This window comes from Protopterus annectens, chromosome 8.part0 (assembly GCF_019279795.1).
Source record: "Protopterus annectens isolate FY-2018-M chromosome 8.part0, PAN1.0, whole genome shotgun sequence".
Taxonomy (NCBI): Eukaryota; Metazoa; Chordata; order Ceratodontiformes; family Protopteridae; genus Protopterus; species Protopterus annectens.
The window spans coordinates 1,359,915,136-1,359,987,224 of record NC_056741.1 but is presented as its reverse complement, the minus strand read 5'-3'; positions in this window follow the sequence as shown (position 1 = coordinate 1,359,987,224).

Genomic DNA, 72,089 nt, shown 5'->3' with positions numbered 1-72,089 from the left:
AATGCTACTTTTGTTTTCTTTTCTTGGATCACTATATCCGGTTTTCTAGCATCTATCTTTTGAACTGTTGGTATTGGGTGATCCCATGTGATGCAAACTTCATCATTTTCTATGACTCTTTGTGGCTCATGTTTCCAGTGTTTTTCAGCCACTTCAGTACCATAATATCTGCACAATCTCCAGTGTAACAGTCTCTCCACATTATTATGCCTTTCAGTATACACTCCCTCTGCCATTAGTGCATTGCAACCACCAACAAGGTGTGTGACTGTTTCCAATTTAGTTTTACAAAACCTACATATGTCTGTTTCTCCCACATGTTCAATGGACTTTGCAAACCATCGTGTATGTAGCCCACTATCTTAGCCTGCCAATATTAACCTTTCATTTCTTGATATGAATTCACCTCTCCTTAACCATTCCTGTGTTCAGTCTTGATCAACATGATGATCTTCCAGAGGATTTCTATACTTGCAAGTATATCTATGTTTTTTCCACATTTCTTGCCTTCTCATCTGGTCCTTCACCTTATATTCTTTCCTTTGTTTTTTAGCACATTCAGTTGCTGCCTGATTTTTTATCTACTTCTGGTATAATTTCCATTCCTGCTTGACGTCTATATGCTTCTGCTAAATTAAGCAGAGATGTCATCTTAGATTTATTCTCCTCATGTTTCAAAACTTTTACTACATTTGGATCCTGTGAGGTCAGCAGATATGTGTGGAGTCCCATGATTGTAGATCTATACATGTAATCAATTTCAAGGAGGCCCATCCCTCCTTCGGAGTGGGGAATATATAATCTTGGTATACACTGATTTTTATAAATCATTTGGTATGCATGAAGCATCCTTCTTGTTTTAATATCCAATCTATCCAACACTTTTTGGGGCCAGTCAACCACTCCAAAACTATAAGTTAGGACAGGAAGAGCAAATTGATTTATGGCTTGGATCTTGTTCCTAGATGTCAATGCTGTTTTCAGGATTAATTTAATTCTTCTAAAGTATTCCTTACTGAGCTTTATTCGCATTTGTTGAAATTTTTAGTTTGTTATCTGCAATAGTGCATAATAGATCCTGGTCTGTTCTAATACTGCGCATTGCTTTTATCACATCTATCTTTCTTAATATTTTTGTAGATCTGTTCCCTCTTCTATAATCTTTCAACAGTGATACTTCTTGTCTTAACTGCTTTATAGTTTTCTCTGTTCGATATTTCCATGATGGTATTTGCTTTTGCCCCCTCTTTTCCCTCTCTACCCTATGTTCCTGTGGTAGAATTGTATCAGTTATGAATTTAGCAGCAGAGTAATATATTCTGTTTACTTCTGTTATATCGCATGGGTCTCAATGGACAGTGGTAATTACTGTGTTCGTTTGTTTTATGAAGCTTCTGACTTTTGGGGTTTTATTAACCTTCTGCAGTCTATTTCTCTCATTGATCTTGATATATATATCTTTGTCTATTAAATCAAGCAACTCTTCTCAACTCCTTTTCTTCCATACCGAGGGCACGTCCTTTGTTTTCCATTTCCTGTGGGCATTCTATAGAAAGTTCTATAGCATCTTCCTGTGGCACATTCTCTTCAATTTCATCCTGTGTCATCTGTTGTTCTGTCATATGGGAGCTCACTGGCCTATCACTCCTCAACACTGACTGCATCAGAGTTTCCACAGTTTCCTGTTCCTTTCCTTGTTGGCTAGCTTCAAATGAACGTTTATACTGGTTTCCTGTGGAAGGCTCCAAAATATCTTGATATGGCACCTGACCAATTGCTTCCTGTTCTAATGATTTTCCTTTAATTTGGATATCCATTGCTCTATCCTGTTGTGGTGCTTTTTGTATTCGATTTACCACACTGAATCCTTCTCTTTGCAGCTGCTCCATAACCTCAATTTCTATTTCTTTGACTTCTCCATTACTAATCTCTTTTTCTACTTTTCCTCTTAGTCTTCTTATTTTTTGTATTGTAAAGTTTTCCATATCCGGATTCTTTTGCCTATATTTTTCTTCAAATATCTTTGGTGCTGGTCTTTTTGTATTAGTTAGTTTTGCTTTCTCCTTTGCATAAATATTACACCATATTGAATCTCTTTTCCTTTCCCCTGTCCATATTTCTTGTTCACATGTCTCCTGATCTTCTTGCTTTTCCTTATTCTGGGGACTCTCTCTATCATGCTGTGATGCAGTCTGTTTTAGACCTTCTACATTAAATCCTTCACTTTGCAGGCACTCCATAACTTCAACTTCTATTTCTTTAACTTCTGCTTTACTAATCATCTTTTCTACATTACATCTTTGTGCTCTTAATCTTTTTATTGTGAAATGTTCCATATCAGTATGCCTTTGCCTGTATTTCTCTTTGAATATCTTTGAGACTGTCTTCTCTATATTAGTTAACTTGGCTTTCTCCTTTGCATAAATATTGCACCATATCAAATTTCTCTTTCTTTCCCATGTCCATATTTCTTTTTTATATTTTTCAAATATCTATAGGTTTTGTTGTTTATATTTTCTCACTTCCTCAGATGCTTCTTTTTCCAAACAGATCAAAATTTCTTGATCTATATACTGTTTTTCAAAAATCTGTTGTATTAATGAAAGTAAATTTTTATTTGAAGCTTCTGACAGTTTTTCGTGCGGAAATGTTTTTCTTTCCTCTAATTTCTGTCTTAAAGGAGTACCGCACCCACAGACTCAAAAAACATGTTTAAAACATCATGGCATGATGTTTCCTACACTTTACCAACACTCTGGGATTATTTACAGGATTTTAAATATTTTATATGTAATTCCAGACTCTGACCACCTGGAGGCTGGCATATTGACGTGGTTTGGATAAATCAGGTTGCCATCCAGTATCCCAGAAATCATTGTTTGGCTCAAAAATGTTACATCATACAGGCCTCCGTTTGCCTAAAGTTCCTGTCATTTCATAGATGTTGCATGCGTACAAAGTACTGAGTAAAATAGAACAGTGTAAGTAACATTCGCTGCTGCAGGATGACTACTTAAAACAGAAACAGTGCAAATACCACAGAACACACTCAGTGCTGTTTACTGCTACCTTTTTTTCTAATTTTAGTTTAAATGGCACTAATTTGTGAGACAATGAATTCCAGTCCATTTACTTCTCCCCTCCCCCATAACACTTAGCTTATCTAGCTTTCAAAGTCCTGAGGGTAATGTGACCTGGTAATTCCATTGATTGGCAGATCTCAGCAGGGTGCTTGACTCATGTAATTTAATCTTTGCTCTAGCATTTCCTTTGTTAGAGGGGACATTTTTTTGCTGCACTATAGCCATGGCCTTACTTGACTGCAATCACATCCAGTAATAGCGTTGCCACCCCTCCGTTTTTTTTCCGGAGTGCCCGGAAATCAGTAGGGCACTCCGGTTTTCTGGTTCTTGCACTTGGAGTCCGGAAATAGCGACGTCAGGCTCGTCAGCGCGTATTAAAAAAAAAAAAAAAAACATTCCCGTCTTGGACTCTCGTTGATTGGCTGCTTCCTGCAGACGAGGCTCGTGCAGCAAGCAGCCAATCAACACGTAGAGTTAGTAGTCAAAGCCCTGCAAAGCCCGTGGAAATTTATGAATATAAAGCGGCGCTTCAGCTTAAGTTTTTACCTTTTACTTTTGTACAAAGGGTGCTGCTTTAAGATCTGAAATTCTTGCTTGGACGTCGTCTTCAGTGGATTGCCTGCTGCCTGGAAGCCCTGCCTGCTGCCTGGAAGCCCTGCCTGCTGCCTGGAAGCCCTGCCTGGAAGCCCTGCCTGCTGCCTGGAAGCCCTGCCTGCTGTCTGGAAGCCCTGCCTGGAAGCCCTGCCTGCTGCCTGGAAGCCCTGCCTGCTGCCTGGAAGCCCTGCTGCCTGGAAGGATTGCCTTAGCCCTGCTGCTTGCCTTGCTTGCTGGAGTCTTGCCCTGGCTGGAGGAGAAGTGCTGTGGACTGGGTGGTGGTGTGTTCCCCTGCTTGCTGGCCCTTTAGCTGCCTGTTCTCTTCTGCTGCTGAGAGCTTGTTTTAGTAGCCCTGCTGCTGATTTTTCTGGAGGTAAGTGGATTTTTTTTAATGGATTAATTCTTTGGAATTAAGGTAGATTTTCAAAGATTAGTGTGACAAGGGGAATGAAATATTGCCAGCACAGCTACTAGTGAATTTTTAAATATTAAATTTATATTAATTCACTAGCTGTGCTGGCACTATCTCATTCATTGATGGTGACAAGATGTGTGTAACTATCTAGATGTTCAACATGTGGTGATTAACTAGAACAGTTTCTAATCTGGTTTTGGACTTGGTTGCAGTGAATATATAATGACTTCATGATTTGTATAAGATGCTTGGACTGTAGATCTGTCTTTCTAGTCTGTCATCACCGTGATGTTTACCTTGACCTGTGTTTCTTCCTAGGGTGTCTTTCTAGGGTGTACAGTCTTCGTATTATAGTGAGGCTTAAATGTAGCTTTTTGTCTAGTTTGTCATCACAACTGTTTACCTTTTATCTGTGTTTTCTAGGGTATACCGTCTATACCAAAGCTTAGCTCATTTGATGTTACAGTGAATATATGATTACATGATTTGTATAGGATGCTTGGAATGTAGAAATGTCTTTTCTAGTCCATCATCACCGTGATGTTTACCTTGACCTGTGTTTCTTCCTAGGGTGTCTTTCTAGGGTGTACAGTCTTCGTATTATAGTGAGGCTTAAATGTAGCTTTTTGTCTAGTTTGTCATCACAACTGTTTACCTTTTATCTGTGTTTTCTAGGGTATACCGTCTATACCAAAGCTTAGCTCATTTGATGTTACAGTGAATATATGATTACATGATTTGTATAGGATGCTTGGACTGTAGAACTGTCTTTTCTAGTCTATCATCACCGTGATGTTTACCTACTGTCAATGTGAAATATCTCATGTGGTTTTGAGCTTGTTACAGTGAATATACACAGGATATTTTCTAACATTTTGTTGTGTAGATATTTAAGTTTTGAGACTACTTAAATATTTATTTAGTGACACTGGGCCACTACCTTGGCATTGGTCAAACTAGCAATGTTTATTACTATTGCACAGTAAGACTGAACACACTTTGTTAGGGCCTTAAAGTTGCTTATAAGGAGTAGCTGGCTGATTATGTTGCAGTCTGGGGAAAAGAGGGGCATAGTTAGCAAACTTGTGCCAGCCTTTCCCTTGTGTATATAAATCAGACCTCAAGTGTGTCTCAACTGCTTTAGCAGGGGCCAAAGCACTGTTAAATAGGGTGCTCGAGGTCTTCACTTGGCCACTATGCTCAACTCTAACTGTGCCAGTGGGAGGAGGTGGTGGTGAGGATCTGGAGTGGAAAAGGGGAGAAACCAGCCCCAAGTTGACTGGTCTCTGTGCTTTGCACTTAATATGGGGTGTTGCATCTGGAATTGTGGGGCTACGGAATTCATCTTTGTCTGCCCATACGGTCTCTTATCATTATGCAAGTTATTACTGTTGCAGCCAGAGGGTATTATGATTGCTGAGTTACATATTTCATGTTTATCATTGTGTCGGCCCACACTATGTCCTGTTTGTCTTTATGCAAGTTATTACAATTGTAGCCAGAGGGTATGATTGCTGAGCTGCCATGTATTTCATCTTTATCTTGTCAGTCCACAGTATGCCTGAACTTTCTTGCTGTGTTCAGACTCAGCTGGATAACATTTGCACTGGGTTCTACATAAAAGTAGAGGGTCTTAATTTGGTGCATTGCTGTAGTGTCTGACCCATGTGTTTTACACACAGTTGAATGCCTTCTGTGCATATTCTGCTGTCACACCAGGTTCATGTGTAACAGCTGCAAGTCCCTCAGACAGGAGTTGCTTCTGCCTTTCATTGCTTTACCTTCACTGTAATTTTTCATGAGGAGTCTCATTTTTTTCCCTATACCAACTTGGTATTACTAGGGTGTGAAAGTCTGGAGATTCACATGTGAATGTGAACTCTGGCTAGTGGCTACTGACTGACACAGGCCCCACCAGGCACTGGTGTTGGTCACAAGTGTTTTGATTTTCTATTAATAGCTGTTTTGGTTTATTGTAGTGTTGAGCAAGGATCCTACAGGAATCATGTTCAGGAAAAGGTCAATGGATCATCAAGAAGAGGCTGAAAGCGTCTCCTAAGAGTTTTTCTGCAGTTATAATAAGGTGTGGGAGCAAAGCTACTCATGGGTGCGACCTGTTCCAAATGCAGATGCCATGGCAAAGTGCACATCCTGTGGAACAACTTTCACTGTAAAATGGGATGGGGAAAAGGCATTGAAAAGCCATCAGAAGTCAGACAAACATCATCAAAGCCTTCAGCTCCAGAGGCAGAACCTCGTAATGACCAAGTTTATTCAGCCACGTAGTGTAACCAGTGAAGCTTCCAAAGTCACTGCAGCTGAAGTGACAGCAGTCTATCATGGAGTGAAACATGGTCACTCATATGTATCCATAGATTGTGGAGGTAAGCTGGCACCGACAGTCTTCCCTGATTCTACTTTGGCTTCGAAATTCACCTGTGGGAAGACAAAATCTGAGAGTATTGTCATGAATGTTCTTGCACCTCATTCAGAGGAGCTCATTCTGCAGGAACTTGGCAATTCCTATTTCTCAGTGGGATCAGATGCATCCAATAAAGGGAACAGAAAAATGTTCCCTTTAATTATTCAGTACTTTACTCACACCCATGGCACACAACAGAAACTCCTTGATTTCTATGAGGATCATAACGAAAGTTCTGAATGTATCTTTACTAGAATAAAGGACATCCTTGTGCATAAAGGACTCAAAGTACAAAACATTGCTAGCTATGTTGCAGACAATGCCTCAGTCAATTATGGAAAGCACAGGTCTGTTTTTAAAAGTTTGAAATCTGAGATGCCTCACATCATTGCAGCAAACTGTTTATGCCATGTAATACATAACTGTGCCAAGCATGCAAGCAAGGCCCTTGCAAAGTTTGATGTGGAGACTCTGGTTTTGAAAGTACATAGTGAGTTTTCAGCATCTGCTAAAAAAATGGCACTGTTGAAAGGCTTCTATTCTTTCCTAGACCAGGACTTTAAGGAAATAATGCAACATGTTGTAACAAGGTGGCTGTCTTTGTTCCCAGCTGTGGCAAGGCTGGCAGAATGTTGGCCTGTTATTAAAAGTTATTTTATTAGTCAAGGGCCTGAGGACTGTCACCCCCTTATCTGGAAATTTGTGGAGGCCGATGAGGATGGCATCAGTGGGGATGTGTCTGAGGCAGAGTGCTACATACATTTCATGCACTACATCCTGCAGGTATTCCACAAGTCTATAGCAAAACTTGAAAGTAACACTCTCTCTGCTCCAGAGTTGTACACCGTGATGAAAAGTCTAAAAGATGAGTTGCAGAGAAGGCTAGATGACCAGTTCTTTGGTACTAAAGTTTCATCTGCCTTACAGCACTTTACTCCAGCTGTCGCACAGCAGGTCTGTAGGACCTTCTGTGATTTTACAGTAAAGCACTTTGTTACCTACAGAAGTGGTTTGACTATGATAATAGTCCCTTTAAAGCTATGCAGGTCCTCAGCCTCCAACATCCTGTAACTTGGCCAGAACTGCGTACAGTTGCAGACCTCTTCAAATTGGATGTGGACATTGAAGCACTTTACTCAGACTACTGTACTTTAACTGCTGCATTGCCAGCCCTGTTACAGATGACAGAGGCATCTGTAAGTGATCGCTGGGTGACTTTTTTAGTAAAGCTCCAGACTGCAAGCCACTTTACAGACTGGTGCAGTTTGCTCTTTCAATCCCCCCCAGCAATAGCTTTGTGGAAAGGGTTTTTTCACTTATGGGGAATGCGTGGACTGATGTAAGAAATAGAATGCTTGAGTCACTTGTGAAGGCCGAGTTGCAGGTCAAGCTAAACTTTAACATGAGTTGTTCGCAATTTTATTCATTTGTGAGAAATAACCAGCTATTACTTGAGGCTGCTAGATCAAATGCCAAATATAGCTTCAAGTATAAGCAATGATTTCTAGCAAAACTGAAGATACTTTAAACAGTTGCTTTTCTTTTACTATTGTGTGTGGTGAACCCTTAATGTACTGCTTTGAATGAACTGGTGTTTTTAATATCTAATTGTATTTCCATTTTAGTACTACCTGTGATATGAGACTTGGGCTTAGTTTTCCCATGCTTGTGTGTGATATACTGTTGTATGTAGTGAACCTTTTGAAGTATTGCTAAATAAAGTTTTTTTTATTTACGTTTGACTCGTTGCACATTTTTCTACTTATTGGTAACTGTATGTGATATTAAAGACTTATGCTGAAGGGTGCTAGAGTAAAGGGGTGTGGCTATTAAAAGGAATGGGTGTGGCTTGATTGTGCATGGGGCGGGGCTTGTTTGTCAGGAAATGGCACAGCAGAAAGGTGGCAACCCTATCCAGTAAGGTCTTGCACCAAGGAGCTAAAGAATAAAACATTTATACTATTAACCAGTTTAGATCTTTATTAATTTAAGTGTTAAGTGTTAAGGTATCACTTCATGCTTCCACCTTGTTAAAAAGTGAGATTTACATGTGCAAAGTGTGTTGCTATGCAGTGTTTGCCTTCATATGTTTTTACTGGTTGGTTTGCAAAAAAAAATCTTTTGCAGTGTCCCTCGATTTGTCTTTGTACATACAAACCACATTGCTATATTTTCCCCTTTATTTTTCTTGTGTCCAGAAGTCACTTATAACAAAGTAATTTTTTATTGATTTTTTTTTTTTTTTTTTAAATAAAGGACATCAAGGTTAACTTACCTTGAATCAGATAATGGATGCCACTGCAAAGAATCACTGTTGAAATATTTGTGCATGGACAAAATCCCTTATTAAATCTATTTGCCAGCCTCCGGTTCAATTGGTGCTATGGCTTTAATATACTGGTGCATTTGCTCATGCCTTCCAAATATCTCCACCATTACATACCAGTTATAAAGTGTAGTAACCACCCAACATGCCCATACACTTTTAGCCATCAATATGCAGCTACTCCTGTTCATGTGAGTATGTGAATTCATTTTCAGACTTAAGGTGTGGAAGCTGCACTGAATAATTCTAGGTGCTTGTTCAGGTTTCACATGGTGCTTGCTTAGAGCTACTCTCATGTTAAGCCACTATGAATATGTTGCACTGCCACCTCTGATACCAGGGTAATGTTTTAATCTTTCTATTCCCACACTGCACACTAGCAGTATCTGGTGCAAATACAACAGAGAAGTATGCAAGCGATACACCACCTAAGCATCATTTGCTGTGCAGAATGTACAAATATGCATACCATATTTCTGTGTTTCCAAACATCGGTGTTACTACACTACTACTGAATAAAATTAACAGCACTCAGGTTGTGGGAAGTCAAGGGAGTTGTGACATCACAGAATGGGTGGGTCTTATTATTTTAGTTAGAATCAGATGAAGGCTGTGGTGATGTCACTTAGGGGGAGGGAACTGATTAAAAAAAAAAAGTACCTGCACTGCCTGGCCTCAATGATGTCAGTAATTGGGCGACTCCAGCAATCTTTATTCAAATGTGAGAGAATCATTTTGTAAGTGAAACCATCACAGTATGAGAAGGTAGGCTTCTGTTACAGAAGTAAGGGGAATTATAAAAGTTGTAAATGCTTTATTGTTTCTTTACAGAGGACAATGTAAATAGAGAGGAAAAGGGCCGTGAAGTTGAGGAATGCATTAGAGAACCTGTTGTACTCCTTTAATCATTTTGTATATCCTGTGTCTGGAAATTCTGTGCTTTTTGCATAATAATAACAATACATAATTTCTTTCTTATCCTCAATAGTCTACTCTGTTGTCTTTATGGCTCTTCTTTGGCCAATCAGTTTTTGTCACTTTTGTGGACTGCTACTTCCTTCTAAACAGGGGGGGCCATCCTCCTCCTCCTGAGCCTGGCCTGGCCCCATTGTAGGAATGTTTCCATATTTTGAGGATTCTACACTATCATTTTTTCCAGTCCTGGCACCAGTGTACCTACCACGATTGAGCACTTTTATATCCTGGGTTTTGTGCATCCAGCTATCTTTTTTTATTTTTGATTTACTTCTGTCCATGATATGTGCTATATAAATACAGTCTATATATCAGTGTCACCTTGGTGAGATTTTATGAAAAATGGTCCACCTCACGAAGCTACTCACCAAGACTTGAGAATGAATTTGATTTCAGCACTAGTATTCTCCTTTTCAGTTTTTTTTTTTTTGTTCTCCTGTGTGTGTCATCAGATGAGATGTTAAATTGAGGTCCCATTTATTTGAGTTAGTCATAGCTCAGGTGGATTTAAAAACTAAATAAAAAATACCAAAAAGGAGGTGTAGCGAAGAAATTTAGACAACAACTAAATTTTGACGGTAATGTAGAACCACAAGTCAGAGGAATTAATACCAACTTAATTTGTTCTCTTGAAATGAGTGCTGACTGTCATCGTATTCAGCGTTTACTTGAAAAAAACTGGAGAGTTATCCAGGGTAACTCTGACATCTTTCAGAGCCTGGGGGCCAAACCCCATTTTGTGTTTCGGAACAATCACAACATTAAAAAAGTTTTGGAACATAACAATTACAAAGAGAACATTATTGTAACCAACAAGAAGGGTATGCACTGTTGTCATCAGTGCAACATTTGTAGATATATTTCCGAAGGGCCTTACATTACTGTTGAAACATTTAATAGAACATTAGAAGTACCGGGCTTTGTAAATTGTAATACCCATGGAGTTATTTATATTAGTATGTGTACTACCTGCCCTGCGTTTTACGTAGGGATGACCACGAGAAGTTTAAGAACACGTATTAAGGAACATTTATATAGTATTAAAGTCAGAGACCACACTAATGCTTTATATAAACATTCTACCATTTGTTCCTTTTTTAAAAAATTCACCTTCTCAGTGTTAGAAACGTGTAGATCAGACATGAGAGAAGGTGATTTTAAGAATTATTTAGAACAAAGGGAGACTATTTGGCAGATTAGGTTAAAATCGGACAAAGCTCCAGGTTTGAATGAAGCCATTAATGTTAAGTGTTTTTTAAAATATTGTAAACTTTGTATTGATAAAGATGGTGACACATCTTTCTTTTTTACTTAAATTATGAGGGTGTGTTTTTAAATTTCATTATTATTCAATTAACTTGAATAATTGCTTGTTAACTAGTGTATTTAAAGTGTTGTTTTTTGAAGTGATATTATTCTGAGGAAGTCATTTGATGAAAGCGGGCAATAAATCTTGGTACGCTATTGTGTCTTGGTTTTCGTGGAATTTCTTCGCTACACCTCCTTTTTGGTATTTTTTATTTTGTTTGTTTGTTATTCTGGCATTTGGTGGATTTAAAAACTCCCATGGTGCCTAACAAAAAGTGTTTTTTTATTGATGTATATATATATATATAGATATTTATATATATATATATATATATATATATATATATATATATATATATATATATATATATATATATATATATATATATATATATTACATATTATTTATATATTTACATTATTTACATCCGTTTACAAATCTCCATACATTATATACTTTAATTTAAGCATGCCCCCTACTCTTTTATCCACAACCAAAACATTATTTTTCTCAAGAATCTTTGTCAAAGTCCATTTTCTACTGTATTTAATTTCATTGAGTCTTTCATTCCATATACTCTATGAAACATACAATATTACTCTATCCATTTTCTTCACTATGCACCATAATAACCAAATTCTATTATGTCCATATTTATTTGCTCAAATTTTAACAAACGTTTTACCCTATTATGTTTACATATTTCTTTCCACAAATTAACTCTTTCACATTTCAAAAACACATGCTCATTAGTCTCAAACTCTTCATATATATTACATATTCTATCTTGCTTTTTCTTGTATGGCATATTTGCCTTAACTGGCAATTTTCTAATAGACAATTGTCATAAAAAATCATAATCTTTTTGTAGTTACTATATCTCATCATTATGGCTTTTTTCTTATCTATTTTTAATCTTTCCATGGATCAACGGAATAAAATGTTTGCATAATATTTAACTACCATTCTTTTCTTTTTTTCTCACATATATTCTTTTTTTTCCATAACACAATTTTGTTTTGGTACTCCCTCATTTATTTCATTCACAATGCTTTTACTTCTTTTTTTAACTTCCATTCTTTCCCACAGTTCTTTGTATTTATAATATAGTATCATTTCTATTGAGTTTTTATTTTGCTTCATGATTCCTTTTAATACCTTATATAAAATTAAAGATCCTGCATGTACTATTTGGTTTATTAAAGCTAAGCCTCCTTGCTCTTCTTTCATATATAGAATCCCTCTCTTGACTAGATTCAGTCTAGAGCCCCATATAAAAGAAAATACTATCATCATTAGTTCCTGTTCATACTTAATAGGAGTCATGTAGATGTTAGCAACATAAGCAATTTTTCCCGGTAGTGGTGCTGCGGTAGCATTGTCACCTCACAGCAAGACGTTGTCCCGTTCGATTCTCAGCTAGAGTGTCTTCTGTGTGGAGGCATGCGTGAATGAGCATGCCTTCATTGAAGGTTGTGCGTCAGGGCGTCAGTGCGTCAGGGCTGGTAACTCTGCACGTAAAAATCCACTACCAAACATTAGCGGACCGGAGTTCCGCTGTGGCGACCCCTAACCAGGATAAGCCGAAAGACACAACAACAACAACAACCATGGGGTTCAACAAGTGTGTTTTTTTCTATAGAAAGATCTATATTACTTCCTAAAAAAATATTTAGGTCCTTTAATTCTTTGAGTACATTATCCAATTGTTGTTCTCTTTATTCACTCCTTCCATATATTATTCCTAATATATGTATGTATTTGTCTTTGAACTCAATTCCTTCTATCATACCTTCAAAACCAAATCCTTTACATTTCTCTTTGTTTATACTTAAACCGTTTTTTAATTTATACTTAATTTTCATATACTTCTTCCATCCACACTTTATTCTTAACAATTAATACAATATCATCTGCAGAATTATAAGTACATTTTATTAATTTTCTTCACTATTACATTCATAACTAATGAGAACAGTACACTACTAGCTGGGCAGCCCTGTTTTATTCCACATTCTATTTTTATTTCTTCCTCAGTCCAGCCATTTACATTTAGTTTCACATAGTTCCTTTAATAAACAGATTTTATTACTTGTAATATTTTTTGCTTACATTATATGCCTGCAAAAATTCCCCATAATGATTTTTATTGAATATTATCATAGGCTTTACGTATATCCCCTATTATAACCTTCACTTCTACATTTTTATTTATGATATCATCAATTTCTCTTATTATCCATAATAACTCTTGACTTTCTTTTCCTTTTCTTCTGAATATGTTTTGGTCATATATTCTATCCATTTTTCTAACCTTTTTGTTATTATTGTCATAAAAAAATTGTAATCTGCATTATTCAATGTTATAGGTCTCCAATTTTTGTATTTCCTCTTTATTTTATTTTTAAAATATACATCTTATAACTCCTGTACATATCTCCTTGTCTTTAATTACAGATTCTAACCATTCATTTACAACTTCTATAAAAATTATTTTGCCACTCCTTCATTTCTTTATACATACCATATTCAATTCAGTGCAGTCCTGTTACAGAATTCAAGTTAATATCTTTTAGAATTTCATTCAATTCTTTCATAGTTGCATTTTGTTCTAAATACTCATTAACTTCATTATTTAATGTTTCACCTTTATAAATGTGTTCTATGTTTTCTTCTCTTTTAACAAATAAGTCCAATGTATTTTTTTAATTATTTTGTATATTCCTTCTTGTTGTCTTATTTGATTACCTTCCTTATTTTTAATTCCCTTATTATTTTCCTTCTTTTATTATTTTACTCAAATATGGTGCCATTTCTTCTTTCTTTCCTTGTAAACAATATTTTTGTTTATATAACAAGTTGTTAATTTTAATTTGATTCATTTTATATATTTCTTTTTCATAAAATGAATTTTTCTCTAATAAGTCTCTGAATGTTTCTTGACTTAATATATTATATCTCTCTTTTTCTTTTCTTCTTTTCTTCCTTATACGTTCTAAAAACACTTTTTTTTATATTTCTCTTTAAAATTAAGCCACCAAACAGTCCAGTTCTCATACAGCTCTCTCATATTCATATGCTTTTTCCATAATTCCATAAGGTCTATTTTCTCTTCTAAATCTAATTCCTTTTCATTAATTATCTTTATTCCTTTTCCTATTGTTATATATTCTTAATTTTCCTGTACTCTAACCTATATAGCCACATGATCTGAAAATCCAGCGTACTTAATTCTTTTTTTTTTTTACTTTTTAAACTATCAGATATTTAAAAAAATCAATTTCTGCCCTAATTGCTTTCCTTTTGTAGGTCCAGTGGTTATTCTCCCATACACTTAAACTTCCACTTCACATAATTTCTTTAACCATTTTAACATCACAGTTGCTCTTATTTTTTCTTAAATTAAAATTAAAATCACCTACCACTATAATTTCCATGGTTACACAAACATATTCAAGAATATTTTTAAACATCATTCCTCTCTCTTTTTTGTTACATATGCATATGAAGCTATAATTCTATACACATATCTTTTCCATCTCAAGTCTATTACCATAATCCATCCTAGTGCCATAGTTCTACTATGGTTACATCTAATATTTTAATGCTTTCTTGACATAATATTCATATGCTTGAGCATGTTTCGTTCCCCATGTTCCAAACTACCACACCATTCCAAAGTTTTTCAGTTTGTGTTCTTTCTGCCTCTGTTAGTAATCTGATATCTTCTAAAACAATAATGTGTATCTACTGCAGCACATCATTGTAATATACTTATACTCCTTTTAAGATTTCTCATACTGTTCATATTTAAAGCTAATATTTTCAGCTTTTAAGAACAGTTAGTATAAGATGTTTATCCCTTTCCTTTATTATTTTCTCTAAGCATTATATTTTTGAATTTTCCTTATCTTTCTTTAACACTTTTCCCTGTCAAATTATTTTTATTTCTTACTGTGCACCAGTCAGCTTCTTCCTCCCTTGTCTCCTCTGTTTCTTTTTCCTTGTTATTTTAACTTCATGTAGAACCTCTTTATCAGTCACATCTTTTTGTATATTTCTTGTATAATACATTCTTCTAGCTCTTTTTCCTGTATAACTTAAATTTCATTTTCTTGCACATTCATTTCACATTCTAGCCATAATAGCCCAGTATTGCAACATTTTTGCACTTTAAATCACATTTTTTTGCATATGCCCTGTTTTACCACATAAATAACATATTTTGTATTATATTCTTTGATTAAATGATTATTTTTCCACAAAAATAACAAATCTTTGGTTGACCCCTGTATTTCACAAAACCCCTATTACTATGAACATTAATAATACTAGAAATGTGCATAACATTACCGTTTTCCATTTTCAGTATTACTCCACATTCCCATCCCCAGTTCATAGTCCTCTTTCATCATATAGTTTTGTAGTGTCCATTACTTATTTACATATAGTTAATAAATGTTCTTTAAGTTCTTTTGCTTCAACTTCAGTTCTAAACAGGATCATTATTGTTTTTGTCAGTAAAAAGCTTACACCACATATTCTGACCATGGATAAATATGTTTCTTTAGTTCATATGCACTCAAAAAAATTTCCATGGCCTGCCCAGTTTCAAATATCAAGTCACAAAGTGTCTTTATTAATTAAAATAAATGCTCTTACCTCTTTTGCTTTGACATCCAGAGGTGCTATGACAGAGTCTCAAACCTCATACCTGTCCAAATTTTCTTTTTTTTTTACTGCTGACATGTGCTGTATACTTCTTTTTTGTTTCTTTTATTTCTTCTTTCTTCTTTGTTCCTTTTCCAACAGTTTGTGCATAAGTTTTGTCTCTGGAACTTTTTCTGGCACAGTCTGTACTCCTTTTTCTTCTTTTTTTTCCATGATGTTGCTCCATGAAATTGCTGCTCACTTTGGTTTACCATTTCTTCCAAATAATCATCCTGTAACCCCCACCCCCTGACTGGAGGGTTGTAATTATGCATTTTTCTGAGGCAACTGTCTCTCCTTCAAATAATTCCCTCTGAAAGTTTTCCTCTGAATCCATGTCTGTTTCAGCTACAATCTCCTTTTCCTTCAAAATGTCCTTTTTCTCCAGTGTCACTGTTTTTCTGCAGCCACATCATGAGAAAAAACTTCTGGTAGCAATTGTACTCAGAGCAGTGAGTTACTATCAATAAGGTAACAATATTGTTTTATAACATGAATACAATTCATACATGTTTCAGAAAAGAATATTTGTCCTGGACTCAGCTAGAAGTGTATTCATTAAACTACCATTTAATGGTATATACATTCATCACAAAATGATATATGTGCTTCCTCACCTTCTGGTTTATAAAAATACCTTTGCAGATCCCTGACTGAAATGTTTTGAATTTCGGCTTCTCCCATTAGGGGTTGCCACAGTGGATCATCGGTCTGCAGATTGATTGGCAGCTGAGTTTTTACAGTGACAAGTAAAAAGTGTTCTTTTTCAATATAATCTAATTCGATTCCAGTTTCTGCAGTTACCTGGGTGTCACTAGGACAACTTATCACCTCTTTATGAAGCCAAACTGTTTTGCATAAGATTTTGTAAATATTTCTATAATCTGTTGTGTTTGAGAATAAATTTTAGAATCTACACACAGTTTATCAATTTGTATGTCTTTTATGTATTTATAAAAAGGTTTCCTATTATGCTTAATATAATTATATAAATTTTCTTCAAAATTGTCTTGGTCTTTTCTCACATTATGCTTAACTTGATTGTCCAGCTTGTTTATTTCAGTTTTCAAAGTTGTAGTTCAACATATCTTCGATTTCTTACATTTATTGTCTCTCAGCTTAATCAGGTATCTTGTTCTTGTGGAAATATATCCCCCTTATGTTGTATGCCTGGATCCTGATGTTAAAACATTTTTTTAATTTTTTGCACTCAAACAATTTCTCTTTCAAAACATCCCATATTCCACACACAGTTTTTCCACTGAACACATCACTCCACTTATTTTTACATAGTGACTGTTTTGCTTGCATATAATCTGTAATTAATCTTCTGTGCGTTGATTTAGATTTCTATTTGGCAGAATTATCTAGCAACAAATTAACCTTTATAACCCCATGATCACTGCACATCAATGGTGGTAAAACTTGACTTGAAATAACAGTGATTTCTTTAGGAACACAAACTATGTCTAGTATCTTCCATTCCCTAGTAGGTTTTTTGCAATCTGAAGCAACTGTTTTTCCTGAACATAAGGTGTGATTAATTTCCTTACTAATGTTGTTGAATCAATATCATTCCAATCTGTTTCTGGTAAATGTAAGTCCCCAGCTAATATTAGTCTTTCTTCCTGTGTTTCATGAAAGAAATATATGAATTCCTGTAGGTTATCAGCATTTGACTTTGGTGGTCTATGCACTCCAACAATTTCTTTATTGTCACAATTACACAGTCTATAGTATTGGTGTTATTACTGAACATGTAATAATCACAGGTCTCATAACTATCTTTAATCCCTATGATAACATCTCCACCTGATTTTTTGTTAGAATGTCTGTTACAGTACAAACATTTATACCCTTTTAAAACTGGTTTCCAGTCATTGTTCTTAACCATGTTTCACAAACAATAACAACATTAATCTTGTGGAAACGTAGCAAATTTTTCAATAAAAAAAAAATGCTCCAAGCATTAACAACCATCAGAGATGCATCACATGTTGCTATCTGTGAACTGTTAAATTTTTGACCTGGCAAAAATCCTGCCAAGTGTTTGTCAAATATTGCTAAATATCTGTGGAAAAATTATCTTCTCTGATCTTGACAAATGCATATCATCCTGTATGAACACTTGTGCCCAAAACTAAACTTGGGTACCATACAAATTTTCACTTTTTAAAATGGATATTTTTTCCATATACAGTAGGTATTTACCCAAAAAATCTTTTCATCCACAATGACCTGACTAGCTTTTCTAAAAGTAATTTGTGAAAAGTATGTCCTAACACCAGTACAAGCTATACTGTCTAAGAGAGCTGTAAGTTCCCTATCAATGGTCAGACAGTCTTTGCCAATGAGATCATTTGTACTGACATGGATGAAAACAGATCCGTACTTCCTTACATTAAGGCATTCCAAGGGTTGTCTCACATCTTCTATTTTTGCTCCTGCAAGCATAACACTATTCGATGTTCATATCTTCTCTGCAAATGTATCAGTTCCTCTAATAATAGAATCTCCAATTACAAGAATATCTTTTTTGATCAAATCTGAAGAATCTTCAACTTCTAATACAGTACTATTTGTAATATCAGTTGTTACAAAGGAATGATCTTCACCATTAGTCTTAGTAATCCCACTGTTTTCATTGTGTATTAAATTTGCAAGCATACAATTCTCATCCAGCTGGTTTTGTACATCCACAGCTTGAGCCATGTAGTCAACATCTGTCTTTTCTTCTATTTTTTTTATTACAGTAATGTTCTTCAATTCTTTTATGCTCAGATTTGATTTCTTCCTTTTCACCTGCCCCTTGCCTATTTTTTCTACTTTCTGTTTTGGAAAAATGATGGCTTTTTCTGTAGGATGAAGGTTTTCTGATAGAAAAATGTTATCATTCCCTGTAATCTGTGTGTTACATAACAAATCTGTGTCCTTTTTAGCACGTATTCTCTTTACTTTACAGACATTTATCATTTTTTTCTTCCTTATTTGTTGTGAACGTTTTCCTTTCTATCTTTTCTTGTTTCCTTCTTACTACTCTGAATCCTCAGATTGCTGATTACTTTTACCCAGAATTCCAAAGTTGTCAGGGGCATTGTCTTGTTTCCTAGGGGTTGAATGATCTTTAAAGACAATGGACACATGAGTTCCTAAATTTGTTCTTTGCCTAACATTATTTATCCCATCAGTCCATTCATTAATATATGTAACAACAGTTCTCCAAGCCATGCCAATTGCACAAGTGCAATCACCATCAGTAAGTTTAGATTTACTTCTAATAATGGTATGGAAATCACACAGCTTTTTACATGAGGAACACAGATCACCAGTGTTATCAGGTATTACCTCTAAATATGCATAGCATTTATTACACTGTACAAGGTATTTGTGCTTTAGCAAATCATTAATGGCATACTCATTTAAGGAATCCATATTCAGCTTCAAATAAGTAAACAATTATTAAAAAAGAAGACTCAAAATCAGTAGCCACAGAACTCTAAGAGAACTTAAATCAACTTCTATGAGAAAAACCATACAAACAATGTTGTTGTTTGTCTTTCGGCTTTTCCCGGTAAGGGGGTCACCACAGCCGAACTCTGGTCTGCTAATGATTGCAGTAGATTTTTACGAAATGCCAAGGTGCCAGCTCAACGCCCAACCTTCAACGAAGGCATGCCCATTTACGCACGCATGTCTTTCGAACGCTACCCAACCGCAAGGAGGACATGCAGACTCCATACAGAAGGCACTCCCAAGCCCAGCCGAGAATCGAATGGGAGAACCTCTTGCTGTGAGGTAACAACACTACCGCCGTACCACCATGGCATATACAACTAAATACTAAAATAAGTACAGTAAAGTCATTGTTCTGACTGTACAAGTTTTGAAGGTCAGACAAAAGCTGTAATTCATTTACATCACGCGCATAGCTTCTACTCACTATCCCTCACAGTAGCACTTCTTTTTAACATTAAAGATCAATAAATCACAAACCAAGATAGGATTGTTTAGATAAGCTCTGAATTGTCCTTCTACAGTCTGTGTGAATTTATAGCTGACTATGGCCTTGGGATGGATAGAGCTTATCTGTTTAAAACCTATCCCTTTCTAACAACCAGCAGTGAAAATTAAAGGTAAAACAACAAAATATAAATCAAAGTAAATCTTCTTGTCTGTAAGTTATCCCTTCCTTCCTGCAAATAGTGAAAAACAGTGGTAAAAATAAAATATACATTCAAATAAAACTTCTCTTACCAGTCAACTTCACAGTAAATCACAAACCGAGATATGATTGCTTAGATAAGCTCTGGATTCTGGACCTAGTCAATACATTTTTTAATAATCCTTAATGGATAACCCCTAACTATAAACTTTTCTTTTACATAACTCATTTCTTTCAAAATAACTTCTGAAGCACTGGTCAAATCTGCAGTCCTCTTTGCTTGACTAAACACTATGCCATATTTCATCCCTTTTAAGATGTATGCTACTATAATATAACAAACTATTAGTGGCTATGTTTTTATAACTAATCTTAGTGGCCAAAGTGTTACTAAAATCTAGTATATTTCAACATCAAAATAACTAATGGTGTTATATGAGTAACATTATTTTATTTAAGAAAATGGTAGCATTATTGACCTGACTCAAAAACTTTAACTGTTCAAATGTACCCTCCCATAGCAAAAAGACATTGTCCACAAACCTATACCAACATTTTGTGAAACTATATTTGGCATTTGTATATATGTATCTCTTTTCCCATTGTTTAAGGACAAAATTTGCATAGCTGGGGACAACAGCAGCATCCATTGCTATACCATATAGCTATTTATAACATAGGACAGCAAAAGTGAAATAATTATTACATGGGATTAAACCCATCACATCAGTCAACAGTCTTGTATCTCACACTTTTAATTCATTATGTTATACGAGTTCAACACCTAACCATTCAATACCTACATCATGGGATATTACTGCAAATAAAGACTGAATACAATAACAATAAAGCATATAAATTAACTTACATATTTTGTATCCTAGAAACAAAATCAATAGAATCTTTAATATATGAGCTTGCTCTTTCCGCGTACATTTTTATCTTCCAATCAACTATTAAACATAAATTTCAAATATGAAACAGCACCTACCACTATAGGTCTCATAGGTGTCGAGTGTATAGACTTAAGTAATTTAGGGACACTAATCATCATTGTAATCCTTGGTTTCATCACTTTCAAATAATTGAACTCCTGCTTTAAAAACAATTTGCAACATTTACTCAAAATATATAATGATGTCTCTATATGACTTGTTCGTTGGCACTTTGATAAAAGACAGAATTGTTCAATGATAAAAATCAACATTCATGATTATTAGGGCCTCCTCCCTTATCAGCCTTAGTAATATTCAAATCATAATCCTCTCTTAAATCTTGAATTGCACATTTCTGTTTGTAAGTTAAATTAAAAAAATATATACTTAGCCTTAACTGTTACCAAACAGCTAATATCTTTAAGATTAGGATATATGAGCAACTGTATGCTGTTTCCAAAGGTAACATCTTAAATGCATTATGTTTACATAAAATGAAATGTTGGCAATGTAAAAATTTTTTGTCGTTTTGTTATTGATCACCAAAATGAAAGATATGAGAGAAGGTGATAGGGAAAATTCTTTAGTAGTACTAGAATTTTGATGGCAGGTTTTACTAAATTCCTTGGAAACAACAGACATTAATGATTCATTGAATTTTATGTGTGTTTTAAAGCACAAAGGTTATAAGGATTAATATTCTTGATCAGTGTGCATCTGTTGGACAATTTTAATGATCATGTGATAAGGATTGTTGCATTTAAATAAATGGATGTAATTTCAGATTGTACAGTCTGAAGAAGTTGTGGCTTATATGTCTTGCTGACAAAAGCTCTTTCTGTTATTATAATAAATAGAGTGTTGTTTCTGACTGTTTTTCTGGCTTTTTTGAATTTTATATTGTACTTTGAACATCATGCATACGTAAAAGTCAGAGATTGCAGAACATTTAATGAAAAAAAGATCTACAAGTGTTCTCGTGCTACATGCTTGTGACACACTTGCTGGCTGCCACTTGCTCAAAAAAGCAAGTGCTCACACTTCATTAACTCAATCTCCCATAACTAATTAGCCTCATAATACCCTATCCTACAACATTGTGTAGGCTTACCAAAACCCTGACTTTAATACTAGTCCCTTCTCACTCCCTAAACCTAAAATCCCATCCTGCTGTCTTAACCTAAAGCTTTCTTAATGATTGGCGCCCTAATCAACACTCAAACCCCCTCTCACTCCCTCATCACGGCTCTCACTCCTACTTCGCTTGAACTTGAATAATGTGTTTTCATCCTGTATACACGGACTTCATCAGAACTAATAAAAGACACCACTTTCCTTTGTTTTATACAAAGCCAGTAGGCATCCTTCGATGCCAAAGGATCATGGGTTTGCGCCTTTACCAATCTGGGAGTGGCAGTCCTTTCCACACTCTGGGGCAGCAGTAGGCAGATGTCAGTCTGTTATAATGGGGATGGATCTTCCCGAGGGCTCTCTTATCCTCTGCTCTCCTTGCCAAGGTGGGCTCATACATAGTGAGAGCCTCCTTCACTTCCTGTTTCCGGGCAATCTTGTCTGAGGTGAGAGAATACTAGTTGTTTATACTAATGGAGACAGCAATTAGGTTACACTTGCATATGTCCTTGTAAGCAATTTGGGTCACCTATTCGACCTCTTTCCGGACTCCAACTCTACAAAAAGGAGTGTTTTTGATATTCAGCCATCTATCATAAGTGAGACATGACCCAGCCAACACATGTGTCTCTGTTTCAGAAGGGTGAACATGAAGGTGGTCCTCATCCTCATCCTCTCAAGCAATGTGATGTTGGAGATCTTGTCCTGCCATGAGATGCCAAGTATGTGCTTAAGGCACCGCATATGGAATACATTGAAACACTGCTCCTGTTTTGAGCACAGAGTCCATGTTTCAGTGGCGTACAGTAATGTGCTCAAAACACAGGCTGTGTAAACCTGCACCTTGGTGCGTACAGTGAGCTTATTATTAGCCCATAATCTCTTTGTCAGCCTGGAAAATGTTGTGGCAGCTTTTCCAATATGCTTGTTGCTCTCACTATCAAGTGATAAGTTGTCAGAGATTGTAGCGCCTAGATGCATGAACTCATGAACAACCCTCAGCTCATACTCACTCACCATGATTGAAGACTCACTGCCCACATTTTCGCCCATCACCTGTGTCTTCTTTGAACTGATCATGAGGCCAAATTCAATACGTGCATCCACAAAGCGAGTCATGAGTGACTGAAGTTCTTACTGAGTGTGAGCCATAATAGCTGCATCATCAGTGAACAGGAACTCTCTTACACACATCCTAAGCACCCTGGTCTTTGATCTAAGTCTTGAAAGTTTGAAGAGGTTACCATCCATTCTGGTTCAGAGAAAGATACCCTCTGCAGCAGTTACAAAAGCAAATTTCAACAGAACTGAAAAGAAGATACCAAACAATGTTAGTCAGTACACACTCCTGCTTTACTCCACTGAGAATCTTGAAAGTTTCGGATGTGACTCCATAATACATGATGGTCTTCTTCATGGAAGGCCCTGATAATGCTAAGCAGTATTGGAGGACAGCTGATCTTTGCCAGAGCTGCAAACAGTCCTTTCCTACTGATGAAGTTGAATGCCTTGGTCAGATCAATATAGGCAATATACAGAGGTTTGTTCTGTTCCCTGCACTTTTCTTGTAGTTGCCAAACAGAAAAAACATGTCTACAGTAAACCATACAGCTCTGAATCCACAATGAGACTCAGTGTAAACTCTCTCTGCAAGAACACGGAGCCTCTTCTGGACAACATGTGCAAATAGCTTCCCCATGGTACAAAGAAGGGAGATGCCATGATAGTTGTTACAATCACTTTTGTCACCCTTATTCTTATATATATTAACTATGTTAACAACTCTCATACCTTGCAGTAGGATAATAGGATCATAGAAGGTAACTAGGCTAATGGTCCCAGGGCCCTTGCAAGCCTAGCCAAGTTCAACCCATGTTTCCAAGGGTGTCTGGTTCAGGCCGACACTAAAAATCAGCACCTATTGCCCCTGTCTAAGAGGGACACTGGTGGAACCCCTGGGGTGAATTCCCAGTTACCCATCCAGTCATCCAAATTATGCTGAAATAGGGCCAATGAGGGGCTTTGTTTAATATGAATAGGTAGCTTGTTCCAAAGGTGGGGCAACCTCTGTGAGACAAATCTGTTTCTCCAGCAAGTTCTATTGATGTCACATACCAGGTTAAGGTCCTTTGAGTACACTACCTTCTCTCCAGCATTGGCAAAGTTTTATACATACACCATTTTAAAATCACTTGACTATTTTAATTATCTAATCTTTCTATTAACCCCTAATAATCTTATTAACCCTGATAAGACAGATATGATGCAACAAATATACACAACAAATATATGAAAAAAAATTTCATCACATTAAAATATGCTGTTCAACTTAAAAAAAACATCCTTACATAAAATTAACTGTAAAAAAATCCTTTAATTTCTTGGATATTACATATTTTCTAGATTTTGTTCCTATCATTACCATAATCTACTGCTGTTACTCATTAATCATATAATCTACTATGGTCCTTACTAGTAAATATTCATAGATTCATAGGTGTGTACTAGGCTAATGGCCCTGCAGCCTTTACAAGCCTAGCCCATAGAAGAGCCCTGGCATTGTGCACCCAACGTTAGTTCCCACAGCCTCTATCAAGTAGAGCCACCGGAGTGATCCCCTGGTTGAACTTTCTATTTCCCATCAATGAATCAAGATTTCTCTTGAAGAGGGCCAGTGAGGTACTCTGCTTGATATGTACGTGAAGTATATTCCAGAGCATGGGCAGTCTTTGGGTTATGAACCTGTCCCTTCAGCATGTTCTGTTGATTGTGGTAATGAGGTAGAGGTCTCTGGATAGTGTGGAGCGGAGGGATTGGGATTTCTTTAGATGTAGCATTTCTAACAGAGCTGGGTCAGACTTGGCTTTGTAAGCCAAGCAGAGATTGCCTCATAGTAGACGATATGAGACAGAGAATAGCTGGAGTTTTTTTGAGTCTGTCCATGTGTGACGTGTTTAAGGCCTAGGATCCTCTTTGTGAGGTACTTTTGTGGCCTTTCCAGCTGTTGCATGTGTCTAGTGAGGTACATGTCAAATGGGGCATTATACTCGATGATTGGCCTAATGAGGGAAGAGTAGAGAGAGATGATGACCTCTTTCTTCCTGGATGCAAAACCCTTGGTAATGAGATGTGCCACATAGAAGGACTTTCTGACCACAGTGGTAATGCGGTGGTCGAAGGAGAGGTTGCTGTTAACCTGTGTCCCCAGATCTCTTATAACGCCTTCAGTGTTCAATGGGCTCTCATCGATGTGGTAATTAGTGGGAACTGAGTTTTTCCAAAAGGGGATGATGACGCATTTTTTTGGCATTAAGCTTAAGGCCATGGTTTCAACACCAGTCATTGGTCTCAGTGAGGCCTTTCTGTAGGATGTCTGCATCATTTGGGGAGTTAATAATGGCTCCCAGCTTGCAGTCATCTGCAAACTTGGTCAGCCAGAGTCCCTCTGTGTTGGGCTGGACTTCTGAGAAGTAGATGCCAAACAGGAGATGACCCAGGACCGATCCCTGTGGGACTCCACTTGTGACTGGTCGGCAGTCTGACTTGGAGTCCGCTACTTTCACACTGTGTGTTCTATCTGTGAACCAATTTGCAACCCGCCTAGTGATATCGGAGTTGATGCCTAGTTTGGTGAGTCTATCAATAATTATTCCTCACTCTTAATCATTTATAAATATTTTTTTCTTGCTTTCCTAATTCCATATTTACCATCCTTCTTTACCCATGATATGTAAACTTTTCTACCTCATTTAAAATTGTCTACTTCAAATAAAAACTTCCATATGATAACATAAATCATTGCATATACTCCCAAAACCTTTAAATGTTCCATCCCTTCAGTTCCCTGCTGATCAGCAAAACTATTCCTGATCTAGTCCCTTAAAACAACATTGTTAGAAACTTTAAGAGAGGCTTTTTACTTTTCTAAATGCCTGTTTTGCGTAAGACATCAAATCACAAAGTTTTATGTTCAGCCTTTACCACAAGAAATCTGACCACCACTTCCAAAATTTTCTATATGCTACTAAGCACTAAATCTAAAATATTTCTTTCTAGTTGGCACTTTAATCGAAGGTAAAGATGCATTTCCAACAGCTGCTTCCAATATACTCCTTCCTTCAACTACAATAGCCGTTCTAATTCCTGTTTAATGTAAATTTGATTATAGTTAATATGACGACCCTCCACTGGAAAGTAATCAAGGATCCTCAATCTTCACCACTGGCAACAGTGGGGGAAGTTCACTGAGAGGATGACAGGTACACACACAGTATTTCCAGATGCAGCTCTCTGCATCAAGTGTAATTTGCTTAAGAGCACACAGAGACCACAGTCAGTCCGGGGCTGGTTTATTCCTCTTTCTCCAGATCCCCAGTAAGTCTCCCCAGTGGCACAGCTATAGAGTGGAGATCTCAGCTGAGTGACCAAGCCAAGACCTTCAGCACCCTCTCTGTCTAACCAGTGCTTCATGTCCTTGCCCAAGTAGCTGACACACACACTCTTTGAAGTTTGACTTACACACACACACACACACACACACACACACACACACACCCACACACACCTGGGAAAGGCTGGCACAGGTTTACTAGCTATGCCCTCTTCTGCACATACTATAAGGTAGTTACCACTGCCACCAGTCACTCCTTAGCAACTACTTTAAGGCCCTTGTCAAAGGGTGTCCAATTTTACCGTGTAATATTAATACTAATACAAATGGTAGTTTGACCAAGAGCAAGGCTATTAGGAGTGGCCCACATAGTGTCACCAAATAAATATGCAACTACTCTCAAAACTTAAATATCTCTACACATATCAGCCACAATGAAAGGTTTACATATATTTAATAATAAATAATAACAGAACAAGACAATACTAAATATACATTCATAGTGACATCAGAGTTCAAAACCACGGGAAATATTTAAAATAATATTGCAGTACAGGCTCACACAAATAAAGAAAAACATCTACACTAAGCCTTACTATATTCCTTAATGAATCTAAGAGAATTATACTATTCCTTAGAAACTTACATCATCAGAGCAAGGCCGATGTGTGGTGAATGGTTCTTCTTCTTGTCAGGTCCAAAACAGAATACAGAATACTCTGTCTCACTAACAGACTTCTCCAATTAGTATCTAAAATATTACCGTTGGGATAGTTTGCAGAATAACATCAATTGTGGTCATCTGAGTTCTAGTTCCCAGGCCAAAACCCCCATTGCTAGAAGCTGGCAGCATTTAGCATCTACCTGTAAAAATATACAGACAAGGCATTTTCCTCATATCTTTGGCAGATGTTGGAATCATAAAACAACTGTATTCCTTCATGCTTCAAAAGTAGCAATTAATTCACTCCAAGGACAATACAGAAAGCTTCCTAGCACAGTCTCTAGCTGCATTGAAAACTTGAGACATAGCCTCTTTATTGCGTCCTATATGGTAATTTAATTACAGATAATTTTAGACATACTGGTCTTACTGTTTTCTTTACCCACATCTCTACAAACCACTTAATCAAAAATAAGTCCTTCTTTCATATATATCACTAGCTCTCCACTACTTGTCTGTACTGCATTCCTCTTACATAATGACTGCTGTGAAACACCCATATCCTGTACATGAATTCACATACAGTCTATGCATGCTAACTGCAGTATTCATAACACCTGACTCGGGTACCACTTCCAGGTCATTAATCGTATCATTTAAGCTTCTAACAGTACTTAACAAAAATATAAGATACCTTCTGACACTCCTTCCTTATCATGATATTTGGTTATCACATTACACCTATCAGCTCTTCTACAATTCTCAAAACCATTATCTTCATTCCTTTCTCATCTGCCTCATCACCATTACTCTTACACCTTCTTCTAAATCTCCTCCTTCCCTGATAATTTAATCGGAGCAACAATCAATATCACATCTCACATATAATTTAAACAGCCTCCCTATTGAACTCAGGTGTGTTCTATCCTCTCATATAATTCTTACTTCTTTCACATACCTTCAAAATTCCTCTCAAAGCTAAGATCTTCCTTTTTTACATCAAGCTTCTAACAATGAATTCAAACAGTTACATTTATTTTTCAGTACAGCAACAATTTAGAAAATGCTGCTTTCTGATATCTTTACATTTCATGACCAGTGTTATTGTTACTGCTCCTGCCTACCCTTGTCCATGTCTAATATACCGATTTGTATTATAAAATGGGGACTGATCCATCTTTTCCCCAATATTTAAGTAAAGTATTTTCTATATTCCCAACCATTAATTCAACTACTTATTCACACCATATCACATTTAATACCATTTTTAAAATGAATTCCCAAACATTATAAATACTCCATCCACTCACTTTCATTTACCATTATCTATATTTTACTATAACATTATATTTCCTTAACTCCTTACACTGTATCACTATCACCCACTCCCTTAGCTAACCAATACATACGGATTGGAGCCTAGCTTACCAACTTTTTGTAATTATTACTGAAAGTTTAACTGATAAACTTTACCAATCATTCTTTAAGAATCCCTTTTCTTCATTCTGTATGTTTGCACTCTATCATTCCCATGCAACCCTGCTACTTCCCAAAATATATCACAATCTTCATTTAACATACTCACCTTTTCTCTCTCCACCCAGTCATTTAGTCAGTCCCAACCACATGTTAATATAATTTGACAGGATATTATACAACCAACTTTACTCCCCTCAGAACCTTGTTTTGACACAGACCTTCCCACAAATTCTACTTCAGTGTTTGTCAACATATCATTCTAAAAAATATCCTCATCTTTAAAAAGCCTTATCCAGACTGTGATAAATTACTTTCTTGTAATCCTTGGTAAAAAAAAAACATCCATCCATCCATCCATGTGAAGCAAAGCTCACCCTGAACCCTATTCAAATTTAACTTAGAGCAATGGAGGATATTACAAACTTACCTCTAGTTTGGCACCTATATCCCTAAAGGAAAGGGGCATCCTGTGAATTCTTGATGTTTACAAGCCTACATCTTACCACAAAATTCCCTGGAGTATCAACACATCAGCGATATTTTGGTAAATTTGAATTAAGCTTGCCTAGGCTTAAAATGGCTCTTGGGCCGATAGCCTAGTAGTCACCTCTGAACCTATAAAAAACATATATTCACTTTACCACATTCTAACTCACCTTTTATGCACGATGCCCTTCTAGTGTAGCATCAATCACAAACAAAACATTATGCTATTCTATGATCACAAATTAGACTGATTTGTAGGAGTATAGATTCATCTTGTCCTCCGCTTTTATGTCAGATATGTACTTCCTTTTATCCAGCATCAAATCCATTATAAAGTCATATCTGTTAGTCTTCCTGGTCTGATTTTTAATCCTTTAAGCCTATGTAAAACCTCTTACTGACATTCACTTTTTCACTTCTAGCCTCTCCCCATCATTTTTTGAACACCATACTTTCTCTTTCTTATAAAATCATATGATCATAGGAAATTACTAGGCTAATGGCCCTAGGGCTCTTACAAGCCTAGCCAAGTTCTTTCCTTATTTCCACGATCAGCACCTATTGCCCCTGTCCAAGAGGGACACAGGTGGAACCCCTTGGGTGAATTTGCGGTTACCCATCCAATCATCCACATTGCATTTGAAGTGGGCCAATGAGGTGCTCTATTTGACATGAAATGGGAGGGTCTATATTAGATATTCGAACGCTTAAAAGTTTGAATCACTAAAGAATGAACTTTAGTGATCGAATGCTTAAATGTTCGAATATACATAAAAATAAAAAAAAAAACAAAAAGAAAAACTAAAGGGTGTAAGCAGGGGGGCAAGCCCCCCTGCACTCCCCACATGGTGGGCTGCACCCCCCCACCCCCAGCTACTTAAATATACCAACTACAAGATCACGCTACAGTGTGGGAAATGGGAAATTTTCCATTTCCACACTGTAACACACTGAAGTGCGATCTTGGAGTTGGTATATTTAAGTAGCGGGGGTTGTGGGGGGCACATCCCCCCACATGGGAGGTGCAGAGAGGCTTGCCCCCCTGCTTAAACCTTTACTTTTTATTTAATTTTCTTTTTATAGATATTAGAACTTTTAAGCGTTAGATCACTAAAGTTCGTTCTTTAGTGATTCGAACTTTTAAGCATTCGAATATCTAATATAGACCCAAATGGGAGTCTGTTCCAAAGATGTGGTAACCTCTGGGAGACAAATCTGTCCTTCCAGCAGGTTCTATTAATGTCATATACCAGGTTAAGGCCTTTAGAGTGAGTAATCCATGTACCATTTGACTTGCGGATATGCAGCATTTCCAATAAAGCAGGGTCAGAGATTGCCTTATATGCTAGGCAGAAATCGCCTCTGAGTAGTCTGTATGAAACAGAATAAAGTGACAGTGATTTCAGATGATCCACATAGGACAGATGCTAAAGACCCTGAATTTTCCTTGTGAGAAACCTTTCTGGTCTCTCCAATTGCTGCAGGTGCTGGAAAGGTACATACCAAAAGGGGCGTTGTACTCAATTATTAGACTTATGATTACAGGGAGGTTATAATATCTTTTTTTCTGGAAACAGTCCCCTTATTTATAAAACGAGCAATTCAGAATGCTGTTCTTACCACTGTGGAGACATGGTGATCAAAGGTAAGGTTGCTGTCAACCTGTGTGCCCAGGTCTCTCACCACTGAGTGCGTACTTATGGTGCTGTTATTGATGTGGTAGTTAGCAGGAACATCACTCTTACTGAAAGGGATGATAATACATTTTTTGCATTGAGGTGAAGGCCATGACTTTGGCACCAATCATTTGTTTGTGTAAGACCCTCTTGTAAGATGTTGACATCATTTGGAGATTCTATGACCTCTCCCAGTTTGTAGTCATCAGCACACTTTGTCAGCCACAGACCTTTAGTTTTTGTTTGTACTTCAAAGAAATAAATTCCAAACAGTAGAGGTCCCTCAACAGATCCCTGTGGAACACCACTGGTTACAGGTCTGCTGTTGGAAGTGGATTCCCCTATTTTGACTATATGTGTTCTATCAATGAGCCAGTTAGCAACCCATTTAACAATTTAAGGGCTGATACCTAGCTGGGTGAGTTTGTCAATGATGCCTGAGTGGGGGATGGTGTCAAAAGCCCTGGCTAAGTCTAGACAGGCTGTATGCACAGATTTCCCCCTCATCCATGGACTTGATGACTGTCTCAAAAAAGTCCACCAGGTTTAACAGGCATGATTTCCTTTGACAAATCCAAACTGAGTAAGGTCAAGTGTTTGGAGATTACCTATATCTTTGTTGATAAGGTCCATGTTGATTCACTCCATAGCCTTGCAGATAAGACTAGTTAGGCTAATAGGTCTATAGTTCCCAGGATCAATGGAAGCACCACCTTTGTGCAAGGGAATAACAGTGGTCACTTTCCATTCAGCTGGAATGAAGCTGGTGCTTAGACTATGATTGAAAAGAGTACCCAATGGTGTTGCTAATTCTTGTTGGAGCCCATGTAGGAAGCAGCCTGGGATGTTATCAGGTCCCATAGATGCTGTGTTTTAAGCCTTAAAGAGGGAGTTTACTGTGATGCCCCTGCACTGGTCCAGTAATCAAGGAGCCTCAATCCTCACAAGTGACAACAGCTAGGGGACGTACACACTGGGAGGGTGACAAGTACACACACACACACACACACACACACACACACACACACACACACACACACACACACACACACACACACACACACACAAAGTACAGTTTCCCTTAAGAGCACACAGAGATCACAGTCAGTCTGGGCCTGGTTTCTGCCTCTTTTTTCAGATCTCCAATAAGACTCGCCACTGACACAGCTATAGGGTTGAGATCTCAGCTGAGTGGTCAAGCCAACACCTCCAGCACTGTCTCTGTCCAATCAGTGATTCGTAATACTGCCCAAGTAGCTCACACACACACACACACACACACACACACACACACACACACACACACACACACACACACACACACACACACACACACACACACTTTGAGATTTGATTTATATACAAATGCACACACACACCTGGAAAAGACTGGCACAGGTTTCCTAGCTAAGCCCCCTTCTGCTCAGACTATAAGGTAGTTATAAGTGCCACCAACCACTACTTATCAGCTACTATAAGTCCCTTAACAAAGGGTGTCCAATTCTACTGTGTAACGTTACTAATAATCCAAATGGTAATTTGACCAAGACGTGGCCTGTACAGTGTCACCAAATACATATGCAAGTACTCTAAGAGCTTAGATGTGTCTCACAAATAGCCAGAAAGATAGATTTAAATATATTTAATAATAATAAAATAACAAGACAATACTCAGAAAACAAACACAGTTACTTCAGAGTTTAAAATAACAGGAAATATTTTAAAACAACATTGCAGGACAGTCTCAAATAAATACAGAAAACATCTAAACTAATCTTTACTATATTCCTATCTATATCTATGCCCTAAGTCTTACTTACAGAACAACACGCAGGCAGAAGTGCAGATGATGATGAGTGGATGTTCTTGCTAGGTCCAAGACAAAATACAAAATGCACAGTTTCTCTCTGAGAGAATTCTTAAACTAATATCAAACATTACCGCTGGGTTAGCTTGGATAACATCACTCTGTCACCTGACTTCAGTTCCCAGGCTAAACAGAAACCTAACATCTCCTTGTTAAAAATACATATCTCTCAGATGTGAAGCTGCTAGGAAGTCATAAAGCAATACAACACTTTACATTTTAAACCCAATAATTACTTTCCTTCAAGACAATAGAAAAAACTTCAAGCTCTAGACATCCTGTCTCCTTGCTGCATTAACTAACGTTTATAGCACATCATAAAGCACTTAATTTCAACTTATTTTCTTGAAGTTTTGTAAGTTAATCTTCTATGTTTCAGCAGGGTGTGTTGTCATTACATTCTTGAAGCTCAATGCATAACATACAGTTTTGTATAAATCATATCAATATTCACAAATGGCATAGTACAGTTCTGTATAGATCATATCAATATTCACAAATGGCATAGTATCATTTACAAAATTCCAGATAGCTGGGCTGGCAATGTCATATATACAACCTCCTCTTTAGAGATACAAGGTAGGAGACAGGTGGTAGGGATGTCAGGGCACGTATGTGCAGGGGAGTGAAGTTTTCACAGAACCTGTCAGCCAACAGGTTAGCTATGTCCACAGGCTCAGTATATGTGGTATCATTAACTACCAGTTTGACAGAAATCTGGGCCTTTCCTTTTAGGTTATGGATGTAATTAAAGAATGCCTCATGGTTGTGCTTAGTTGAGGAAGCTAATTTGGATTCATAATTTGCTTTGGAGGACTTCACAACAAGTCTTATTTGCTTGTTTTAGCTTAGGAGGGAGTGTTTCCAGTTTAGGGTTTGCTCCCTCTTACTCTTAGACAGCAATTTATTCTTAGTGTAAAGCCTGTTAATGGAAGTTGTCCAAGAGGCAGGTTTACTCTTCCTTGAGAAGCTTATTTTGGTCCTATCAGATACAGCTGTGTCAAAGCAGTTATACAAGTGTTTGTGTAAAGCATTGGTGTAGAACTCGGCATAGTTGCCAGTTCCATCTGAGGGGGGAGGTGCAGTGAAGCTATTTAGACCATTCTGTAAGAGGTTATAATCTGCTTTGGAGAAGTTTTTTAGTGCTGCTGTGGGGGGGGGGGGTCAGGTGTGATAGTTACTTTGAATGAGACTGATTTGTGGTCAGATCTCACCAGGAAGACCTCACAGTGGGGTGCTACAGTGGTCCCCCATATTGGTAAGCACCTGATCCAGGATGTTGGCTCCCCTTGTAGGGGTGTCAACCAGCTGGTCCAGGGCTTTGGAGATAACAAAGTTGAGGAACCTTTGGGCAAACGAGTTTCAGCACAATTACTTTACCCAGTCAATGGATGGGTAGTTAAAGTTGCCCAAAACCACAGTGTTCAGATGTATCTTGATAGACTCAAGTAGATTCAAATAGGCACAGTAGGTGTCCTGATTCATGGAGTGGGTCCTGTAGCTGGTAATGACTTGAATAGGTGTCCTACTAACAGTTAATTGCACCTGATGTATCTCCAGGGAATCATACTGTTTAACCAATATGAAGGTGTATTTATCTTTAATGAATATTGATGCACTGCCTCCTTTAGTTTTAATGCCTTCAGTTTGTGGTCTGAACATGTGGAAAGAGGTGTAACCCGGTTTGGCTGGAGTGCTCTCCACAGCCTTGAACCAGGTCTCCGTGACTGCACAAATGTCTGCATCTTTTAAGGTGAGGACTGCTTCCAGTGAGTGCAGTTTCATGTTAAGACTCCTAGCTTTTAGCAGCATAACCTTGAGGTTGTTTTAAGATGGAGTTTATACATTGGGAATTTTGTCCTTGACACACTGCCTAAAAATGTTACTATGGTGGTAGCAAGAGCCTTAGCCAGTAGCAAAAATCCCAGGGGTGACAGATGAAGACCATCTCTGGCAAAGCATCGAGGTCTGTCAACCATGTAATCTCAGTCTGACAGATACTGGATCCCCTTAGAATGACACCAGAAACTAAGCCAGTTATTGAAGTCAGTTGTTTTCTGTTTGCAGTGAGGCATCATCCTAGGTGAATGTAAAATGCTGCTTAAGGCTAGAGACATACCTGCCTGAGCCATATAACCCGAGAGCTCCATCATGTCTCTCTTTTTATAGTCCACAGAGGTACATCTCAAGTCGTTCACACCAACATGGACCATGATGGAGTCATAACAGTACCGGTTGTTGAGAGACTTGAGTGCATGTGTAATATGATGGATCCTAGCACCTGACAGACAGCTGACCTTGACCTTTTCCTTATCCAGCCTGGTGAGATCATCCCCATTTTCAGTCTTCCTACCATTACCTTCAGAACACACATTATAACCCCATTTCAGGTTCCTATTAATAAGTCCCTCCTTCTTTTGTCATAGTACTAGGCTCCACCCTTTCCTGAACAATCCATTCCACACATCCTTCCCTAAGCAATTCTTTCAATCTGCTATTATGTATTCTCTCATTCACCACTACTCTGAGAATTACAGATAACAAGCAATATGTGTTTTCTTTACTGCTACTAGAATATTTTAGTTTATTACTTCCTGAATAGTCCTTATAACCTTTTCCTGTTTATTAAAAATGTCATGACCTGATTTTCTCACTGCAACACCACCCCTACATCCACATCTCCCCATTCTTTCATATCAGCCCCCCTTGAGCTTACATCATAAACCTAATCACATTTCATCCTCTCTTTACTACCACATACATCTATAACCTAACTCCAAATATTTTTCATCTACCTTCTCAGTGGACATGTACTCTCTAATTCAGAAACTTCTTAGCATAAATGAAAGTTAATTACTTTCATAATGGTATACATAATAGAGTCATCCTCAGTAAAAGCAATACTAAAGCTGATGGGCATTAGGACTGCTTGGCAAATAAAGCTTACCCAGTCTGCCATAGTCCTTCCCCCTATCCCATCATACACCAAGAAGCCTAATGTCTCCAGAGCTGAGGAGAGGCTTGCAAGACATTAGTAGATAAAAAGTATAGCTCAAAAGCCATGTCAGAGGTGGGAGAGTATGTTACTGAGGACGAACATGCCCCATGAAATGTATCACTATGTTAAGTTCCTAACTTTCATGTCCCATAAGAGGTGGTTCATCTAGAGTTACAATGGGGATGAATCTCCAACTAATCTTCCTGAGTGGTCTCCTTTATGGGAACACACTCTTTATAACTGTAACCCCAAAGGCAGACTTGGGCCTGGATGTCATATTCACTTATATTGTAACCCCAAAGGCAGACTTGGGCCTGGATGTCATATTCACTTATACTGTAACCCCAAAGGCAGACTTGGACCTGGATGTCATATTCACTTATACTGTAACCCCAAAGGCAGACTTGGGCCTGGATGTCATATTCACTTATAATGCTTCCAAATGTATTGAGAGAAAATGAAGTATCTGCAGCAAACAATCATCTAGAATTACATTTCCAGGGAAGTCTGTAGATGTCAGAGCTCCTACTGTAGCATAAGCCTTTGGAGCAGAAGGGAAAGGCTTGCTCTATTTATTATTGCAAGACTTTATGTAGTCAGTGAGCCATCTGGCTAAAGTAATTTTTTTAACTTTTTTACTTTTTAGTGAGAAAACAACAGTGTTGTGCACCTTGAAAATATGCTTAGTCTCCTCAAGATGGAGGATCCATTGTGAAGATATTCTCAATGGAAATGAATATATTGTTTAAGTTTAGGTTTAGTAGCTATATTTCTCATGAAGGAGGGGTTAGTGTGGATACCGAGTCTGTCTTTATGAATGGCATGTAAGGTGATTCAACTGAAAAAATCTGCAGTTCTAAAATTCTTCTGACAGAAGTGACAGTTATGAGAAAAAGCATCTTCCAACAAAAAAATGTTAAGTTTGTGGAAGTTGCAAGTTCAAATAGAGGCAAGGCAATTTTTCCAACATAAGATACAAATCCTAATTTAATAATAAGATCTTTTAAGGCTTATCTCAACAAACATGTACCTTTGCAGAATTTTAATAAGACTAACTCTCAGGAATTATGGCCCATGTGAAAATCTGATACCGTAGCTAAGTGCACTTTGTAGGAGGAATAACTAAGCCTGGAATCAAAAATTTGAACAAGATGTCCAGCTATATGGCAAAGAGAGCTTTAGCTCTGACTGCAATCCAAATGACCCAAGTTTAAGAAACAGCTCAGGAAATGGAAGATCCAACTGGGGATGGAGTGGTAGAAATAAGTAACAATTGTCAGATCACCCAGTCAGAAGAGGTAGGAGTGCGTCCCCAGTCAGGCATCGCTCTATTGCAAGCAGAGGCTTTTACTCTAGGCATAAGACCAGTTGTATAGTAGACAAAAAAAAATTCCTGGACTTCTTGTAGATTTTGATATGGAAGCAGGGACCTGGGAAGCCCAAAAAGCATATCTAGTCTCCTTCAGGTAAACAAGGAAGGAGTGACTGCACTGAGATCACCTGAAATATTTCTTTGGGGCTAAATAAGCTTAGGCCACTTACATCTAGTATTAACCTGAGGTCCTTGAACGTATTTTCACTAAAAAGAATCAGGTGTAGAATCTTGTCCCTTTGTGGCCTGTTGGGACCTCTTGGATTGCTGTTTTATGAGGAAGCAAAGAACCTCTCTTATTGCAAGTCTTTTTGAAGATGTGGGACTTTATACAAATATAAGGCTCATGGGGTGCCATGAATGAAGGGAATTTGAATCTTCAGGATATCAATCACCACATCCATCTGTCTATGGTTAGAGATATTGACATGGGCATGTGACCAGACAAATGTCCTCTGACTGTTTCCAGAAAGGAACAGTCAGGCAAGTCCCTAGAGTTGCTGCTGTTGACTACATGCATATGGGCCACTGCTACCCAAAGATTGCCACCATTTCTTCTGTAACCCTGACCTTTTTGGAAGTTGCCTTAATTAAGGCTTCCATCAAAATACTGCTGGATTTTCTTGCTTTATTCCACACCTACACCACATGTGATAGTCGCTCCTATAGAGCATAGAAAAGGAGCCGTCAAGTGAATGAAAGTAGACACCCACAATGGTGTGAGTTTTCCTTCTTTTTCCATTTTTACAGGTGACTTGATTTCAGGGTTGAAAATGCACTTGCCTTGGAAGAGGGAGTTTATACAGATCATCTTATTACCCTCAGCAAAATCCATAAACCTGAGCCATGCATGCCAGCAAGCCACAACGCAAAATCTTTTAGCTGTAGCTGAAATAAGTGAACTGTAGCATGTGGCCATCCTATCTCAAGTGAGCTGAAGTGCTGCTCTAAAGATCTAGGTATATGTTAAGAAGAAACCGGAAGTTAATGCATTGTACAGGCACTCTGTTGTGTGTAGTAATTTTGTTAAGTTCAGCTTTGGCATACTGGAAAAAGTGCAGATTCATTCCAGGGGTGGTGATTGGCAAAGACATTTGTTAAAAAGAGAACTTGTCTGGCAGTTGCAATTAAATGCATCATCCCCCCCCCAGGTCTGAAAGACCTGGTATCTCTCAAACCCATACTGAGTGAAAAAGCAGATTTGTTAACATACATTTTAAAGGAATTTAACATGATTCTTATGTATTTTTATTTATGTTTCAAAGTGTATTCTATTTTGAAAAATGTTTTTCCAAGTACTTGTGATTGGAATAGGTGCTCTGTACACCTTTAACACAGGGGATTTTTTTAATTACTATCATTTCATGATTGGTTGATGAACTTCAGCTAGTTTATAAATAAGATGATGAACGTGAGTGTATTTTATCTGAAGAAGTCTCCATGAGAGATGAAAGCGCTTATGTGATGTGTTTTAACTAATAAAAATAATAGTATTTTATTCACATTGAAGTCCGGTTAATCTCTACATTTTTTTACTGGTTTGGTGAAGTTTGGGCCATTTTTTTTAGTCAGTTGACTGTCTGAGTTGTACTATTTAGTGCACAGATCTGATGCCCCTTTTCTCATCATTCATTACTTTACACATTACTCTTGCACCTTTTCTCCTCCTTGCCCCTTGTTTCTTCTTTTTTTTTTAAGATACAACAATAAAGAATTGAGAAATACCACAGTTCTTCTGCATTGTCTCCACTTTTTTTGAAAGCCATAGCTTTGTTAGAACACAAATCTTGACTGAGAATAGTAATCTAGCCACACAATCGATGACTGTAAATAATAAAAAAGAAGCACTAGATCTAAGCTATGCGCCATAGGAAACTGAGATGGTAGAGATAGGTAGCAGTGGACCTAAAATGATGCCAAGATCCAGATTTCAGAGACAGCAACAAACAGTGATCAAAAGGAACTAACTGTCCTATATTAGTTTTAAGTTCCCAACAAATGTCCTCCTGGTAACATCCCACAGTGGCAGTTTTAGCCTCATGGGTGAATAATAGTATGTTTGAAATGCTTCTGTTTCACTTGGACTACCCAGTGAGTACTCTTACTTACATGTACAGTTCCCTGAATTCACAGTTTTGTGCTGGTACCTGCAGCCAAATAGTTAAGACTTTGACAGCATGCAATTGTTTATGGCTGTTCTGGGAGGATGGCCTTTCCTTGCCACTGAGAACCTTGTTACAGGCCTATTACTTTCTGTTGACTGAAGGGAAGTCTTGACAATGAAACTGCAATAAGCAGGAGCAGACTGCATCTGCAAACAACAGATGGATAAAGTCAGGTCAATTGTTCTGGACCTACTAAGGCCTTTGACATTGTCATACAAGCATCATTTACAGATATAAATCCGTATGTTTTGAGGTGGATCACTAGCTTGCTGATAACAGAATCCATGTGGTTAGAGTTACAGATGCCATTCTGAAAGCAAAAAAGTTACCAGTGGTGAACCACATGACTCAGCATTGTGTTCTCTTCTATTTGGCATGTAATTTTCAGACCTTCAGGCCAGCCCTCCTGATCTATGGCTATGTAAATTTGCAGGTGATTGAACTCTGGGTATTGTTATTCGATCTTCCACTGACTCATGTTTGCTCCAACATGGGCTAGACCATATTAACAGCTGATGCAAGGACAACGGTCTCACATTAAATGTGAACAAAACATTTTCAAATACCATATAGGTATCACACTCCTCCAGTCAGACACTGTTAAAGAGATCTAGATACTCTTGTTGATAATTTCTTATTATTTGATCACTATGTCTGCACACTAATTCGGAAAGCCTTCTATCTGGCTCATAAAATTTCCAAAGACATATCCACTAGATTCATAGAAGTCTTCACTCTCCTTTACTCATATCTCATCAGACCCATTACTGAATATAATTCACCATTTTGCATGTATTTGTCTACAGATATCACTCAGCATGAGACCTCAGACATTACTAATTAAAAAGATAAGTCGCCTCAAAAATCTTAGTAATCAGGATAGACTTGCAGCACTCTCTGTACTCAGTCTCCTACTGACTCCTCCATGAAGATCTGTGTCTAGCCTTTCAAGCCATGAAAGATCCAACAGTCTTTGGCCTTCTATTCCTTCACAGAACAAATGGTACCTAAGATATGATGTTAAAGGAATTAAAGTTTCATCAAAAGGTAAATAAGACACGTTGATGTGATATTATCATACCACAACATATCCCTCACCTCTGGAACAAACTTCCAGTACATGTCAGAGTAGCACCCTTGCCACCTTCAATGTAAACCTAGATAATGGGATGGGAAGCCCCTAATTTTCCCCAGTCTGTCTTGTGTTACCCTCCTTGAGGCTGGAGAGATCTTTGGAGTATGGTTTGCTAGCTAGGCTTGTAATGGTCTATGAACCTATGTAATGTATAACTGTAACATACTATTAGAAGTCATGTAATCTCACAGTTTGTTCTCACCAAATGTACAGGTTTGCTTACAGGACTTTGTTACACCATGACAAACCAATAAGGATTTTGCATGTAGTGAAGTGGTTAGTTGCTGACTCTTTTTTTAGAGAAAGACTGTTATGATGTATATCAGAACAAAAATTAAAACATATGCTGAGAAGTCGACAGCAAGTAACCGTGATGTTACTGATTTCTGAGATTGGCTAATAATTGTAACAAAGAATGACACCATACTTATGACTCTGATGTTGAACAGTTTTGTTGGCTTACTTTTGCTCAGCTGTTTTTCATTGACTTCACCATAAGCACACAATAAGCAAAGCATGTGCATGCGGGTCAGGCTTAAACCTTATCATGGGGGTCAGGCTCAAGCTTATTTGCAGATGTAAAGAGACACTGTGAATGAGGTTAACCTCTTCTGTAGCTGGTGGCATATTCGTAGGAATATTTTTGTGTTACCCTGAAAATAAGTATACCTTTTTTTAACCTACTGGAACTGGCAATGTGTCAGCTATCACTGCTAGGTGAGAGGAAATAGGGTCTCCAGAGCATCACAGCAGATGTTACGATTGTGCAAGAAGAGAATTAACCCGTTTCTGGCACTGATGCCTGTGACCTATTTTGCATATTTCTTTTTACTACTGTACACAGGCCGAAGCCATAAGACATGAAATAAGATGCTTTTTTAATTACCTTCCTACAGTGAAATGTTACACAAAATTTAACAGCAACATATCATGAACTGCAGTGACATAATTAATGCAGTACAGATAAAGCATAAACTTACAAACTGTAAAGTGTGCAGTGAAGTAACATATAATGTGTAAAATACTGAGTGAAATAGTGAATATAATGGAATACCATACAGCAAAGTAAAATAGCAGTGAAACAACAGACAGACATAAAACAACTGCATATCTGGTATGATAAAGCTGTGTGTGTAATAATGCCTGCAGTGTGAAATGACAATGTATTAATAAATGTAGCTGAATACAGCACAAAGGCAGAACCAGCAATGTGAGGAACCTTAAAATCTAGGGTTCCTTATGGCATATCAGACCAGATGAAGTTACTTTTTTATAATACATGAAGGAATAAATTACTATGTATGTATCAATCACATAATATGTTCTTCTATATCACTGCTGCAGTATTCTAAATAGCTGGGATCTTCCACGCAGGGCAGTCTGACACTCAGCCAGTATACAAAAGCCTAATGATCTTGTTTGCACCATATGTCACACTTAACAGGAGAGGGGGTGACAGTGAAAGTATTTTGGAATTTTATTATATAATAACGATTGTTTGTTTTAGGAGTGAATTAAGGAAACAAGATTGACATATACAGGGATACACACATACATACTATTTTACAGAGGGATGTTTTTAAAAGAATATATCTTTAAACCTTAATTAAGTTGTTGATAGATTGTTTAACACTGTGTTTATTTAAGCCAGGAAGTTGTGATAATGTTTTACCACTCTGTTGAAGCCCTGATGACATAGGGTGAAAGCGCTTAGTGTACATTAATAAATTTTGAGTTTTAACTGTTTTAACTGTTTTAATTTGTCTTATTTCTTTAAAGACTAATATAGATATTGGTTATTCGCTTTATGTATATATATTTTTTTGTCGGATCTAAGTTTTACTTTTCTCTGTGTCTTCCTTTTATTTTCAGTGCTCTGCTTTGCCCTTTGGCCTCTCTACTATATTCCTCAAATGCCTAGCTCCTGTGATCACTTTCTGTAGGCTCCAAGGCATTCAGATTTTTCCTTATCTAGGTGACCTGTTGCTTCAGACGCCTTTTCACAGTCGCCTGTTACAGGATCTGGAGTTCACCATTTCTCTTATTCAAAGTCCGGAATTCACTATCAATTTCAAAAAGTCCATCCTGACTCCCTCTCAAGATCATGTGTATCTTGGATGCAGGATTCAGACAGTGCCAGTGTTGGTCACTCTTCCACCTCCAAAAGTTTTGCCACTGACAGACTTCTTTCACTCTCTTCTTATTCTTCAGACTGCCATGCCAGCTAGTGAGTTTCTTTAGGCCCTGGGATTCGTGGCCTCTTCATTTCCAATGCTCCCTCTTGCCGGACTGCATATGAGGAACCTTCAATGGTACCTTAAGCCAGTTTGGCTGTAGCACTGTCACCCTATGGATCTCAGTGTACCTCTCCTTCCCTGTCTAAAGAAGGAATTTGAGTGGTGGATTCAACAGTTTGCTCTCAGCCCAGGCCTACCATTTCAGCCTCCAGTCCCTTCTCAAGAACTGTTCACCGATGCCTCAGACATGGGGTGGGGGGCTTCTTTTGGTCACCTGAAAGTTCAGGGTCTCTTGGCCTCCCCATTAGAACTCAGACCATATCAACATCAAAGGGATGATAGCTCTGATTCAGGCCCTTCAAGCTTTTCACCCAATGTTCTCTCCAGGCTCCTAGGCAATGATGTGGTATGTCACCAAGTGGGGGGGGGGGGTCACAAAATCTTATCTGCTCTGCAGGATGGCTCTTCAAGCTTGAGAGGTGGCTTTCAGTTATCAGTTAACTCTTCAGGCAGTATAAATTCCTTCAGAGCATAGTCTAGTAGCAGACTCTCTGAGCAGGTCCAAAACACAGGTGCACAAATGGATGCTTCACAGGGACATGTTGCTGGATATTGTCCATCAGTGGGATATTCTTCAGGTAGATCTTTTGCCTCCCCTCTGAACAGGCAGTGTCCTTTTTTCTGATCCACAGTGCCATGCCATCTGGAGTGGAAGATGGATGCCCTTTCTTTTCCTAGGAAGGGGATGTTTCTTTATGCTTTCCCTCTTTTTCCTCTACTTCCAAGAGTCCTGCAAAATATTCAGCTGGACTCTCCAGAAATTTTGCTAGTAACTCCATTTTGGCCAAGACAGCACTGGATTCCCCTCTTAATGCATGTGGCAAGGAGCAATCACCACAAGTTAACTCATAGGTTGGATCTCTTTACACAGGACAAGGGGTCCCTCATCCATCCTCACTTGTCCACTTATATGTCCAAATGCAAAAGACTTTCTGACTGGTACCGTGCTCGTAACTAGGACCCTTTTTCAGTAGTGATCCCTCTGCTCCTCTCTTATTTGTGTGTGTTGCTCCAGTCTGGCCTGGCCTATTCTTCTGTGAAGGCCCATTTGTCAGTCGTTTCTGCTTGCCTGCCCTTGAATCCTCCTTTGGCTTCTCGTTGCTATGTCAAACAAATTATTAAATGCATCCTACATATTAAGCCTCTAAAGAAACCTATTCCTCCTCCTTGGGACCTTAATATTGTTTTCGTAGAATTGACTGAGGCTCCTTCTGAGCCTGCAGAATCCACTTCTTTGCAACATTGTACCTGGAAGACTGTTTTGTTGCTGGTTCTTACTTCTGCTCAGAGGGTTTCTTGGCCCTTAACGTCATTCCTCCTTTTTTTGTTTTTCACAGGGATAGGGTGTTCCTTCATACTAATCCTTCTTTTATGTCCAAGGAAGACAACGAGTTATCCTTAAATCAGCCAGTACAGCTCGCTTTTTTTTTCCCTTCTCCTTAGACTGCTAGTGAGAGGGTCCTGCATACCTTGGATTTGCACAGAAATCTCAGGTACTATTTGAATAAAACTAGGACTATTTGTAAGTCTGATCAGATTTTTGTTTCCTTTCATCTCAGGTCTTTGGGTTTGGCTGTTTCTAAGCAAACCACCTCCTCCTGGATATCTAAGGCCATTTCCTTTAGTTATACTCTTCACGGCAAATCTCTGTCTACTTCTGTTACACCTCATTCCACTAGGGCTGTTGCCTCTTCTGGTGCTGTCTTCAAGGAGATGAACACCAATTCCATCCCTGAAGTTGCTACTTGGTCGTCAGTGCATACCTTTACTAAACATTATAAGTTGGATATGATTTCTAGGGCCATAGCAGGTTTTGCTGAAACCATTTTTTATGGGCTTGTTGAGGGGTGTTCTCTGCCTTCCATGTGTGTGTGTGGAGTGTATGTGTGTGTGTGTGTGTGTGTGTGAATGTGCGTGTGTGTGGAGTGTGTGTGTGTGTGTGGAGTGTGTGTGTGTGTGTGTGTGTGTGTGTGTGTGTGTGTGTGTGTGTGTGTGTGTGTATGTGTGTGTGTGTGCGTGTGTGTGTGTGTGTGTGTGTGTGTGTGTGTGTGTGTGTGTGTGTGTGTGTGTGTGTGTGTGTGTGTGTGTGGTGTGCGTGTGTGTGTGTGTGTGTGTGTGTGTGTGTGTGTGTGGTGTGCATGTGTGAGTGTGTGTGGAGTGTATGCGTGTGTGTGGAGTGTGCACTTGTGGAGTGTGCTCATGTGGAGTGTGCGCGTGTGAGGAGTGTGCTTGTATGTGGAGTGTGCGTATGTGTGGAGTGTACGCGTGTGTGGAGTGTGCTCCCATTCTGTTTCTTGAGCTTTTATACTCCCCAACAGTGATATATAAGGACATAATATAGTTGTGTAAAATCTTACCATAACAGTAGATGTCCTTCTCTTCACGGTTGCAGTATTCGCTCCCTCCCTCCAACTCTATTTTGTTTGTTCTCATTTTTGTTTTGGATTCCCTTCTGGGTGAGGGTTTCCTTTTTTTCTTCTGCATTTTTTTTCTTCTGGATGTGCTTGGACTCCTTTGTCCTATGAAGACTGTTCTATTCTAGAGCAATTCAGTTGTGGGTAATTGAGTCCATATGTCCCTTTTATGCTCTACGTTCTATGTGGGGAACATAAGTGTGACATGTGATGCATACAAGATCATAAGGCTTTTGTATACTGCCAAAAGTCGGACTGCCTTGGATGGGAGGTCCCTGCTATTTAGAATACCACAACAATGAGCGGAAGGACATCTACTGTTATGGTAAGATTTTACACAACTGTACATTCTGTTACTTAGCACAAGAAAAGTCTGTGAACTCTGTCTCAGTTATTCAAAATCAGGTTTTTGTACTACACAGAAGGTTGTGTCATATATGTTACATTCACAGAATTGACTTTGCTAACCTTTTAATGGTCTTTAATGCCAACATTCAGAAAACAGTGCAAACATAAAAACAAAAACATATTTTCATGTGTGTAAACCCAATTTCTTCCGCATATGCTTAAAATATGAGGTCGCACACCTTTGAGAAAAAGAGCATTTCTGTTTCCCAGTGTTATACAATCTTAGGTAAAATACACTGCAAGATTCTGACTGACAACTTAATGAAACTGACTAATGGAAAGTCAAAGTTTGCACACGTAACTTTCCGAAAGGCATCCCTGTCCTACAAGTAGGCTACCAATTAACTTGTAAATCTGTATTTGAGTCCCTAACACCTCAATTTGAATACTGCAAGACTCTAAAGCATATTACTGAAGTAAGACAAAGCTGAAGCATTACCCTGCAATTAAAGCCTAGGAGAACTTATCAAATTACTGGAAAAAACAGGGCCAGCATGTTAGGCAGGAACAAGGTATCCACCCATAACTGTACAGGATCTTTGTACCACTGGCTTTTTCATTCTAATGATAGTGAAGGTATTTTCCCAATATATGATTTAGGAGAACATATTCTCCTGATAAACACAGTGAAAGTAAGAAACCACTTATACTTCTCATTGTGCTGTGTGCATGGATATTCCATATTATAAGCAAATGCAACTGGGTTATTTTAGGGTACATACAGGCTGGAAGTGCTACTCTTAGCTATCCGTGTTTTGTATATGACAGATAATTATAATAATGCTGTTCTGCGTTCTTCATGAAATGCACACAGCATAAAACATAACACATTTTCTTAGGTTTTACGTAAGTATCTTAGAAGCTGTAACAGCAATAAACACTGAAGCTTGTATGGTTTGGTGGCACCTTAAAAACAGAAGTATTCTTTTACTGACCTTATTGTATCAGCAGAACAGTTCAAGTGATGGTTATATGGTACATACAACACTGAGCACTGTTATTGACATGATCAGAATTTGATAAGAACCAGACTTGCTTTGAATTAGGAGTCTTATTGTCACTTAAGATGCTGTTCACTTTGTATAAGGAATCTGTTTAAATCATTTGCTAGCTGGCCATTTTAAGAACCACTGCAGAGTCTTGTACCAATACTCAGTCCAGTCCGTGTAACTATCTCCTTGAGTAAAAGGAAATATTCAAACAGTCCTGCCTCAATGCATTATCTGGCAAAAGTTAAAGTGTTTTTGTGTCAAATAAACACCTAACTCATATGAAGGGTGACCTCATGTAAGTAGGCCTCATCTCTGAGGCAACAAACCTGATAGAAGGAGTAAAAGAAAAAAAAAATGAAATCATACCGCAGGCAAGACAGAAACCTTCTGCCTCTCAAAATGTCAGACATATGGCTGTGCAACATATATGCAGAAATTATAGTCATACAAAATATGTTGGCATAAGAAAAAGAGCTAATAAATAAATTCACAAAGAAATTACATATCATTTTTGTGAATCAGCATGGTTTCTAAAATTAGTGCCCACTAATTTTTGTATGAGTGTGCAAGCATTTACCTTCAGATGGTGTAAAGGTGTATGTAATGTGACTCCTGGGCATAAAAAACAAAGATGAAAAGCAGGTACCATTGTCACCTAATATAAAGGGTGCCAAAATGAATGGGTCACTGCATGGTTTACAAGCTTAATAAAAGCTTTCAGAAAAGTCATTTGCAAACACTGCTGAGATTTTAAGCCTAAAACTATTAGTGACTGCAGAATATTTCAGATCTCATAAGAGAAGTTAAAGTAATGAAAGCATATCAGACTACATGGCAGAGTATATAAATGTCTCAACACTGTGAAATTGGAAATGGCTTGATTGAAACATTAAGACTCAGAGTTGTGTGTGGTATATTGCGAATACATAGAAAAAAGGTGTATTCCCAAGAAAGATTTGACTTTAGATCATGCACTAAATACTGCAGTGCCAACAGAAACCAATGAGAAGGACTACTGTTGAGTTGCTGATAGTTTGTTAACTGTACACTCAGCTATCCCTGTCAATCAGATTCCCAACAGTCAAGTATTCTTTTAATGAGGCAAACCGCTTGCTAAGAATAAGGAGTATTGACCTAAGCTAAAAAGATTGCCAAAAGTGTCATAAGAAAGTAATACTGTAACAAAAACATGCAAATGTGAAAATGCAGTAAGAAGAGGGCTAATGCTAAACACTGATTGAAGGGAATCAGGCACAAAGAGGCCAATGTGAATAACTTAAATGATAAACACAGTAGTAATTATTCAAATATTTGGAAGGTGGTATGGAATCTGGAAATGAAAACCTGGTCTGGAAATATGAACAAAAAATTGCCATGAAATCAATTCAGTCATCCCAGACAGACGTGAGTGATTATGAAAAGACAGTTGGACATAGGGCCAGCATTATCCATCATGTCTATAGAGAACTATGAGAATGTCTTTTTATTTATTTGTATTTGTTTACTGAATAGAGCACTAATCCACATGGATCATTTTCAGATTCAGCCCAGGAGTTCGGGCTAAGTGATATGCTCATTATTACATTAGGCAAACTGAGGCTGACAGAATCAAACCCAGGACTGCAAGAAGTAGTATTTTTTACTGGCTCACGGCCTTAATCTTCTGTACTAACTGCCAAATGTTTTAGTTTTAGCACTCAAATCTGTTTCTTTGAGCTCAGCACTTGTTCAGAACTCGTTGTAAGCACTAAATAAGTTACAAATTACTACAGCACTCAACTTTCCTCACTTGTCTAGAGGAAAACAGGTTTTAGTACTTAATAAATAAGCACCTATCCAGGCATGTCTAAGGGTCAGCTCCCGGTGTTTTCTCCTGTCTACCTGATGAATCTGGGCATCTTGGGGCAATGCAGCAATTACCTCATGTACACAGACAACCCTCTCCTCCTACCACCCAACACTACAACCTGTGAGAGATGCACTTATATAGCCAAACTGGAAGCAAAGCTCTCTTCACCCAAGACTGGACCAGACACTCAAGAGGAGAGGGTAAACACTTGCACCACACCACACTCATCACATATTCCTTCAAAACCTACACCACCAAAACACACACATAGAAACACAAAACACGCACCTACATTCACTGAGGCTCTCAATAAAAATCTGCCCAAGCAACAGGGACCTCCAAAGCAGAAACGCAAGTAAACTCCACCCCCCAACACAACCCAAATGACACATAGTCCACAAACTCAGTGTGCCACTCAACCACAGCCCATAAGGCATAACAACGTACCCAACACTCTAGTCATAGGTGACTTTATAGTCAGGCACACTGATGTTCCACTCACCAGGCTAAACAAGGAGAAAGTTACTGTCAGCTGCCTGTCGGGTGCCAGGATCTGCCACATAATGCACGCACTCAGGTCACTCCCCTCAACAAGTACAAATATGACTCTGTCATTGTCCATGTTGGTGTGAATGACCTGAGACATACCTCCCTGGACTACATGAAAAGAGACATGAAGGAGCTCTCCGATCTTGTAGCCCAGGCAGGTATGACCCTAGCCCTGAGTATCATCCTGCCATCACCCAGAATGATGCCACAGTACAAGGACAAAATTATTGACTTCAACAATTGGCTAAGCTACTGGTGTCATTCTAAGGGGAGCCAGTATCTATCTGCCTGGGAGGATATGATCAACAGACCACGATGCTTTGCCAGAGATGGCCTGCACCTGTTGCCCTTGGGTTTCAGATACTGGCTAAGACTCTTGCCACCCCTATAGTGCCTTTTTTTAGGTAAGGTTCAAATGACAAACTCACCACCATAACAGATACAAGCAAGCAAAATCTGAGGGTAATGCTACTTAATGCTAGAAGTCTAAACCTCAAAATGCACTCACTCGAGGCACTCCTTAAAATGGAGAACATCGACATCTGTGCAGTGACAGAGACGTGGTTCAAGGCTCCAGAGAGCACCCCTATATTACCAGGCTATAATTCATACCACACCTTTCGGCCAGCTAACCTGGACCGAAACACTAAAGGCGGTGGGGTATCCATATTCATTAAGGATATCCACACCTCCAGGCTAGTTGCTCAGCATAATGCATCCGAGATTATCCAAGTGCAACTAACTCTGGGCAAGACCACAATCCAAATTGTAGCTTGCTACAGATCCCCCACCATGTCCCAGGATTCTCACTCATCATTTCTTGATACACTGGAAAATATTAGGGTATAACCTAACACCTTAATAATGGGCGATTTCAACTACCCTACCATTAACTGGGAAAACTACTCATGTACCAACTCTCTTGCTCAACGTTTTCTGGAACTCATAAATTCCAACACTTTGGATCAACTTATCCACACCCCCACCAGGGGCAGCAATATCCTAAAACTGGTCATTACCAACATGGGCAACCGGTGTTCCAAACCAAAGGTCAATTCCTCATTGGTCAGATCTGACCACAAGCTAATCACCCTAGACATCCACATCCCGCCCCCACCCCCCATTAGGGAAACCACTGTAAAACATTTCTCCAAAGCCAACTTCACGCTTCTTAAGACAGAAGTGGCAAACTTCACGACACCCATGTAGATGGACAATAGGGGTACGACTGCTGAATCCTACACAAATGCACTTTATAAGCACTACACGAGTGCATGGATTGTGCAATCCCTAACAGAACCAAGATGCTATCCTCCAAAAAAAGGAAGCCAATTTGGTGGTCCCCTGCCATAAACAAACTCTACAACAGAAGAAAGAAACCGTTGCAAAAAAGAGCAAAATCCCATGATTGGCGGAACTCCCTGGTCAGCCTCAGTAAAAAGCTGAGATCCCTCATAAAATCCTCCAAAGCTAGTTACGAAAACAAAATTGCCACTGATTCTAAAGACAACCACAAAGCATTCTATAGCTATGTCAAGAATCTCAATGGCAACACTCAGATCTGCTCTGAGTTACAGCACAATGGCACTAAATATACAGAACCAACTGATATTGCCAACATCCTGGCAGATAGGTTCAGTGCTAACTTTACCCCCCTCTCACCCCCTACAGGGCCCATTTCTATACCGGAAGAATGCAAAGTTCATGTAATCACGGCTGCACAGGTAAAAACCTCACTCTCCAAAGCCAAGAACACAGCATCTATGGGACCTGACAACATCCCAGGCTGCATTCTACATGAACTACAGAAAGAACTGGCACCCCACCTAAGCAGCATGTTCAATCATAGCCTCACCTCAGGCTTTGTGCCCACTGAATGGCACACAGTGATGGTTATCCCACTCCACAAAGCGGGAGCCACCACGGACCCTGGGAACTACTGCCCCATTAGCTCGATAAGCCTGGTTTGCAAGGCTATGGAATGTATCATAATGGAACTTATAAACAATAACATTGGTAATCTACAAACTCTGGACCCCACCCAGTTCGGTTGTGTAAACAACAGATCATGTCTCCTAAACCTGATAGACTTCTTTGAAGCGGTCACCAAAGCTGTAGATGAGGGTAAGGTGGTTCACACAGCCTATCTAGATCTTGCCAAGGCTTTCAACACCATTCCCCACTCTGGAATTATAGATAAACTCACTAAACTAGGTATAAATCCCTATGTCACAAGATGGGTTGCCACCTGGCTCACTGACAGAACCCACACTGTGAAAGTAGCAGACTCCAAATCCGACTTCAGACCAGTGACAAATGGAGTACCACAGGGTTCAGTCCTGGGTCCTCTCCTGTTTGATATCTACTTCTCAGAAGTACAGGCTAACACAGAAGGTCTTTGGCTAACAAAGTTCACAGATGACTGCAAACTAGGAGCCATAATCAAAACTGCTAATGATGTGGACATTCTACAAATGAGCTTCACTGAGACAGATGCCTGGTGTCAAAGCCATGGCCTCAAGCTCAATGTCAAAAAGTGCATTGTCATCCCTTTTGGTAAAAACTCTGTACCCATGAACTACCACACAAGCGGTAGTCTACTTAACACCAAAAGTGTGATAAGAGACCTTGGGACACACATGGACAGTAGTCTCTCCTTTGATAATCAAATCGCCACAGTAGTCAGGAAATCCTTCTATGTGTCACACCTCATCACAAAAGGTTTTTCATCCAGGAAAAAAGAGGTCATTGTTCCCCTCTACTTGTCACTCATTAGACCCATTATAGAGTACAATACCCCTTTTGGTATGTACCTCACAAAGAGGATTACCGGCCTCAAACAGATGCCCAACAAAGATTGTCTCAAAAAACTCCAGCTTTACTCCATCGCATATTGCCTACTCAGAGGCGATCTCTGCATAACATACAAAGCTAGGTCAAACCCAGAGCTGTTGGACATGTTCCACTTAAAGGAATCCCAATCCCTCCAAACTATACACTCTAGGGACCTAAACCTTGTCACCACAATAAACAGAACATGCTGGAGGGATAGATTCCTGTCCCAGAGACTTCCTATACTCTGGAACAAACTACCTATCTATATCAAACATAGCTCCTCATTAGCACTCTTCAAGAATAATCTTGATGATTGGATGGGAGATAGGAAATTCACCCTGGGGATCACTTCTGTGGATCTGCTTGACAGGGGCACAGGAAAATAATTTTCTTCGGTGGCGAAAGCCAGAGTACCTTTTTGGCTAGGCTTATATAGGCCCTAGTGCCAATAGCCTAGTACCTACCTATGAAACCATGAACCTATAAAAATACCACTGGCTGAGTTAGAAGTGGAAGAAAGTACTTTTTAAATAAAAATGTATGTGTCTTTGAAACATAAGAGTTAAAAACAGATGTTAAATATGTATATAACTGAAAAGTGCTAGAATTCCTTATCAAATGATTTAAAAAGAAATTTGAGCTTAAATAGTATTCTATTAAGTCACTACTGGTAGCAGAACAAAATAAGTATGGTAGATTTATAGCTGAAAAGGTGTTTAAAGTACTGACAAATACAAAGGAAACAGCTATTACAGAAACAAAGGTCACAGAAGATCAGCAAGGCCACGACTAAGATGGAGAAGAACACTAACCCAAATATCTACTACAGCCATGGTGTACAACATATCCACTAAAGGCAGGGGGGCTCCCAGGAAAAAGGGAAGTGTATGGCAAGCAAACTGCAAATATTTATTATAGCATTTTCTGAGCAGGAAAGCTGTGAACTGCCAGAATAATGCCCAAAGGAGAAATGTATTGAGTGACTCATACCCAAAATTCCAAGTGACTATTATTCCAGTGTTGGGCACAATGTCGTTATCCCTTGTCAAGAACTGAAGACATTTTCACATCTCTAATATTAGGAAGTGGTTTACAAAAACTGATTTGTCACAGGCTTAACTATAAATCCAGCTAGATATATGTATACATTTATTCCATTACAATCACTCTGTGTTTAGAATGGCACATTTGTCTTATCTAGCAAAAGGCATCTGACCTGGTATTTCACTGGCAAAAGGCAACTGACTGGTAATTCAAAAGATACTTTGTATTACAATGTTGCTTATATAATGTCATTTTCCTAAGGAGAGATAATGAAGACTATGCAAAAAAAAAAAACAAACAAACAAAAAAAAAATCACTGTGGAAAGTCCTGGACAGTCTACAAGAATATAGACTTAAAACAGATACTAATGTGAATTATTTAAAGATGAGTGCTATCATGAGCAAGTGATTGATAATAACAATGTAGTATGGAAATCAAAAAGTAAAACAGAAGCCATGCCATAGGCACACTAGACTAAAATGTGGGTAAACTGGGATCTTCATATAACTAGTGAACTTCAAGTACAAAGTTCTGCCAAGCCTTCTTGCAGTATTATATCTGCAACAACATTGTTGTGCAATGTCTTTACATGGAAATGAACAGACAGCTGCAAACAGGCCTTCTTGACAACCAAGAATATACCAGAGGACAGACAGGTTGCCTATTTTGAGTCTTCTTTGTCTAACTGTCATGTATGTGAACCTTTAGCACAGAGAACTGCACCAAGAGACTATTGTTATTTTATCCCAGATGGCATTGTGAGACCCACTGCCACTGCTTCATATTCAGAGAAAATCTAATCATGCAGAAATTGACATATGAGCCATTAGCCTGGTCTGAGGTGTCTAGGAATGGCTGCCTAGAAAAAAACAACAGAAATGGCAAGTAAACTATAGTCAACCATGATACCATCTTCTACAGAAGGGCAGGTGATCTGTGATCAGCATTACTATTTTCCCATAAAATTGCTGTTAACGGCAGGGTTAAAGTGACGAACAATCACAGCCAGAACATGAAAAGGCTGAAGAGACAACACTCACAAATCATTTAGATACATATTATACATCAGACGTCACATAGTTAACAGTAACAAATGCTGTCATCATAAGGAAGCCAGGAATAATCATATACTGTCACAAGTTATGACATGGTTATGAAAGGATGGCTAAAGGTGACAAAAGTATCCTGCACTCATAGTAAGGGAGAAGGAATTATCTGAATGCCAGACCCCCCACTCCAAAGAGTTAGAGCAGTAATTCAATGTAAGCGACTTTCCAGAACATCAGGTACCATATGGATGACTCCTAGAGTCAGTTAGGATGAAACATCTTACCTGTATCTTTGTCTAGTGACAAGGGATTGACAAACATAAGACTTACCAAAACAGTGCATCATATCTGAAATGGATCAATATGCACAAACACAACTGCACTTTAATTTTGCTACTCTATCTATGGATACTGTTTCTATTTGCTATCCGTTCACATTCTAAACGGATAAAGATTGTGTTGAATTAACCCCCTTTGACAAGACTATCTCAAAGCAATATGTAACTTGTTCCTCATAAATGTCTTGGTTTCAGTGTGCTAAGAAAATGTGAAATATAAACTTCTAGTACTTCTATTTCATTTTTGTTTTTATTTATATATATATATATATATATATATATATATATATATGTATATATAAAAATAATGTAAATAGTATACATGTTATCTCACATGTACAGTGCTTCCTTTGGCACCAGTCACAGCTGGAAGAGGCAATTTGCCCAGTTTACTGCCCTGTTAATAAACTCCTCTTTCTACGCACAACAGTTCTCATGCAACAAAGTTCCAAGGTGCCTACAGTTCCCTTATTCTCAGCAACATGAATAACTCCCTAATTGAATTGCTAGCCAGGGAATCCCTCCCTCTTTCTACGCACAACAGTTCTCATGCAATGAAGTTCCAAGGTGCCTGCAGTGTATGCCCTACCTGATTTTCTCTTAGTAAGTCAAGCTGTAGCCAACATATTTTTGCAGTAGAAGTTTGTCAGTGGCATGCACACTATCTTGGACCCATTAGTTCAGTCTCCCCTTCTCCCAAAGTCTTAACAGTTACTTTCTTTTTTCTTCTGTTATGAAACATTTGGAAATTGTTCTATTTGATTTATTCACTAGTTAATGTACTGACTTAGGGCTTGCAAGTGCAGCTGTGTGGTTTGCTAGCTGGTTGATTGTTGTTTGTTTGCCTGGTCTGCCTCACAATTCTACCTGCTTTGTTCACCTTCACTGTGCTCGGGCTCAGTACACTCCCCTACCCTACACCTAATTCCCACCCACCCACCCTACACCTACATTTATTGTTAACCAAGTCATGCCCATCACCATCCAATTATTCAATTACTATCCCCTAACCAGCCAAGACATACACCATTCACTAAACATCCAATCACCTGTTTCCTTCTTTAACACCCCCAGAAAAGATTAGATTTAAACCAACAAATATCATCTCTACTACTTAGCCACCTAAACAATCCTAGCTATCAAGTACGCAATACGCCTTCTGTAATGGATGCTACTTCTACATATTTCTCTCCTAATCTTACTAGCAAGAGATTATCATACCACCTCCTACATACTCACATAATTATAAGGACACATTCCCCCACTTATCCCTTCCTCACTTCACAAAACACAACTCATGTAAACATTACCATAGCACCACAACTCTTTAATACCTCAAAGACCGAACTGTTTACATATAGATATGTTCAGCCAATTGTGTCTCAATATGCAGTTCATAAATACACTAAACATACACCAAAACTCTTACACCCACTCCTACACAAAACATCACGGCTTATACTAAGGGGAGACACCCACCTTAACCCAGGCCCCAAACCCTCACAACAAATGCCCCAAACCCCACACACTACTAACTCCCACATCATCACAAACCTTCCACAAAACAGCTCAGACCTACTACTCATCAGCATGAATCTGAGAAGTCTCTTAAACAAAATACACAAATTCCATACATCCCTCCCCCTCTATTCTCCCGATATAGCAATTCTGACAGTAACCTGGCTAAAGCCCAACATAAAAGACAATACTGCACAATCATAGAGGAGGTATAGCCATAATGTACAAAATACACTAAAACTAACACACCTAGACTTAAAACCACCAGACCTCAACAACACTGAAATATTGATCTCCAGTCTCAAAATTAACCTCAATAAACATATCATCATAATATCCATCTACACTCCCCCTCCCTGGCAATGACCCATCCATTATTGAAAACCTTCTTCATTGGTCATCCTCTTCATTCAACCAGGAAACCATAATAATGGGATGCTTCAATATGGACTGGTTCACTGGCACTTCTGACAATCCTTCTAAATTTATAAACCTGCATGGCTTTACCCAAACAATACAATCTCTAACCAGGATAGATAAGCACAGCAAAAGGCAGTCCATACTTGACTGGACCCTAACCAATAAGCCCTCACTGATCTATGATTCTGGCTGCCTCCCTGACAGCCTCAGTGATCATCTTCCCACCTATCTACTCAGACATCGGCCAAGCCTCACAACTAATGGTTAAAAGTGTTAACATCTTTACATGAAGATTTAACCATGAGTAAGAACTATTTATATGCACACCCTGAACAGACACCAACCTGGCTAACAACAGGAAAAACAATACTCCTATTTAAAAGCGAATCTGCAAGTTATCCAAAAAACTATAGACCAATATCCAACGACGTACAAACTATACACTGAAATTGATGCCGACACAGTTTATAGTCATTTAGAAGAAAACTCAATCATGACAATAGAACAAAAGGGTAATAAAGTTGTATGAAACAAAGGATAAGTTGATGTTAAATAATGTCATAGTAGATTACTATAAAAAGGGGAAGAATCTAAATATGCATGGATTGACTATAAAAAAGCATTTGACAGCATCCCACATTCATGGATAAAAGAGTGCTTAAAATGTATAAGATACAGCCTACACTGATTGATTACATTACAGTGACCATGAAACAGTGGCAAACCACTCTGCAGTTAAGCCATGATAAAGGACAAATTATTATTCCAGGGATAAAAATTCAAAGGGGGATATTCCAAGGTGACTCTCTTTCACTGCTGCTCTTTTGTTTTACCCTTAACCCATTAAGCTATCTGCTTAACAAATTAGGTCATGACTATTGTTTGGCTCCCAGAAAACAACAAAGTGTAAAGACTTCTCATCTTCTTTGTGTAGATGATTTAAAACTGTATAGTTCATCAGATGATGAACTGAAAGCACAATTGCAAGTGGTCAAAACTTTTTCAGATGATGTAAGAATGTCATTTGGTCTTGATAAATGTGCAAAAGCAACTTTTAAAGCAGGAAAGCTGCAGCACCAAGAAAACACAAGTTTAGGACAGGAATGTGATATAAAAGAACTTGCACAAGAAGGAGTATATAAATATTTGGGAATTGACGAAGGCTCAACAATAAAACAGGAAATAATACTAATAAAATCCAGTAAGGAATATTTTAGAAGGCTTAAATTAATACGAAAAACAGCACTGACATCTAGGAACATAGTCCAAGCTATAAACCAATATGCTCTTCCTGTCCTAACTTACAGTTTTGGAGTGATTGACTGGCCCCAAAAGGTGTTGAATAGTTTGGACGGGAAAATAAGAAGGATGCTTCATGCTCACCAAATGATTTATAAAAATCAATGCACGCCAAGACTATATATTCCCCATTCTGAAGGAGGTATAGGCCTCCTCAAAACTGATTACATGTATAGATCTGCAATAGTGGGACTGCATAAATATCTGCTGACCTCACAAAACCCAAGTGTAGAGAAAGTTTTGAAACATGAGGAGAACAAGTCTAAGATAACTTCTCTGCTTAGTTTAGCAGAAGCATATTGGTGTCAAGTGGGAAAGGAAATCAAACCAGAAGCAGATAAAAATCAGTTAGCAACTGAATGTGCCAAAAAAAACCAAAAGAAAGCATATAAGGTGAAGGATCAAATGAGAAGGCAAGAAATGTGGAAAATGCATAAATATAGTTGTAAGTATAGGAAACTCTTAGAACAACCTCATGTTGATCAGGATCGAACACAGGAATGGTTAAGGAAAGGTGAATTTAAACCAAAAGATGAAAGGTTAATATTGGCAGCTCAAGATAGTGGACTACGTACATGTTGGTTTACAAAGTCCATTGAACATGTGGGAGAAACAGACAAATGTAGGTTTTGTAAAACAGAATTGGAAACAGTTGCACATCTTATTGCTGGTTGTGACATACTAATTGCAGAAGGACTGTATACTGAAAGGTATAATAATTTATCAAGATTGTTGCATTGGGGATTGTGCGAATATAATACTGAAGTAGCTGAAAAACACTGGAAACATGAGCCACAAAGCATCATAAAAAAATATGAAGTTTGTATCACATGGGATCATCCATTAGTAACAATTCAAAAATAGATGCAAGAAAACCAGATACAGTGATCCATGAAAAGAAGACAAAAGTAACAATGATTACTGAACTTGTTACAGTCAGTGACTACAGTGTCTTATGTACAGAGAGACACAAGGTGACAAAGTACCAGGATTTGCAGGCATAAATGAGAGCACTGTGGAAGAAAGATACCCAGACAGTTCCAGTAGTAGTAGGAGCAGCGGTTCTTATACAAAAGACTTTACAATTGTACTTAGATATGCTACCAATACATGTAATTCCATACAAATTGCAGGAGTCATTACTGGGCACATTACGGGAGCTATGAAGAGCACTTCTGGCTAACATCAAAGATTGAAAGTTCATGCATTTTAATTATAGCTTGACATAGGAATGGGGTCCATTCCTGTCACGGTATTAGAAACCCAAAAGACTTGGAGAAATTAAAAAAAAAGCAAAATCCTATATACAAACAAATCCGAAACAAAAAAAAATGTTCACCCAATATATACAAATTACTATTACAACTGTGTGCTGGTCCCTACTAAAAACTCTCCAGTTAGACTCTGCTATTCAGTACTTTAGTGACAAATTCCTTGATATCTTAAATAATCTAACATCTTTCAGAAAAGTCAGAGCTAAATCAAAATATGTACCATGGCTAAAAAGGACACCAAACAATTACTAAAACAGAGAGACCAAAGCCTGGTCCCAATATCACAGCAACAAAAAAACAAACCACCTTTGATAATTACTGGCAACTGAGAAATAAATCCAAAAAACATATTAAATCTGACAAAAGCTATTATACAACAATCCAGCAACAAGAACAAAATAATCCCCAAATATTCTGGGGTTCTATCAAACAACTTTTACAACCCAGACAATCCCCAACTCCAATCCCTACCACAACAAACACCATAGAAAGCATAGCAACCCAATTTAACTCATACTTTATCAACTCCTTACTATCTTTAATGAAAAATAATGACAGTACACCCCTCTTTACTCCTGCAGGAACAGATTCAATGCCAAACTCTTTCTGTTTCAAACCTATCCAAACAAACACCATAAAAAATTGCTAAACAAACTGAAGCCCACATCCCTTGCTACAGATCAACTCTCAACTGAATACCTTAAGTTAGCAGCAGACACTATCTCATACCCCATCTTTCTTTTAATCAACTGATCCATTAATGAGCAATATATCCCTAAACTCTGGAAAACTTCCTATGTCATTCCTCTGTACAAAGGTGGCACCTCAATGGAACTATCAAACTATAGACCTATTGCCATTTTATCTCCACTTTCCAAAATTCTTGAAAACCGTATACACTCACAACGTATGGACTATTTACTACATAACAATCTACTAACCAACACCCAGCATGGACTGTGTCCCAGACACAGCACCACAACTGCCCTATTAAGTTTCACTAATGCAATAAACAAACTCAAAAATAATTGACAACTTTTTTCCTGTATCTTCCTAGACATGTCCAAAGCTTTTGATACCATTTCCCACCAAATTCTACTCAAAGAGCTCTCATCCCTTAACCTAACAGAACCATATCATGGTTTCACAACTACCTGTCTGACCGCCAGCAAGCTGTTAAGTGACAAAATGATCTCTCCTCTCTATTACCTATCATTGTTGGTGTCCCACAAGTCTCAATACTAGGTCCACTCCTTTTTACTATATTTACCAACAAAAACTCCATATTACTACTAACTTTGTCATCATCATTCAATATGCAGATGATTCCTTTCTCATCTGTGCTGTATCCTCAGACTTACAACTCCAAGACAGAACAGAAAAATCCTTCTCAGCTATTGAGTCCCATCTCTCTAACTATCAACTTATTCTCAATCCAAACAAAACTTAATGCTTTTCTCAAATAACAAATCTACTGCCCATACTCCTTTTCTCATCTACTCATCCAACAAAACCAAAATAGAACCAGTCTCACACATCAAAGTGCTTGAAGTCATCATTGATACCAACCTGAGATTTGACAAATACCTAGCAAGTCATAAAAAGGCCCACATAAAACTAAGCTCATTCAACAGAGTGAAGCCATTTCTAACTAACTCTACCAGACAATCCATTGAATGGACTCATCTACTGTCCACCATACTCTATGCCTCTCCTATTCTCACAAATCTGAAAACAAAACAGACTTAACTAAACTTGAGGCGTGATACAACAAAATCGCCAGATTCACTTCTAACTCCCCTTACAGATCCCACCACTGTGCTGCTTTCCACCAATTAAAATGGCTAAAGCTAGCCAAGCTACTATCTCTCAATCAAATAACAACTGTCCACACCATCATATACCAACCCAATAAATGCCCAGCTCTAAAAATCTGGTACAACCCTACCCCAATAATAGAAACCTGAGATCATCTGACCAGTTCCTATTAAAAGTCACTAAATCAAACAATAGCTTCAGAGATTCTCTATACTCTAGTCAAATATCCAGAATGTGGAGTACCATCCCACAGCAAATCATAAATTTCACGAACCCATCCAAGTTTAAAAATCTCCTCAAGGAACACCTAATCAACAACTGGCTCTGCCCATGCATAGCACCTGGCTGACCATACCATACTCTCATTCATGCATAGCACCTGACTGACCATTCCAGATCTGCCCACCTTCACCTCACTCTTGCAACTACTTTATTTTCTTACCTACACTATACCTCTTGTCTCACCCCCCCCCATTCACCTAATCATGGTGTACATCTACGTATGCATAATAACGCTATGTATAACAAATATTTGCTAACATCATTATTATATTATATTTTACAATAATTTCTACTCATGTATTTTTGTTTTAAATGTTTTGTTTTATTTTTTTCAGCCCGGGCCTCCATTATACTAGCCCATACCTACTGTGATGGTTTGAATGCTATTGTTCTGTTCTAACTAAATCATGTGATGCTGTTTCTTTGTTTATTATGTTTCATTGTAAAATGTAAATTATTGTCACTTGTTTAATTGAAATTGGAGTTTTTCTTCCTTGGGCTTCACTGAAAATGGACTACTAGTCCAGTTGGACCTCCCCAGTAAACAAATGTTAAATGGATTCCTAGAGCATATTTTAGTGAAACAGACTATATTTCACATCAGACTAGTTCAAGACTTTCATAAAGGAAGAAGGAATGATGCACTTTATCTCTGCACTCTATCAACCAGACTTTCATGAAGGCTATTAATACTATGAGTTCCTAGATCAAACTGTTGCAGCACAATATAGATACATTTCTTTTTTATACTGAAGAACAGTCCATGCCACTGAAATGTCTACAGTGTTATTCAAAGCAGTAACTTAATGATGACAGGAAAGAAAATCATGATATACAATTTGAGCATATGAAGAAGAAGAAGAGATCCACTGGAAGCCTTTCAGCTGGTCAATACATGCTAGAAAGTGAATACTGCACTTAGAACTAGTCCTCTAGCTACACTGTTTCCCAAACAGGACCCTTGATGTACACAGTTAATATGACAGGGAGTACATAGAGAAGAAGCTTGAGCTACATATGAAATGTCCTGTAACCAGAAACTATAGACTCTATTGTCATAAGGCTGAGCTTCAATATAGTGCCACATGGCCAGGTCAGCAACACTGAAAGGGTGCTTCACCCATTCCAAGCACGCAAGTATGTGACTAACTGATGTTATACCTCAAGAGGGATGAATGAGTAGTGCCATAACAAGATACGTGTCCAGTGCCATACCCACAAAAGGATGGATGACCAGTGACACAGTCAAGCATGAATGACCATGTCATACCTAGAGAAGGATGGATGACAAGTGCCATACCCAATAAGAATGAATGCCTAGTTCTATACCCAAAAAATGGTGTATGGCCATGGCCACACCCAAAGAAGGGTGACCAGTGTAATTCTCAAAGAAGACTGCATGACCACAAAAGTATGGATGACCAGTGCCATATCCAAAGAACGATAAGTGACCATTACCATATTAAGAAAGTGTTGGATAACTAGATACATTAACACTAGATGATCTTGAAGTCAAGACCCACAGCCCTATATAGAGAAAGTTTCATGTCAGAGTTAATTCTGCTGATGTGAAGACTATTGCTTCAAAGGTGGGGGCACAAGTGGTTTCCTTAAAGACTAGTTTTGTGAGACAGGAATAGATGTGCAAACCTGAATTTACATTTTTCCAGAATTCTTATTAAATATGGGTACTGAATGATGGGCCATGGCTCTGAATTTTTTCTTTGATAGAGTTTGTTATAGGTTTTGTGTTTTGATCAAACTCCCTGAACGCACTGGTGATTATTAATTAAGAAGTTTTATTTATATTTATCTATATATATATATATATATATATATATATATATATATATAAAGATATATATAAAGCACACTTCATTTTCCACTTATAGCCATTGTATCTCCATAAAGTAAAGAAATCAAGCAGAATCGTACACACTCATTCCTCACTAACAGATACCAGACTCTGACTATGTAACCACCCCAGCACTCACAAAACTTCTTATAATCTTGTATACACTTAAACAGAGCTATATTTAATTTACACTTACATAGACAACCCAGGACAAATATATTTCACCGTCACTTTTGCATAGACAATCCAACTTGTAGACTGACTACTCTCACAAATCAGCACAATGTTTATTACAGTTAGACCAGCAGGCATACATTTGTCTTTGGAAGACCTGCAGACTTATGTTGTCAGCCCCAGCTGTGTGAATGATGCTGACTGTTTGTTACTTTGTTACTTGGGTTTCCTATGCCTGATGCACATTCTTTGCATGATGGGTAAGGACAGCCTGGGTGTAGGTTTGCATGTGTCACTTTTACTGTAGTGCTTTTGTTTTGAGTTGTCCCAAAGCTACAATCAAACTGTTACCTCTTGGCCAGTGCAGCTGTGCACTAAGCCCTTCTTCATCTAGCATGGTCATCCTCTGTGGTTTGGTCCTCCACTGACTCCTTATCTAACTCACTCCTCATGTCTGGTGTGGTGGGAAAAAAATTCCTCCTGCATATGCCCTCCTGCTGCAACTGTTTTCTCAATATTATGTTGTGTAGTATTGCATATACTGAGAGTTATATTTACACATATTCCAGAGTAATACTAAAAGGTACCACCAGAGACATCAAGGCAGCAAAATCCTGCCTTTAACATGACGCAGTGATGACCCGGGTTGTTACAGTGCATGGTTTGTAGATTCCTGATTAGTGTCATCAACCATTACCCCAGGTAATATAGAACATTACCAAAAAGATGCCACTGATGAAATACACCCCTTCATAAACCATTTATACAAGTCACATGTGTCATATGTGGAAGTCATCCATCTGTCTGGGTGGCCTGCAGACATGTTATAAATTATATTCAATTTGTTATAGACCACCTGTCCATTTATGAAGTGATAACCTTTATGCTTTACATCCCTACTTCTCCAAGTTGGTATGTATAATTAGGAGGTAGTGTGTATGTGTGTGTGTGTGGGGGGGGGGCTTGCCCGTTTATAAAACATTATTTTATGTTGCTTTTTATTGTTCTGTACATCAATCTTTTAACAATTATGTTTCTTTTTCTGCTCATCTAAGCATTCACTTTTTATTGGGTAATCCTTTATTGATATTTCACAATTTTGTGTGCACGAGTATCATTATAAAGACCAGATATGGCTGTAGCCCATATGTAGCAATGTGAACTATCATTACTTCACTCAGTACACTCTTTGCCAGCTAGTATAACGTGTGCATATTCTTAAGGAGGCCAAAAGCAGGCTCCATGCCACTGGCATCGTGTTGATCTTTAGTTGTCCAGGCAACTATTAAAATTATTTATTTTAGGAAAAGACTACAGAGATGTTTCACATAAAAAATCTTACCTGGAATGCTGGTATGCTGACACCAAAATTCTGGTCCTTCCTGCCGCTGTCATCTTCAGTTTCTGGTCCACTCCACTGTTGTACATCTGTGGTCTTTCCTGCTGTTCTTTTCTGCTACTTTGTTGCATCACTCTACTTTCTAGAGCTCTAGTTGTTGCTGATGAAACTTCTTGAAAGAATAATCCTAAAACACTCTAAGAAGATGGTTTGGTCCAAAGTGAATAGTGCTATAGGACTGTTCTTTTAAGCAATCCAGAGCAAAAGATTGTTGAGGTCTAGGAAGTAGAGATGATATGTTTGTGGTAGGCTGGACCTTGTGAATCTGGATGGTTTTCACCTTTTTTGTCACCTCCAGAGAAACTTCTCTAAGTATTTTAGGGTTTTTTCTCAATAAATTACAGTTACAGCTAGGAGAACAATGCCAAACTTAACTAAGCTGACTAATTTAATTTACACTACTACAGCAACTATGCCATGAATTACTCAGAGAAGGCAGTAAGATACCAGTGGATATGCAAATCCACATAGTAAGTAGCCTTCTGAGTAAATTTGGTGGGGTTTTATTCATTAGTAGGGTTATTCAAAAAAGCCACGATTTTATAGATAAGACTTTACTTGTAAAAAAGGTACAGTTGGCAGGAGTGATTACTTCCTTTGTATTTCTTTTGTCTTGTTATGATTGACTGACTTATTTGATTGCACCAACTAGCTTAATATGAACCGGCCAGGATGTGGGAATATAAAGACTTGTGTTCATGGTGTTACTCGTTCTGAAGAAGTCCTGTAATTAGAGAACGAAAGCGCTTAACTTTTACATTGTGATAAAGTTTATTTAGAGTGGCACTTGGCTCTGAAGTTCTTTCTCTTCCTTTTTTGTGTTTTAAAGTTACCAGTTTGTTCTTTGTGGATCTTATTTCTAGACTTATCTAAAGCCTTTGACACAGTTTGTCAGAGCAAACTTATACTTCAATTGTCCTCATTAGGTCTCTCTCAGCCCACCCTTCCATAATTCAAAAGCTGCCTATCCAATATCTATCAGTCAGTAAAATGGCAGTCCACCCTCTCTCCATACCTCTGAGTCACCACCAGTGTACCACAAGGCTCTATCCTTGGTTCCCTCGTCTTTAACATTCTCACCAATACCTTCCACACATCCACACAACAGGCCTCCCTTATACAGTACACAGATGACTCCACACTCATGTGCACATCTGTCAACATGGCACACTTCCAATAAATTGCTCAGAAAGCTTTAACAGCAACTGAAACATGGCTTTGTAACTCATAACTCCTGCTCAACCCTCAAAAAAAATACTACTTTTCCCCTTAAATCCCTCTCTCATAAAGAACAAATTTTAAAGTCCTCTCTCTTGAAAATACAACCATTGAAGTCACTTCTCATAGCAAATTATTAGGAAAGATAATGGATGATAATCTTCAATACGACCTGCATATAAAATAAATTGCATAAGGAAAAACTCATCAAGAACTAAGGAAGCTTTATGGAGCCAAAAACTTTCTCAATGATGCAATTAAAGCTACACTTGCTACTATTTATCTCCTTCCCACACTTCCTTATGTCACTCCCATCCTTACTAACCACCAGGCATCACAAAAATCAAAACCTGAACAATGTTATAACAAAGTTGCTAAATTTGCAGCAAATACCCCTTTAAGAACACACCACTGCATAGCACTAAAAAGCCTAAACTCATTAGAACTACCCCATCAACTAACATATACACAGCTTCTTACCACCTGTAAAATTATCCAGAATCCATCTGCTTCTCTGGTACTAAATAACATTCTACGCAACTATGTTCCCAGTCGGTCATTACGATTCAGTGACCAAAAACATCTGTCTTCTGGGTATTGTCTGTACTCATACTATGTTGCTAAGGCCTGGAACTCATGGATTATCTCTATCCCCCAGGTCAGTACCTTCCCTCCCATCCTCCAAAGCCATTCTGAAAGACGTCCTAGCCAGAAGTTGTCTCTGTTCTTGCTCAATACCAGGATACTCAAAAAACAACCAGTCCTTGGTATGATACTGACCGCTCCACAACTAGTAGTCCAAAAAAAATGAACAGCACCAGGATAAACTATATCCATAAATGTGGACAAATATGTATTCATACATTACATCTACTTATAGATTCATAGATTAGTACTAGGCTAACTGCTCTTGTGGGCCATTTTAAGCCTAGACAATTACCTTGTGTAAGAATCAAACCCTGCACCATCTGTCTCTAAGGTAAACACCTTAACCATTGTACCATCCTCCCACCCTTTCCCTTCTTCACTTATTTCCTTACTTCTATCAATTTCTCGCCCCTGGCCTCCTCTCTAAATATACCGTAAGACCGCTTTTCTCACACTTCATATTGCAATTCCTGTTTGTATTATTCTAACTTACCTTTAATTTCTCTATAAACTGGCTAAAACTTCTCTAACTATTAAATCATTATCATATAACTTGTATCTATTTCTAACCAATGTTTTAATATTTTATGTCTAATCTGGTATAATTATTTAAACTGTAGTTTTTTTTGTTTTATTTGTAAAAATGTAAAATTATTGTTCATAATATTATTTTTGTAATACTTTAAAATGGCTTCAGTTGGTCGTTTGTGTTCACCTTAAAATGGGCTCATACTCATTCGGACTTTCCTGGTAAACAAATGTCAATAAATAAATAAACAAATAAACATGATCCAGATATAGTCAGATTAACTGAGGATTATTCAAGTTACCTTAATGTGTAATCTTTTATGTGAATTTTTGGCATGATGCAATATTTTTCAAGTCCATTTCTAAATTGTCAGATATAAAAATATGTCTAAGTAAGCTACCACAGAATGACATTATTTACATTTTAGTCAATAGCTTTGTAAGATTTAAAAGACTGAAGCTTCTTCTTCCCCTTCTTTACAGTTCAGTGATATGATATAATGTAATTCTGCAAGTAGGTGCAAATAAACAAGGAATAGGTGTAGTTTTAGTGCAGGATGGCAGGCTGATAGCTTATATGGCAATACTGTTGACTGATACTTAGATATAATTTGTTCAGACTGAAAAGGAAATGTTGACATAGTTTTTGGTTGTCAAATGCTCTGTGACTATATCTATAGTAAAACAGTCATTATGTAATCAGATCACAGGCCATTTCAAAGTAAATTAAGAAATCTCTTCACAATGTCAGGGAATGTTACTGTCTGCAAAACTATGACGTACAAGTTCAGTATAATCCAGGAAAACTAATTCATATTGTTGATACCCTGGGCAGCACACATTTAAAGATCTGTAAAGAAGAATTAATAGACAAATATATTTAAGTTATTTGGACTGTTTATGCCCACTGAGATGTTTGGAAGAGCTTACATTCAGAATGAGGCAGTCTTCTGAGCTACAGCACTTACATGATGTAATAGTGAATTGGTGTCCATATTGAGGTGAAATTATTTTTGTTCAAGTTTATTGTTTAAGTGTGATGGCTATTTTTCTTACTCATCTACATGAAGCGATGTTAAGTAAGATGCAACATCACATTTGGAAATCAAATGTAAAGGCAGGTCAGGGCTCACGATGCTGTTTACAGGCCTAGAGTGTCTGAACAGATTGAACCAATGGTATAAAGGTGTGATATTTGTAATATATTCAGAAATCAAATTCAGCCAAAGGAAATGATATCACATGAAATTCTGAAATTTCCTTGGATGAGCAAGGGAACAGGTTCATTCTGATACAGAGATGTACATTGCCTTCTGTGTGTATATTACTACTATAAATATCCACGTTGTACAGCTACTTAAAAATACAAGTCATAGTACTGTCACAGTAATGATGTCTCTTTTCTTGAGACGTGGTATTCCTGTTGAAGAGATATCAGATAAATGTCCACATTTTATTTCTGAATAATTTTGCAAATTTGTGAAATAGTAGGAATTCAAATAAACTACTTCCAGTTCCAGGTGTGCACAGAGTAATACACAAGTAAAACAATTGTTCACTGAAATGTCTTATTAAGAAATGTGATGCTTCAAAAAAGTCTGACTTTTTCTCAGTTTGAGCAAAAGCATACCATTATTCTCTACAGGCATACCATCGGTTGATTTGTTGAAAGATAAACAAACAAAGGAGGGAGAGTACATTAACACATTTCTTAAACCAGAATTAAGCTAGGAAATACAGCCCCTCGTCAGAGTCAAGGGGCACACCACTAAAAAAATGAGTGTTTCAGCTAGGAATTGAACCAAGACCAATACCCTCCAGAGAACTGTTCTGACTGCTCTACCATTAAGCTAATGACAATGACTTGATGTCATCCTTTAGTGAACCCACTAATGAATTTGTTACTAGAGGCTACTCTGAGTCTGAGATTACCTCAGAGTGGGATGAGGTATTACTGCACAGAGGCGACTCAGCAACGCCATATTTCTCTGGAAGTGACTACAAAGTCGATAAAAATATTGAAGGGTCGAGTAATGTTTTGAGCATGAGTTATACGTATTCTAATGATGTTCGTTCTATTTATGAGGTTATTCAGAAGCACTGGCATGTTCTTATGTGTGATGAAAGATATAAAGAATTACTAGGTGAAGTTCCTATATTTTGTTTTAAAAACAACAATTCTTTGAAGAAGATGTTATGCCTTAAACCCTTTCTTAGGAATACCTGCACACCTGGTAGAACAGGGACTCATCCTTGTAAGTCATGCAGTTCCAACAACTATATTCGTGAATCTGACATGTTTGTACATCCTGATACTAAGAGGGTTCTAACGAAAGGAGATACTGCCAGCACAGTTAGCTGGAATTTTGTAAATAATTATATGTCATTGGTGAATATCGAAATGATTTATACAAGATGCTTGTGTTACAAATGTATTAGAACTGTATGTCATGTGTATATCAAAATGCTTCTACAGACTTGTGTGTTGAAAAGGTATTTGTAGAGTGCTGTGTCTGAAATGTTATCACAGTGTGCTCTACTGGAAGAGAACAGAAATGTACCTGCACTGTTATAACTGTTTAAATGTATATGCTTAAAAGAGGAAACTGTAGGGTTAACTTCAGTCCAGCAAACTTTAGAAAAATAACTGAAACTAAATTACTTTATAGGCTACGCAATAAAGAGGTTATCTCTCAGGTTTTCAATGCAGCTAGAGACATAAAGTCTGTACTAAGAAGATTTCCTTATTGTCCTTGGAGTGAACTAATTGCTACTTTTGAAGCATGAAGGAATGCAGTTGCTTTATGACTTCCAACATCTGCCAAAGATCTGAGGAAAAGCCCTTGTCTGTACATTTTTACAGGTAGACAGACCTCGATGCTTTGCCAGAGATGGCCTGCATCTGTCACCCCTGGTCTTCCGGATACTGGTGATGGCTCTTTCCACCCCTGTAGTGCCTTTTTAGGTGGTGTTCCAAGGACCAAATTACCACCATAACAGCTACAAACAAATGCAATCTGAGGGTCAGGCTGCTCAATGCTAGAAGTCTAAATCTCAAAATGCACTTGCTCAAGACACTCCTTAAAATGGAGAACATTGACATTTGTGCTCTAACAGAGACTTGGTTTAAAGCAGCAGAAAGCACCCCTGCACTACCAGGCTATAACTCGTTCCACACCTTTCCGCCCCAAAACTTGGACCGAAGCTCCAAAGGCAGTGGTGTTTCCATATTCATAAAGGATGCACACACCTCCAGACTGGTAGCCCAACATAATGCATCAGAGATACATCGGGTGCAGCTAACATTGGGTAAGACAGCAATTCAGGTTGTAGCCTGCTATAGGTCCCCAACCATGTCCCAAGACTCACACTCCACATTCCTAAGCACCCTGGAGAATATTAAGGACCAACCTAACACTCTCATACTGGGCGACTTCAACTACTCCTACATTAACTGGGAAAACTACTCGTGTGCCAATCCACTTTCCCAACTTTTCCTGGAATTCATTAATTCCAATGCCCTGGACCAGTTTGTTCCTACCCCCACTAGAGGTGGTCATTACTAACATGGGCGACCATTGCTCTACACCAATAGTCAACTCCTCCCTGGTTAGATCCAACCACAAACTAATCACCTTGGAAATACACATCCCTCCTACCCCCCGCAAAGGTAACCACCACGAAAAACTTCTTCAAAGCTAACTTTGGGCTCCTAAAAACAGAGGTGGCTAACTTCACGGCACCCATGCAAATGGAGAATAGTTGCATGACCGCCGAATCATACACCAATGCACTGTACAAACACGTACACAAATGCATGGATCTCGCCATACTCAATAGAGCCAAGATGCTCTCCTCCAAAAAAAGGAATCCAATCTGGTGGTCACCTGCCATAAACAAACTCTTCAACAGAAGGAGGAAACTGATGCAGAATAAGGTGAAGTCCCAAGACTGGAAAAACTCCCTTATCAGCCACAACAAAAAGTTGAGATCCTTCATCAAATCCTCTAAAGCTATCTATGAAAACAGGATTGCAGCAGATAGTAAAGACAAGCACAAGGCCTTCTATAGTTATGTAAAGAATCTCCACGGCAATACCCAGATTTGCTCTGAGCTACTGCACAATGGTACCTTCTATACCGAGCCAACAGATATTGCCAATATACTGGCTGACAGATTCAGTGCCAACTTTACCTCCCCCCCAAAGGACCAATCACAATACCAGTAGATTGCCAGGCAGCCAGTATTACTGCTGCACAGGTTAAAACAGCACTGTCCAAGGCCAAGAATACAGCTTCTATGGGACCTGACAATATCCCTGGCTGTGTTCTACATGAAATACAGAGTGAACTGTCACCTCACCTGTGTGCCCTGTTTAATCACAGCCTCACCTCAGGCTTTGTCCCCAGTGAATGGTGCACTGCTACAGTCATCCCTCTCCACAAAGGAGGACAATTACAGACCCTGGGAACTACCACCTCATTACTCTGACGAGTCGGATATGCAAAGCTATGGAATGCATTATCATGGACCTGATAAACAAGGATATAGGGAATCTCCAAACTCTGGATCCCACACATTTTCGTTAAGTGTCACGTTGATGCTTAGATCTGCCTATTGTATGTAAAATGTCAAGTCTTATTTTTTAACATTACTACTATTTTTGTATTAACATCTGTGTTTTAGTTAAGTTCATGCAATGGTTAATTTTAAATGCATGTAATTATTATGGGGGAGGAGTGAAATTTGGTCACTGGTGTACTATCCAATTGACTTGCAGGAGTGTGTATTTAAATTTGTAATTCTGTAATGCACTTTATTCTGAAGAAGTCTAATATACCGAGACAAATGTGTTGAATCCTTTGTAATATAAGACTTTGTACCATTGTTGGTGCTTGTGGTGAGTCAGGCTTTCAACTGCATGTTTATTGTTTTATTACTTTTAAAGCATGAAGGAATGTAATTGTTTTATGACTTCCAGCATCTGCCAAAGATCTGAGGAAAAGCTTTTGTCTGCATATTGTTACAGGTAGATGCTAAATGCTGCCAGCTTCTAGCAATGGGGGTTTCGCCTGGGAACTAGAAGTCAGATGCCAAGACATTATGTCATTTTGCAAACTTTCCCAGCAGTAATATTTTAGATATTAATTTGAGAAGTCTCTCAGTGAGATAGAGCATTCTGCATTATGTCTTGGACCTGACAACAACAGAATCCATTCACCACACATCTGCCTTGCTATAATCATAATTTACTAGGGAATAGTATAATTCTTTTAGAGTCAGTCACAAATATAGTGAAGCTTAGTTTAGATATGTTTCTTTATTTGTGTGAGCCTGTATTGCAATGTTATTTTAAATATTTCCTGTGGTTTTGTACTCTGATGTCACTGTGAATATGTATTTAGTGTTGTCTTGTTTTTTTCCTGCAGTGGTGGTGCTGCGGTAGCGTTGTCGCCTCACAGCAAGACGTTGTGCCGCTCGATTCTCAGCTAGTGCGTCTTCTGTGTGGAGACATACGTGAATGGGCGTACCTTCGTTGAAGGTTGTGCATCAGGGCTGGCAACTCGGCACGTAAAAATCCACTAC